The sequence below is a fragment of the Papaver somniferum genome, chromosome 4 (assembly GCF_003573695.1).
Source record: "Papaver somniferum cultivar HN1 chromosome 4, ASM357369v1, whole genome shotgun sequence".
Classification (NCBI taxonomy): domain Eukaryota; kingdom Viridiplantae; phylum Streptophyta; class Magnoliopsida; order Ranunculales; family Papaveraceae; genus Papaver; species Papaver somniferum.
In genome coordinates, this window is record NC_039361.1 from 10427680 (window position 1) to 10499768 (window position 72089).

At 36.7% G+C, this 72089-nt stretch overlaps 2 protein-coding genes across 2 annotated transcripts; both read left to right on the forward strand.

Moving 5' to 3' along the window:
* The first annotated feature begins 26417 nt into the window (after positions 1–26417).
* LOC113271986 (G-type lectin S-receptor-like serine/threonine-protein kinase B120) lies at positions 26418–28137 on the forward strand. The gene is made up of 7 exons (XM_026521905.1): positions 26418–26478; positions 26589–26782; positions 26948–27098; positions 27191–27500; positions 27593–27742; positions 27832–27886; positions 27949–28137. The coding sequence occupies exons 1-7, from the start codon at positions 26418–26420 to the stop codon at positions 28135–28137; spliced, it is 1110 nt and encodes a 369-aa protein (XP_026377690.1).
* Positions 28138–32765: 4628 nt separating this feature from the next.
* On the forward strand, positions 32766–45916 carry LOC113271987. Its single transcript, XM_026521906.1, has 6 exons — positions 32766–32992; positions 41659–41773; positions 42793–43771; positions 43925–44985; positions 45114–45590; positions 45653–45916. The coding sequence occupies exons 1-6, from the start codon at positions 32766–32768 to the stop codon at positions 45914–45916; spliced, it is 3123 nt and encodes a 1040-aa protein (XP_026377691.1).
* The last annotated feature ends 26173 nt before the right edge of the window (positions 45917–72089 follow it).

Sequence of the window (72089 nt, forward strand, 5' to 3'; positions counted from 1 at the left end):
GCTATAGTCTCTGCCGTAGATGGCTCCTTGTACGTGATGAGAGCGTCCCCCTTTGGCTCATTTGTGACTTTATCCCGACCAGTTCTGTTGTCACGCTAAATATCATAGAAGAAGCATAGCTTTAGTTTCGACAATAGATACCATCCATACCAAAAGTTGAACAAAATTATGTAACCTGTTCGAACTCCCTACCTTAAATTCCCCAATGGCGCCAAAATGTTTAGCAAGCATATTTTCGTCAGTCCCCTCGGGCAAATTACAGACATATACAAAACCATTTGAAGAGTTTCCACTTTCTATTGGGTTCGCCATTGGACACTGGTCCTCGACCTCCTGAATAATCAGCACCAGGCCCCCTTCCTCGACCACCTCCGTCAGAACTACAACCAGATGCACAAAAAGGACTCACCACGAAAACCAGGGTTCACATTTCCACAGCTGGGGCAGCACAGTACAACAGCATGTCATTTCATTTAAAATCGTCAAAAATACATAAATTTGCGTAAATGCAGAAGTGCGATAAAGAGCTGCTCGCCAATGTCACATCACAGACCTTTTAGTCGGACATTTCCAGTCTCCCCATGGTTGTCCTGAAGCATCAACCCAACCTCTACTACTTCCCTCACCACCATTCACATCATCTTCCTCTGGTCCAACAAAATCACCAACAACAACTGGATCATCTTTGTTTTTGGCCTCTGCTTTACTTCCATGATAATCCTTCCCAGCGGACAAGTTCACCATGTCAGCAAAGAAACACCAAGCTCATAAAACTCCGCCGAACCTAGCCAACACCATAAACAACATGTATAATTAGGTAGTGTATACTTCTTTACTGGTATTCTCAAGCCAAAATGATGAGAATGTTAAACAATAAACAACAGCTATGTGTCCGGTATGACACAAAACCCAGTAAGTAAGCAGAAATGATAGAGATCCCGACCGATTCTCCCGCACTTTATCCCGCAAGAGAGAATGTAGGGACCCACCTTCCACCGCTTTGATCCTGATGGTGAGAACGCTGCCAGGAGCTGTTGGATTGGGACGCGGGACACATTGCGGGAGAATTGCGCGGTGAGTCTATCACTGCTGGTAAGTAAGTATATCTCATCAGAGAAATTAGTACCTAATAAATCAAAAAATATCATACAAGAAAGACCCCTCAAAACATCTACCATCAAAATCAGGGACAGAATAGTTACAGTACCATCAACCACATAGAGTAAACTATTCCAGGTAAAACAAGATCCTAAACCCTAAATGTTTACCCACTTATAAACGTAATTCAGGAAATTCAAACTTACCATTGATGAGGTTGTCAACCTATCAATAATAATTCTCTTACGCTACACAATTTTATATAGAAGTAGTGAGGCAAGTCGAGTTCAAGTCCACAGGGAGGTGTGAGTTTTAAGTTATTATTTGTAACAAGTTGATGTTGTTGAAAACACACAAATTCTGAAATTTGCAAGGATTGTACTTCAAATTATGAGATGGAATTGACTAGAGATTCATTCACCACTACCGAACAAGATATTATTAATCATACAAGTTCTACCTCCAATTAATTATGATTGTTGACAAATTTAATACAAGTTATAAGTTCAACTAATCTTTAGATTCCTTAAATCATCGCATAGAATAAGTTCTCTAGGCGGATTCTAATCAAGTGAACCACCTAAAATATGCTCTCTTTGCTCCTAGCCACATGCACGTAAGTTCAACACGTTAACCTAGGATTATCTTTTACACACTATTGCATACAAAATCCCTTTGCGACAAATAATGCACCACTAAGTTCTCAATACTAGCATTAAAGTTGCATACGAGTTACCTAATTGCGCACTTAGATACCAAGCATAATTTTCATGGTCATAAGATCGGTAAAAGAGTATCAAAAAAAGAATAATTATCAAAAGAATAACTTGCGTGAATTGATTAATAAAACATGTTCGGAGTTTTGAAATCCTCCCCAACCAATAAGGTTATTAGCTACTCATTTCTTCTTAGTCACAAATGGAGCTCTTAGAACCACCTGCAATCCCTCCATTTTTCCACAAATTCTCGACAACAAGATACCTTCTCAACTGACTTTTCTTCTCGGCCAAAACCCACTTTATGTATTCTTATCGAGCTCCTGCTTCTTCAAATACAGCTATCAAAACCCATTAATTCAAACAACAACAGATCCCATTTTTTATTCATCTAAAATGCAGGCTAACCCTTTACCAAAAATCGATCAACAGAGTTGGACGTTGTTGAACGGGAAAAAAACGGTTCAGTCCAAAACTCCATTAAATAGAACAGTTTAGTCCAGACCTAGTTGACTAGGTACATTTTAATCCAAAAATTGTGTAAAGACGCTGCTGACCTCCACACGTGTTTCATAAAGCACACTGCAGCGAGTTGGGATGGTTTTGTAACTGACGCATTCAACCTGGGAATGACACGTCAGCAATTTTAAATAATATAAAAAATAATTAAAAACAATTTATCTTTTAAACCGCTCGTCCCAAATCGACAAACTTTATATATTTGGAAAGCATTTTCCGAGAGCTACAAAAAGAGTACCCATATGACTATATAATTTTCATTTTTTAAAAATTTTAAGTTACATTTGTGTGTACAATTATGTACACCGCTGCAAAGATCCAAAATCCATGATAACCAGACTGCCACCCTAGTCCGCACAGACTGAGAAAAATATCAACCATGCCAAGCTCCAGTTGGATAACATCCATAATAGCCGGATTACATTGAGGACGAAACAATGAACATAAGAAAATCGCAACTTGAAAAGAAAGTGATTATCCTTTCACCAACATCCACATAAGAAAACAAAGCAAAAAAACGATCAAAATAAAAACTTAGTTTATGGTCAGAGACACGATCCATGTGGGCATTACTACACAAACTTAATATGGATTCGAAATATCAGAGTACATTGGTTCATTGCACTTTACTGAAAAGGAGATTACTAACACGCACAACAGATCAATCATACTCACACCCAGACCTACTTTTTCATGAGAAGCATATTGGTGCATCAATGTATTCATCCATGTGAAACATTCCTAAAACCAATCCTTCATAGCCACAAACAAACCTACTTTTTCACTGAAAATACACTGGTGCACCAATGTATACACCCCTGCAAAACATGCATAAAATCGATCATTCATATTCACACTCGGGCACGCTTTTCCATGGGAATTATACAGGTGCAGCAATGTGTACGCCCATGCAAAACATGTAGAAAAACGATCATCCATAACCACACACCAACCTACTTTTACATGGGAATGACAGAGGTGCACCAATACGTACACCGCTTCAAAACATGCATAAAGATGATCATTCACAACCACACAATAACCTATTTTTTCATGGAAATTACTTCCTACAGGTGCACCAATATGTACACCCTTATAAAACAAGGGGAGCCTACTTTTTCATAAGATTTACACATGTGCACCAATATGTACATCCCTGTAAAACATGCACAACACCAATTATTCATATTAACAATCAACAAGTGTACAACTATATACAAGTATACATACTACTATTACTCACCACTGTTCTCTTCCTTGACTTACCTATTGTTTTCTTACTTGAGTAATATGATGAGCTTAAATCATTTCAATAATTGAGGAGAGAAATTTAAAGTAAAAAGGAGACAAGGTTGTGAAATTTATCGGAAGACACAACACAGATGAAACATGTAACCAGAAATGAAGGACCATAGGTAATGAAGATATGATCCCATTTTACCTGCATCACACGGTTATATGGCAATATTATGCGGGGTATATATATTGGGAACCAAAATTCTGCTAGATACGTCATTTGATAACCTCGGATAAAAACATATGCTCAAGAAAATGGATTGACACAATGAACTACATCTAATCCACCATCTCAGTTCCTACAATAAGATTATTTCTAGGATGAAAACGACAGTGAAATCCACCTGCACTCATCTTGTTAAAGGTGCATCAATATGTACACTTGTATTACAGATGCACCAATTTGTACACTTGTATTACATGTGTACAATTATGTACATATTATCAATCAACAGGTGTAAAACAATGTACACATTAACAACAGGTGTATAATTATGTACACATTAGGAATCAATATGAACTTACCAAAGTCTCACTGAAAGCCCTATGTACAGTTTCCTTCAGTAAACTATGAACCTGTGATCATAACACAATGTGTAAAATGAAAGATGAATTCCAAAGATACGATCTTATCACACAGTAAAGCACAAGCAAAAAAGAGATAATCATCCATTTGTAAACAAACAAATACTTCTATATGTTTGTCAGTTAGGGTAGGGAGATCGATATGGATTTGAGAGACGTGCAAAGTGAACAATGCACCATTACATCTAGCTAAGGAAGCTAATTTGATTCAAATACACCTTATTATATTATTGGCACAACCATAATCACGAGCAATTCAAAACACTAGCTATTAAGTGCACTGAATCTACAGTTCACGTATATAGCTTTCTACTTAATTAATAAGCAAAGCAGTGCCCACAAGTTAAATTTTACAGTTTCCAAACTAGTAAAACAACAAAACATTATACGTGGCATTTCAATTAAGTATGTCCCACATATATACAGAGTGAACTTGCACCCATAAACATTTTATCTGGTGGACCAATAGTACAGGTGACCGTGCTGCAAGAACAACATGTTGTGCACCAATTTTCTCATCAATAGTATTGATTTTGATATCATCTTGAGACACCACAAAATTAAAGAAAGCTATAAATAACCAACAAGTGGGATAATAACTCAACAGTCTTAATTTAGCAGAGAAGTAAGATTCATTTTGGCCAAGAAAAGATTATCTTATATATAGTTTGGGGATTCATACTAGCTATTTTGCTATAACATAACGTGTCTTCCACTAATTTTGTTGATCTTGATGTCATCGTCTTACTTGCAGACACATCAATCTCCTTTCATTTCATGTTAAACATATGGTCATGGAATTTTCAACAAACAACACTAAAGAATATGCATAATTTCCCAACTGGTGATTCCAATTCAAGAGGACCAAGTGGTGAAGATAAAGAACCAGAACAAGAACCAGATGATGATGCTCTAATAACAATTGAATACCTCCTTCTGCTTCTCTTATGAGATTGTTTTGGTACAAAAATTCTGTAAATTCTTAGTTCTAGAACAAAGTTTGGAAATCGGGATAATATCTTGTTATACTACTGACATGCAATGATGCAAATATATATATAAAATGAGACTTTCTAGTAGTTATATATGGCAACACCTAATATTGGTAAGCATACAGAGGAAAACAATTTGAGCCTAGAATAGAACTAACGTAACCAATTAATGTCAATGAACCCAGAAAACAACAATACGTAGATTTAAGTTGAACCATATAAGTCATACAAATGGTTACCCGTGGGTCGATAATGAATTTTGGACATTAGTGATGAGATATTCCTATCACCATAGAGAAATTTTGTCAACCAGCTAGCCAACAACAGTGCTTTTTAAGTTCTTTGTATCTCTAAATTTCAGTTAAAAGAGATGAATCACAACCAGCGTGAATGAAAGCAAAAATCAAACAAAGGTCAGTATAAAGAAAAAAAAGAACAAAAACCAAAAAAATATGAACCTTATAAGCAAAAAGTTAATGAGAAATTGATTACATTAGTTGATTACCTTGATTAATCCATTTGATGACCGAAAATTAGTAGAGACAGAGATGAATCCTGGTCTTCTTTGTGTTGATGCTGATGATTTAGAAGGGAAATTTTTAGAAACAATGGAATAAGATGAAGAGGATACGATTGATTCCATCTACTACACCAAAAGTGACTGTTTGTATCCAACATAAACCATATTTTACCATACAATGACATATATCTAAATTCATGAATCAAATAAGAAACTAAAATTGAAACTGAAATAATTAGGTTTTTGAAATGGCAAAAATAAATAAATCTGAAATTGATTCCAAAAGCGATAAATTAACAGTTACAATCAAATTACATGATAAGAATAGATTACACTTATCTTTCCAATCGCTTTCAGTGACGAATTCTTCAATGTTGAGATTGAATCTCATCAAGGCTTCTCCAAGATTGAGTTGCAATTCCTTGTTGCAGTTCCTGCATCAAAGAAAAAAATGGAGAATAAAAGAAAGAAAAGAAGAGTTTCTCTCGATCTCTATCGTTCTCACTCTGAGTCTCTCCTGAAATGAAATCTGAGATTATAATCAAATGAATTCAGAATGATTGTAACTCTGAAGGGTAACTTTGGTACTGAGAAAATCAGAGAATTTTTGAATCGGTGAAAATTTGGATTAACTCGTTAGATTTTGGATTAAACTGTCTAATACGGGTGAATTTTGGATTAGAAAGTACTAGGCCTGAAATGAGTGGACTAAAACGCCCAAAGCCCAGGAACTTTGGGACTAAACGTCAATTTCTACTTGTTGAACAGCCACACGACTAATGGCGACAGGGGCAACAATACGACCTGATAGTATTACCCTCGGCCACAGACAAATGTCGGAACCCATGATATCCTTTTAACACAACAAACATAAAGTTAGTCTTCGTAAGACTGTTAATTCCAGTGACTTGTGCTATGACTCCAATGAGGCAGTACATACCTTCTTCTTTTTTTTGAGATAAAAAGGTTATATATTAAAAGAAAAAATGGGATATACAATGGTAATTACAGTGAAAATTGCAGATAATGGAAACTGCAACAACCCAGCAGCAAACCAAAAAAAAATCACATATAAAATATCTCCTCCCAATGCTGAACTATTTGAGTTGTTGTCAGATGTTGGAAAATATCCGTAGTAGAGCTCCATAAACAAATGTGAAGTTTGATTGCATGAACTATCTCATCTTTGTCCTTATTTCTTCCCCCGTGTCTTCTTCTATTTCTTTCTAACCAAACTTCCCAACTGATCGCAGCTGGTACTAAGTGCCAGATTAGCTTAATTCTCCTTCCCACTTCGACTAATTAAACACCAACTCAATAACAAGTTCTGATAGTTGTCAGGGAAAACCCATAGAACCTTCAGCGAAGACAGGAAATAATTCCAAACGTACCTTGTAAATTCACAGTTCATTAGGAGATGGTCTTGAGTTTCCTCTTCCAGATTGCATAGAAAACAAAGGTTTGACGATATTTCCACTCCTCTTGCCTGCAACATGATTCTCGTTTGGAGTGATCCTATGCATAGCTGCCCACAACATGAACTGAACCTTTTGAGGAGTAAATTTGCTTGCACCAGCTTGTAATACTCCCAGTCTGGATCCGTTTCAGTAAACTTTACGTATAAAGCTTTTGCAGACCAATCCCCAACAATCTCATTCCCCCCTTGTACTAAAGACACATTCTGTAGGTCATGTTTGATTTCTAACAGATCGATACTTTCTGCGGCGTCTAAAACTTTAAAAAATTCAAAATTCCAATATGTTCCATTCATCTCAGCCACCATATGAAACTTCTGCTTGCTCCACCTGAAGAGTCTTGGGTACTTGTCTTTTAAAGCTCTATTCTCCAACCACCTGTCATGCCAGAACCGCAATCCTCTACCATTCTTCACCTGTATAGTCACGGAGCTAAAAAAATCATCATTAGACTTAAGTATTTCAAACCACATACTACGCCCAACAGTTTCCTTCAGCTGCAAAGGCAGTAAAGTTGCCTCTACTGATTTAGATTTTTCACACATAAGTTGTCTCCACCAAGCCTGCTTTTCCTTGCTATATCTTCCATGCCACTTTTCCAACAAAGATCTATTAATAAATCTGAGCTTCCTTATCCCTAATCCACCTTTCCTCTTAGGTTTTGAAACTTTCTCCATTGAAACCCAACTCATCTTCTTAGTGTTATCATCCTCACCCCAAATAAACCTTCTTATGATGTTATTTAATTTCTTTTCCACAGAAACCGGCATATAATAGACATACATGAAGTACAAAGCCACACTCTCTAAAGTAGACTTGATTAGAGTTACTCTTCCAGCTTTGTTTACGAATTTTCTTTTCCAAGGAGCTAACTTTTTCTTCATCCTCTCAATAACCACCTCCCAAATAGCAGTATTCCTTTTGCTTGCACCAATAGGCATCCCTAGGTAAGTAATTGGAAGTTTATCAATCTTGCACCCCAATTCTAAAGCCAAATCTTGAATCAACTCATCAACTCCAATACTTGTCATTGAACTTTTATCTAAGTTCAGTTTCAAACCAGTTAAAACTTCAAACATCAATAAGACGATTAAAATCCTTCTTACCTCTTCCTTAGTAACATTCAAAAAAACAATATTATCATCCGCAAACTGAAGATGAGAAACCTGTGTGCCACCCTCCTTCACTTGAAAACCTTCTAATCTGCCATTATCCACAGCTTCATTAATCAGAATAGAAAGCACTTCAACCACTAACAAAAATAGAAAAGGTGATAGAGGATCACCCTGCCTAATCCCCTTAGATGGTTTAATTTTATTTGTTGCTTCCCCATTAACCAAGATAGAAAACTGAGCTCCTGTTACACACCAGTGAATCCGTTGAATCCACTTATCCCCAAAACCGTTTCTTCTCAAAATAGTGAATAAAGAAGACCAATTCACATTATCAAATGCTTTTTCCATATCAATCTTACATAAAATCCCATGTTTTTTCCGCCTCAATCTACTATCTATGCACTCATTAGCAATCAAAATGCCATCCAGAATTTGCTTATGTTTTACAAAAGCACCTTGAGCATTAGAAATTAGGGAAGGCATTACCACCTTGATTCTTTCAGATAGGAGTTTTGAGATAATTTTGTAAAAGATACTAATGAGACTTAAAGGCCTAAAGTATTTCACAGTAGCAGAATCTTCCTTCTTAGGGATCAATTTAAGAAAAGACATATTTAATCTCCAATCAAGCTTACCTTTACTGTGAAACTCATTGACAGCTGCCATAACCTCCACCTTCAAGAAACTCCAACAAGCTTTGAAGAATTCCATGTTGAAACCATCTGGGCAAGTGCCTTATTAGCACCACAACCCCTAATAGCAGGACATACCTTGTCATATCAATCGAAATCTACGATTCAAGGGAACCTCCGTCCCTTTTCCCCCTGGTTAATACGGATATCTAAGCTTTCCAGCAGGACACATATCCATTTAAAACAATAAAAAAAAATTACATTGCAAATTTTGGTCCAACAAATTTCAGGTGGAGGATGCATATTTTGTGTGTGGTGCTCAATTAGTAGGTTACTATATATACAGATTTTGAGACATGTGACAATCCCGCCCAATTCCTTTTCAGAGATGAATAAACTTTGTGTTTTCTAACCAAACTGGGTCATCATACACTCAAGACACATATTTTGGGCCACAGTGGCAATTCGACTAAAAACTAATGATCAATGTAGTTATTACCTAGTCATTTGATAAGCCTAGGTAGCACACCATAAAACTAACATGTTAGTGGTCTTCTTTGTAGGTTTTCATGTCTACACTAACATTAACATTAACATTAGTATCGGTTCGGTGGGAAAAGAAATGGGGATTTCATGTTCGTTTGGTATAAATAGTCCTGTAATTTGCATAGCATTCCGCATAGTTGTTGGGAATTTTAGATGTTTTTCATTCAGAAAAAAATAAATATTGGAAGAACTGTGATGCCGGAGGAAACTGAACTGCACTCGAAGTTGAACTTACTCTACAAGGTTAATTTATGATCATTTTCTTTGCAATTCCTAAGTTCTTATATTATTTTTACATTTATTCTTTTAAAAAAAATTTCTTTCTTGAGCTGTAACAATTTCTTTAAATGAATATGTGTCCTGGACAAGTGTTATGTGCTTGGGTTTCGTAAAGATAATACGATCAATTTATATTTTGGTTTGTCTTGATCAATATTTTGGCATGCCATTATGTAGGCAGTACGTAGGCATCTAATTAGTGTTATCGTGCGAATCTTCATCTAGGTTAGTGTAGAATTAAATAAAATTTTGTTCGCGCTACTCGATTATATTTGATCTAATAATATCACAATCATTATTGGGAAATGTAAATCGAGCAAAAAAAAAGAAAGAAAAAATTAGAGCAAAAAATAAATAAAAGGAAATATATAATATATTTGTAGCCTTCTTTCTTTTTTTGGGATAAAAATTTCCAGCTCAATAAGCCTCAAAATGTTACCCTCTAACCAGGCCCGCATCGGAAGAGAAGATAATCGCATTATACCTCGGCTTTAATTTAATTCGGAAGACTAATTTATGATCCGCTAAATTTTTATAGCAAGTCACCATGTTAATTGAATATACTTAAACGATTTGTCATGGACTCATGGTGTATTAGTGAAGACGTTTACAGCTACGGGAGCATGCTGCTAGAGATGTTTACGGGAAGTAGACCTACAAATGACATGTTCCAAGACGGCTTTAATTACCTTCATGGATTTGCTAAGACGGATGTCATTCGTGATCGAGTTGTGCAAATTGTTGATCCCACATTACTTGTTCCTCCACATCTATGAGAAGTTATGACGAATGGTGAGACGGAAGCTAAGATGTCCAAGACTTTGACAAGTATTGTCAAACTCGGTGTGTTGGATATTCAGCCAACTTACCCCAACATAGTATGCAAATGGTACTGGTCGTGAAAGCATTGCAGTCAACCAAAAATGCTAGTAGTAACACAGGAATTCCTGATGTCTACATTGCTGCGGTTTAATCAATTGAATGATAAAAGAAAGATTGATTTGTTACAGGACAGAGATGAGTTTATATATCTCTCTTCTCTCAACACTCGATGCACAATTGCACTTCAAACGTGCATAGCACACGCTCACCTCACACAAGTCTTACATGACTCACAAACTCTTATTGCATATGCTATTACCCTCCCTCAATCTCCAGTGTGCTGTAACAAGACCACTTGAGATTGGACTCACAAACTCTTATTACATAATATGCTTGAAGATAAAACAATGACTGCAGAAACCAATTACATATGGATGAAAAGATAATACCAGGTTATCGTAGTCATTGCAGTGAGTGTAGTAAGAGAAAGAAAGTATGCAGCCATTTGTTGTCGCAACAGCAACGAGTAAACTTTATAAGCAATAGAATGAATAGTGCTGCTAGCGACAGGAGATGCAGTAGTAATTGATGTAGTAGTGGCAATTGTACAATAAGCTCACAGTTGAGATAGTAGTGCAGGACTTGGTGCAGAGAAAGTCTATAGTTTCCGTTGAATCATAACTGGACAGGCTTTCCTAGTAGGAACAAACGATGTACCCCATCATAGAACAAGACCAATAGTAGGTGCAGTTGGTAGCAAAGGACACACCAACACCATGAAATAGTAGAAAATGTTGTTGCATGCTATAATGAGAAGAGGAGATATATGCCTTCCATGGTTTGTAGCAGCAGAAGTATATAGGAACCTTTCACACATGTAGGTGGATGTAGTAGTTGCAGGTGGAAATATCAAGCTCCAATAGAAATAGTTCCTTGCAGTGTGATAAGGCCATCATGAGTTGCATAAGAATTGGCTCCCCTGTATGATATGTAGAAACTCTGCACCACTGTATTCTGTAACATTACTCTTGCCAGAATTGAGCTGCAAGTTCATCCAAAGCTGTAACCACACTATCTTGCTAGCAAAAGAAACGTGGCTGATGACTTAAGCAGATTGAGCATTAAGATGCAATAAGCAGTCAAACCAAATAAGATTTGCTTCACTTAGCTGGAAGAAGCTTCAAATCAGAATTAACAATACAGTAACAAAGAGAATCACTTTGAAGAGCTTCTCAACATTATTGCTGACACCATAGATTACTGACAACATTATAGATGATTCCCATTATTCAGTTATTGCAGCAGGGCTCACTTATTCCAGCTATTGTATGTTCCATTCATTACATGTTGCAGATACGGAGATTGAGCCAACTAAACCAAGAAGTAAAAAGCACACAAAAGAAAGAACAGATTCATGAACTGAATCCATTTATTGCCGGTATTGAAGATGAACTTCAACTGAATTATTCGAAGAGTATGAAAAATAGAAGAACCACAGGCTGCACATTGAACACATATGCAAGCTGAAAACTAGGTTGCATACTGAGTGTATACAAACTCAACAAAAGAACTCCAATCTGTACTTAATGTAACTCAGCAACTCCAATTCGATGTTCAATCGCAGAAACACCATTAAAAAAACGCAAGATTCTTCAACACATATGTGAGGACTGCCTTGAAGTAAGATATGAGACCAACAACTTCTTAATCTTCTTTTAATCAATCTTTGATTTAAATCATTCTCAGTAAACATGTAGATCTTACAAATCTATTATGCTATTAGCTCATTCTTTACACAAAACTCTTATTACATATGCTATTAGCTAGTAGCCTACACGTACAAGTTTCGCGTCTATTTCTTTGTCCCACCACCAAAGACTTGTTTTTCTTATTTTCCGCTGGATCATTTTGACTCGGGGGTGGGGGGTGGGTGGGGGGTGGGGGTGGTGGTGGCGGCGGAGGAGGACTTACTCTAATTGCTTTCACTATGATTATTCTGTGAATCGCCTAATTATTGTTTTGTGTAAAGAATGGATACGACAAGAAACAATACATGGTTTTTTCTTTATGTTCTAGTTTTTGGTTTCGTACCCCATCATCGTACAGTTGGTGCAGATATAATCTCTCTAAATTAAAGTCTATGGGCATCCAACTCAAAACCAATTGGCAATGAGTGGAGAGGCCCTAAGGAATTATAAAACCGCAGGATCTTAGATAACCCAATAATGTGGGACTAATAATCTCAACACGCCCCTCACATGTAGCCTCGTTGGGACTAACACGTGGACAATAAATCAGGTGACACGGAGTAAAGGTGCATTCAACTGACTCGACACAAATAGACTGCTATGATACAATGTTAGAATACGAGCATCCAACTCAAAATCAATTGGCAATGAGTGGAGAGACCCTAAGGATTATAAACCGCAGGATCTTAGATAACCCAACAGTGTGGGACTAATAATCTCAACACGCCCCCTCACGTGTAGCCTCGTTGGGTCTAACACGTGGACAATAAATTGGGTGACACGGAGTAAAGGTGCGGTCAACTGACTCGACACAAATAGTCTTCTCTGATACCATGTTAGAATACGGGCATCCAACTCAAAACCAATTGGAAATGAGTGGAGTGGCCCTTCCATATTATATTTTAAGTTTATTAAGGGACATTAACAGTGTGGGACTATTACCTTCACACGCCCCCTCACGTGTAGCCTCGTTGGGTCTAACACGTGGACCTACGTTGTGTGGTGACCGTTGGGCCTACTCACACACGGGCCTAGCTATGATACCAAATTAAAGTCTATGGGCATCCAACTCAAAACCAATTGGCAATGAGTGGAGAGGCCCTAATGGATTATAAAACTGCAGGATCTTAGATAACCCAATAATGTGGGAGTAATAATCTCAACACGCTCCTTCACGTGTAGCCTCGTTGGGTCTAACACGTGGACAATAAATCGGATGACACGGAGTAAAGGTGCGGTCAACTGACTCGACACAAATAGACTGCTCTGATACCATGTTAGAAAAAGGGCATCCAACTCAAAACCAATTGCAATGAGTGGAGAGACCCTAAGGATTATAAACCGTAGGATCTTAGATAACCCAACAATGTGGGACCAATAATCTCAACACGCCCCCTCACGTGTAGCTTCGTTGGGTCTAACACGTGGACAATAAATCGGGTGAGACGGAGTAAAGGTACGGTCAACTGACTCGACATAAATAGCCTTTTCTGATACCATGTTAGAATACGGGCATCCAACTCAAAACCAATTAGCAATGAGTGGAGTGACCCTTCCATATTATATTTTAAGTTTATTAAGGGACATTAACAGTGTGGGACTATTGCCTTCACACGTCCCCTCACGTGTGGCCTCATTGGGTCTAACACGTGGACCTACGTTGTGTAGTGACCGTTGGGCCTACTCACACACGGGCCTAGCTCTGATACCGAATTAAAGTCTACGGGCATCCAACTCAAAACCAATTGACAATGAATGGAGAGGACCTAAGAGATTATAAAACCGCAGGATCTTAGATAAACCAACAATACGGGACTAATAATCTCAACACTGTAGGTGATTCACTAACTGGAAATCAAACAATCATATCAAAAGGTGATAGATTTGAACTGGGCTTCTTCGAACCAGGTAAGTTTCAGAATCACTACTATATAGGTATCTGGTACAAAAAAGTGTCAGTTCAAACTGTTGTTTGGGTTGCTAACAGAGATTCACCAATTCCTGATCCCTTTTCTTTTTTTCTTTTTCTAAATCATATATTTTTATTACTCAAAAATGTGAAACTCAAATAGAAAGAGTAGTCTTGACATGCCAAGCCCTACTGTTCTACAAAACAAAACAAAAAAGACAACTAAAAGCAAATACAAGATATATCTACATGACTTAGTTATTCAAGTAAATCTAAAGTAATGAGAATCCTCTTGTTCAATTATTCCCAAAAAAATTGGTCTGCCATCATATAAAATTACTTCTCCTCTCTTAAGTGTTGTTCCCTTTTTTAGCTAAGTTATCAGCTGAGAAGTTCACTTCCCGTTAGGAGTGTCTGAAAGTTATGGTGCCCTGATCCGTTTTCTTCAAAGTTAACACTTCTAGTAGATGGAAAATTAGTTTTAGTACATGATTCATGTAAAACACCAATTTGGTCTACTAATTCATCTTCAAATAGTTTGAATACAACTCACGTAGTTCTTGGCGATGACGGAAATCTAGTTTTAAGAGATGCGTCTAATCCAAATGTCGTGTACTGGCAGAGTTTTGATTTTCCGACTGATGCTTGGTTACCTGGTGGAAAATTTGGGTTTAACAAAAAAACCAACCAAAGTCAGAAACTTATTTCATGGAGTAGTCAAGAAGATCCAGCTACGGGATGTTACAAATTTGTATCGGATTCTGGAGAAAACGGAAACAGTCGGTATCTTATGTATCGAATAAGTAAAATAACTCTCATTTACATTTGAAGAATCGAATACTTTTCTTTTAGTTCCTGAAATGAGATTGAATTGCAATGTCAACTATACTTACATTTCAAATGTAAATGAGAGTTATTTTACTTATTCACTATACAACAATTCGATCATGTCTAGATTTGTTGTTGATGTTTCCGGCCAAATCAAGCAGTTGATATGGTCGGAGAGAACGAAAAAGTGGAATTTGGATTGGGTTCAGTCGGAACAATCATGTCGCGTTTATGGTACTTGTGGACCTTTTGGCAGTTGCAACCAGGATACTGAGAAGTGTAAATGTGTTTGTCGGGTTTCGTCCCACGATCTTCTGCAGATTGGAGTCTCCAGGATACAAATGGCGGGTGTGTTAGAAACACGCCTTTGCAATGTGGGATCCAAGATGGGTTTTCACCTATACCAGCCTCAGAATTTCCTGATAAACCCCGGTCTTTGGAAACGGATAACGCTGAGAAATGCAGATCAGCTTGCGAGGCTACATGTTCTTGCAGCGGCTACACTTTTGACTATCGATGTCAATTGTGGGATGGAGACATAATAAATTTCAATAATATTACATCATCCTGGCCTCAGCAGTTTTCTATCTCAGGCGTGCAGCTGGCGAAATCAGCAGTCCCGTACCTCTTTCTACTTCTGAAGGTAAGTAATATGTTATTAGAAGAAGATATATATGGCATCAGTGTATATAGACATTTAACCAACTACTAAAACTGGCTATAACAACTGACATCATCTAGGGCTGACACACAAATCTGCATGCGAGGTGATCCCGCCGTAGCTCCTCAAAATATCATTGTAACTACTAGAAATCCAGTAGCACGCCCAAATAAGAGAAGAAATAGATCTAAGACATGATAGAGGTTTTGAATAAGAAGATCTTTATTGATTAACCATTTCAAGTAGTGAAGAATACAAGTTTCTTGAGTACAAGGAAACCCTAATCTCTCTTTTTCTCTCAGCAGAGCTCTCCCTCACCAAAGAATCCGACCCCTTATACATTGCCCAAGGACCCCTATTTATTGACCAATTAACCGTAATGTTGTACAACTCATTTTTCCTCGTCTGGATCTCGTGTAGATGCTTTATACCTCGTCCATATGAAGTTTCCCCCTTTCTTTCGCTGACAACTTCGGGTGTTTGTCGGGACAGCTGTCTCTTTTCTTGCTCCATAATTCACTGACTTCGCCAATTATCTTCTTAGCCAAGGGGATAGCTGAGAGTCAAAACTTTTTCTCTCTCCTAGATTTTTTTTTCCTTCTCTGGCTTTTTTTTAGGGTTTCCATTTTTCATCTTCCTTCTCAATCATCTTTGGGTGATTTGAGATGGAGGATCTTCCTGATCCACATCAAAAGAGAGTTCTAACCTATGCTGAAAAGGTTTTGGGTAAAAAACAACTCCCGACTACAACTTTTGATTTATCCAAGCTACCAAACCCTACTGTAAAACAAGGGAAACCAGCAGTTATTATACCTGATGATTTTTATAATGAAGGATGTGATCTTTGGAAGTTCAGTCCCATTGGTCGTTTAGATTCAAAAGGGGGTTAACTTCCAAGATGTGAAGAATAACTTCGAACAACAATGGAAATTAGGTCACGGTCTTGTACAGTTCGTTCCCGTGAATAGGGGATTTTTTTTATCATTAAGTTGCAATCTCAGGAAGACAAAGATAAGTTACTCTACGTGGAAGCATGGATTTTTGATCAACAAAAACTCAACCTCATGGAATGGTTTCCAGGGTTTGATGTGGATAAGCATAAGACTTCCCATGCTACTGTTTGGGTCAAGTTTCCTGGCTTGCCTATGGAATTCTGGATCGAAAAATCATTGCTGGCTATAGGTAAAACCCTTGGAAAACCCATTGTGGTAGAAAAACGTACTCTTGATCATGAGTATGGGCATTTCGCTTCAGTTCTTATTGATATAAATTTTGTTGAGCTCAACACAGATGCAATTCACGTAACAGTGGGTAGTTTGGATTTCTGGCTGAATTTTGAGACTCAAAAAAAAGCCTAAATTTTGTTCCAAGTGTAAGCTTATTGGTCATTCTGATTCAGAATGCCGAAAGAAACCAAATAACAATGCTAACAACGTTCAAGTTCAGAGTGCAGCTCAAGGTCATAAAACGCAAGTGAATGGAGCTGATATTGGGGGTCGTAAGGTTTCTAATGGTGACAATGAATGGCAAGAAGCTGGACGTAAGAAAAAAAGGAAAGAATGCTCCAGTCATTCCTTATGTTCCTGAAGTTGTAAATACAGATGACGTTCATCACATTGGTAAACAACAAATTACAAATACTGGTGAGATTACACAAGGTAAGGCGCAAGTTAAACAAGATGATACACTATCTAATGTTGTGCATGGTCAGCATGGGGGTGTATCCAATACATCTTTAGTAGATGAGACTATTGGGTTGAGCGTTGACGAGCATACTGCTATGGAGCTTAAAAAAAGGTAAGAAGAATTAGCAAGATTGTTGAAGGCGCGTGAGGATTTGGAGTGAGATATGGCTTCATATTATGGAGTGTTATCTCCGAATAAATTTGGAGTTTTAGAGGATGGGGTTTATTTAACAGAGTCCAAGGAAGACACGGAAGTTGTTTACAAAGAAATTGATGTTTGCTCGGATTCCAGTTCTGGTAGAAAAAATCCACAGCCCAAGAATATTCAATTAACAAAAGTGCAAAATGAAGTTTTTTGTTCTATTAAAAAACTTGATAATCAACAAAAGTTTTCGCATGATTTAACTTTTTGAAAGGAGTATATCAAGGAAATACAAAGAATGAAAACTCCAAAAGAAGAAAAATAAAGGAGGTGCACTTAATCTCTTTGTTGAGAGTAGGTTTGCTGGATTTCTTTGGCGCTTAAAAGAATGAAGCAATTTAGACTTCTAGTCTTTTTTACTTCTTTCCTCTTTGATTATTTTTTCAGTTAAAAGTTTCTAGAATTTTGTGACTTTTACTTTGGTTATTTAATTTAACCCCTTTGGTTTATGGGGGTGAGGAGGCCATGTGCCTCCTGCTTGTAATTCTTGTAATTACGTTTTTTGCTTAATAAAATTTTTGACTTAGCAAAAAATACATAAATCCAAGTAACCTTATTTTGCCAACCTTTACTTCGTGAATGGTATCTTTCCGGGTACTCCAATTGATCCTTCGCAACTTAGATCCTTCAAGTGAGTTACTTCGCCTTATTACACTATCTCGCGTATGGTTTTCATTTCGTCAGTCATTCAATAATGACGATCCTTACTTGATTTGACAAGTCACTGACGAGGATCTTCGGGAAATAGTGCAGGATATTTCAGCAGGATTCCCTTGAATGACTCGTGTCTTCTCCTGCGTCCACGTGGCGATTCGTAACTTTGGTATCTACATTTTGCCTTTTCTTATTATACTCGAGCGAGGTGAGGGTGGAATAGGAACCATCTGAAATTGTATAACCACCATATCTCTCCTCTCATGCTCTCCCACGTGGTCTTTTTCCCCATGTAACCGCTGATTACCGTTTCGTATTCTTCGATCGTGGGTAACCTGATTGGGCTAGTTATAAATACCCTCCTCCTTTTAAAATTTTGTTTTCTTTAAATCTTTTCTTCTTCTCTCTCGTTTACCGTCTTCTGCAAATTTAAGTCTTGCTTCCTTCTGCTTCAATGGCTCCCAAGAAGCTTCCTGCTCCTACCTCATTTAAGACTTATGAGGAATTCAAAGCAGATCTTGATGGGAGGGGTTTCTCTCTGAATCCAGCGGTTGATTCTTCTGCTTCTCCCCCTGTTACGACAACCAAATCCATGGAATTGAATTATCGATGAATTAAAGCGGAAACCTGGACTCCCACAAGGATGCTGGTTATTGTTGGTCAGTTGAAGGCTGGCCTCTCATTTCTTTTATACGGTCCAAAGAATCCTCTTTTGTACGAGATATTAAGTAAGATTGAACGAGGTGTTTACCAATTGTCTGGGAATGCGATCCGTATTTCTAATGAGTTCGTTGTTCGATCCAAGGGGGTCCTTCCCAAATCCTTCTTCTGGCGCAAGAATTCGATCCTGTGGATTATAATATTGATTCTTTTTCCGCGAATTATATGGGTAGATCTATGTCCACGAGAGCTTATCAGGAATGGGGTGTTAGGCTTTCTCGCAAGCCTCCGAATGATTCCACCAAGGTCATTCTTTTGGACGTGGATCCTACCGGTAAGACACGAAATAGTCGTCTTCGCCTTTCTAACGACGAGGACTAGATGATGTTTCCTTGGTGATTTAGGGTTCCTTGGTGTGGGGTTTTGACGAGGACGGTAATGCTCGAGCTGGTCCTCTCCCTGAACATGCTCATCTCGCAGCATATGAACCTGGTAGACTTGGATGGTCAGAGATGCCCGACGAGGTTAATTTATTTTTAACTTGTCCTTTCCGTCTTTTATCCACGTCATTCCCTAATTCCCCATTTTATTCCAGTATCCACTTCCTCCTCGTGGATTGGTGAAAGACCGAACGCGAAAGACGAATCAAGTTCAGGTTCTTATTTCATGACCTCTCTGTTATTCGTTATCTTGATAATTTCTAACCATTCACCTCGCAGGAGAGTGAACCCCAAGCCGCGGCTGGCCCTACTTCAAGGAATCTAAGGAAACTCCAACGTCCTGTGGTCCCTTCTGCCACTGCCCAGGTACCTCTTTCTTTCTTGGTTTTATTTCCGTCTTTTCGCGTGATTTCCTGACTTCGTGAATTTTAGGATGATTCTTTTATATCTTCTCATGTCCAAGAGCCCCTACACCGTCGTCCTCGAGTTCTTCATTTAGATAGTTTGACTCAAGTCAAACGTCCTATCCAGCCTGCTTTTCCTCAATCTCAGCAACCTCTACTTTCGCACAAGGTTACTCTCTCTCATGTTACTCCAAATACCTCGTCAGTTGAACCGCCCAAGGATGATGGCCAAAACAAAGCTCACGAAGTGGAGGATCCATGTTACATCCCTAACATGGATTTCTTAAGGGGGATCTTCATCTCTACTCGCCAGAACCTTGCCCTAAGGTCTGCTGCTGCCGAATCTTTGACCTCTTTCACTTCTGATACCTTCTTGGATGAGGATCAATCATTCATAGTGAATGCTTCTTTGAACCTCTCCTTGCAGCAGCACGCCGCCATAATAGGTTTGGTGAGTTTGAAGACGTTTAAGCCTGACTTTCCCATATCTTTCATATTCCACAGTTTTTTCTGATATATCTTTAATTTAGGGGAACAACCGGGACATGTCTCATCTCATGGAACTTCGAGCATCCCGCGAACTACTAGAGAAGTCTAGTGTTCAGCTTTCTCAACTGAGGGAACAACTCACAGATGAGAAAAGGAACTCGTCCAATTTGGAGAAGCAGATAAGTGATCTTCGTGGTAGGTTCTACTTCTTGAGTTTCTTTAACATTGCCTTAGTTCTTTCAAAAGTAACGTGCCTATTCTCCCCTTTGGTTTGTCCCTTCCTATGCTTTTTTAGGGTATGAGCAAAAGCTTAAGGAGCAGTTTTCTCTTCTGTCTCGCGAGAAGGATGATCTTTCCAGGAGGTGTTTACTCTCCAAGAAAACGTTCAATGTTTGAACGAAGATATCGATACCATGATAAAGGATGCATCCACGATTGCGAAGCGAATTCGCAAAAATGCTCAGGATGATAAGGTCAAACTTTTTAATGAGTTCTGTGATTCTCGCGGCATTTCTCGCGTGCCTCTGGTGCTCGAAGTATTTTCCGATGATGAACCTTCCACAGATGAGCCTATTTCAGCTGATGAGGAGACAAACACAGACGAAGATCTCCAAGTTAATGATTCTGAAGGCAAGACCCCTTTAATTCGGAAGGCTGGTTGTGTCGGGACTGGTTTTCTTCAATGTTCCTAAGAATCGGGTGGTGACGACGAGGAAGAAGACTAATGTTGTAACCTTTTCTAACTTTGTTTTGACTGGGCTCTCCCAAGCTTGGGGGGGGGAAGGATATTCTCTTTGTAAATAACGTAATTTCCTTTTCTTCATGCCTCCATTGTGTCATTGTATGTGATGCTACTGTCCATATTTTGCTTGCCGTATGTGTCAAGTATATACTTGAAAATGTTGAGTCTTGTAAATATAATGCTAAAGAAGAACCCAAAATATAAAGTATATACTTGCCTCTTATTCTTGTTAAGAATTAGCTGACCAAGACAGAGTCGTACTAGTCATATTATCATTTGTTATTAGATTATCTTGGTAGTTTTTCCTTTATTGCTTTTTGGATTACCTTCCTTACAGGGTCCGTTACTTGTTGCTCTAATTGTCTTCCTCGATGGGTCCGTTAACTTGAATTGTCTTAGGTAGAATTTTGTTACTTGTTTCTCTATGAGGTCTTATTGCTCCTCCTAATTAAGGTCTTATGGTGCCTCATCCTTTTTGAAGGATCTTAATTCGACGAAGTGTCAGGCGCTTATTTTTGTTTCAAATAATAATCCATCTACCTCGTCTAAACACTTGTTATGAACCCCATTTCGCGACAATGCTACAAGCCTAGCCACTCCCATGAATGTTAGTTCCATGACATTGCCTTCTTTTTTGGTCACACAGCTCCCTAGTATTGAGGGTACCATCCCTTTATATTCCCCCTGATTGCCCCTTCAAGGAGGTTAACCCTAACATGCATGTTGGTCTCTTCCCATCCAGTTATTACGATATTCAGTTGTTTTCACGACTTCTTATCCCCTTTGCCGATATAGCTTGGGGTTACGAAGTTACACCTTAAGCGAGGTTTCATTGGGATCGAGTGCTTTGTAGCCAAGACTTGCCATACGGTCATGGCCGGTAACGCTCCAGACGTCCCAGGCACCCGCAGCTCAACCGAATACGTTGGGGCCTTGGTCATACTCTGCACTCCCTACAGAAGGCCATCATAAAAGGGACACTCAGCGGATAGGTCTTATCATTGCCCGTAGCTTCCTTTCTGAGAGTTGTTCACGACATGCGTTAGGTCTTGCCTCTTGCACTTTCATGCGAACTAGGGTGCATGCCGTGGATTCCCAGCCTTCCTAGGCGAAGAGTTTAATTTTTCCTAGAAACTGTTTATTCGTGGGTCTTATTTGCCTCCTAATATGAGGTCTTACTTGCATGTTTCTTTTGCTTTATCTTAGTACTACTCTCGTCCATATGTAAATCAAACATGAAAGATATTCTATTAATAATCTTTGTTCAATTACAAATTTTCTTTTGGCATTACAACTTCATTCATGGATAATACTTCTTGATATACACGGGGTTCCAAGGGTGATCTAGCTTTCGATCTTGCCTTTCGATCTTGCCGTATATTATCTTCCCTTCCGTGTCTGTGTCTTTCCCTTCGCAGTCTGCCAATTCGTACGCCCTGTTTCCAACTATCCTTTTCACGATGTACGGGCCTTCCCACGTGGGTTCCAGCTTCCCTCATGATCCATTTTGGTATGGTGGAATCTCTCGCAGCACAAGCTCTCCTGGCATGAAACTTCGTTCCTTCACTTTCTTATTATATTCTCTTGACAATATTTGGTGATAGTTCGTCATATGTTGTAACGCAGTTTCTCTGTTTTCTTCGAGGTCGTCCAATTTTGCGAGTATTAAATCGGTGTTTAGCCCCTTTTCCCACGCTTCTCTCCTGGTTTTCGGGAGAATGGCCTCGGCCGGTAAGACTTCCTCCATTCCATATGTCAAACAAAATGGTGACATTCCTGTGGCATCTCGCCTAGTGGTTCTATATGAACATAACACGTTTGGGATCTGCTCACACCATCCTTTACGGTGACCTTCCAACTTCTTCTTCAACGTAGACGCTAAGATCTTGTTTGTGGACTCCGCTTTCCCATTACTCCGCGGGTATAACGGAGTCGACTTCCCAGATTGAATCTTGAAAGCGTTGAATAGAATTTTCACATTCTCCCCTTCGAATTGATTTCCATTGTCTGAAACAATAAGAACCGGTATCCCGAATCTACATATAATATGCTCTAGAATGAAATTGTATACATCTCCATCTCTCGTGTGCTGAAGGGCTTTAGCTTCCACCCATTTCATGAAATAGTCTGTTGCCACTATTAAATATCGCCTCTGCTTAGTTCCCGTTATGAATGGTCCTACGATATTTATCCCCCACATGGAAAATGGCCAAACACTTAATACATAATTCAAGACGGTGGACGGGGCATTATCCTTTTCCCATATCTTTGGCATGCCTCGCATCTTGTGAAGGATCTAAGTTGCGAAGTTCATGATTGGTTCACCCATTGGGATTGGCTCTCTCACTTGTTTAGCCGGTTCTCCTTCTTTTTCTGGTATCTCACTGGGTATGGCCCACCCTTCTTTCGCCTTTTCCATGTATACCATTAGTTTTTTTTTCCTTCTTTGACTGCAGCATGCTCTTCCTTGTTTCCTTCCTCCTTTTTAGTCTTTCCTCGTAGTTTTCAATATCATTCTCGCCGCAATCCTTCGCGTCTCCCCGATTTCCTTTTATCTCGCCAATTCCACTTGGCATTTGGAATATTATCGCCTGGTGGTAAGTCGATGCGAACCCTTTTATTCCATGAATCCATGGCCTTCCCATGAGGGAATTATTTGGGGTCTCCACGTCAACCACACAGACAGTAACTTCTACTTCTAGCTCACCCGCGAAAATCTTCATGCATATTTCATCCTTTGGTTCTGTTGCCGCCCCATTGAATCCGTATAGATTGTACGCCGAAAGCATCATGTCAAAATCGTCATATCCCAAAGCCTTAAATGCATGATAAAAAAGACGTCTACTGAGCTTCCCATGTCTACTAAGACCTTGTCCATATCCCAGATCTTTCCCTTACCGCTTCGAACCTCTTTTCCTCGTGAGCATTCGCCAATAGCCAAGGTGATGACCAATGAGTTCGTGTGCGACCCTTCCTCTGGTGCATCTCGTGCTGAGAATGAGATACCCCTCCTTTGCCACGCCTCCATAGGTTCTCTTTTCACCACAGAGATGATCTCATTTCCTTCGTAGTCCCTTTTGTATACTCTTGAGAGTACATTGTCATGGAAATTTTGGATTTCTTCCTTCGAATGTACTATGAAGTTAGGCCGTACATCCACGTTCCCTTGTTTATTTCGATATGATGCGTCTCTGTCTGGTTCCTATGATAGTCGTGTTGCGGCGGTGGTGGCAGTCTCTGATCTCCCACGTAGTGTGCGAGCTTTCCTTGTTTAATGAGACGAAGTATGATCCTCCGGAAATTCCTACAATTGTTCGTATGGTGGCGTGAAAGCGATGATATCGGCAAAACTCATCATTCCTCTTCCCTGATTGTGGCTCTCTTCCCAGATTTGGTGGGGATGGGATTTCTTCGGTCAATGTGACTTCCTCCCATACCCTTTATACAGTTGTATTGAGTTCTGGGAGTTTCATCTCGGTCCATGCTAACACGTTCAATCCTTGTTTCGTTTCCTCATAACTCCTCGCCTTATCACCTCGTGCCCTTTGTTTTCCACGAGCCAGTGCGATTGACACGTCTTCCCTCGCCCGTTGAGCTTTCATATCCCTTTGAGAGCCTCCCATATCTATTCTCATACCTCGCAGCTCCCGTAAGATCTCATGATCTAAAGTTATTCTTCTTACTTCGTAAATGCTTCCTTCGCTCTTATTCCGTTTATTTTCGTCCTCGCGCCTCATTTTCTCTTCGTATTTTAGCTTTAGATTTTCACTCCTTGCCTCCAGTAGTAATCTCCTCAGGTCTCTTTCCCGGTCATATCCTTCTAGCAGCTTCTTTCTCTGTGTTCTTCCTTCTGCACTTTTCCCGTCTTTCTCGTATCCTTCCCATGATCGTTTCCTCATTGAGACAAAGCTGTTATCGCTTCTGAACTTGTATCTTCTTCTTGCAAGTTCCCCATCTTCACCTCGTTGCCGCGCTTGTAATCCTATCGTGTCACCTGATCTCCTTGCTTTACCGTTCCATCTTGCTTCTCAGATCTGTACCTTGCTCGCCCTTTCTCCCAACGGGATGCCTCATTCGGTTCCTCCAACGTCGTGCTCTCATCAACAAAATACTTTCTCTTTTTCTCCCGTCTCGCTCATCTTTTTACGACAGCCCTAGCTTTCCTGATTTGGACAGGTTCCTTCGTAAGTTCAGCATCTTCCTCCGCTTTGCCTTTCCGCCGACTTACGATGCTTTCTCCATCTACAACTGATTCCCTTGCTTTCATTTCTTCTCTCCGTGCCTCCAGTCGCTTGCTCCTCCTCGCTATCAGGTGCCTCGCTCGATTTGGTGTTCTGGCCATCAACTGATTCTTGGTTGGATCTCCTCCGACTAATTTCTTGCCTTCAATCTTCAGTTGCAATACCCAAGGGTCACTCTCTCTCCTAGATTTCTAGTCTTGCCTAAGAATGAATCGTTCAAGATCTAGAAAACCCTAATTTTAAAACAACTCGCCAAAATCTCTAACTTCTACAATTTAAAAGCAATTTCAAGATTTCTCAGACTCTTAGATGAGGATGAATCCCCGATCTAAGTCCATGTTTCTGGACGCCAAAATGTAACTACTGGAAATCTAGTAGCACACCCAAGTAAGAGAAGAAATAGATCTAAGACATGATAGAGGTTTTGAATAAGAAGATCTTTATTGATTAACCATTTTAAGTAGTGAACAATACAAATTTCTTGAGTATAAGGAAACCCTAATCTCTCTTTTTCTCTCAGCAGAGCTCTCCCTCACCAAAGAATCTGACCCCTTATACATTTCCCAATGACCCATATTTATAGACCAATTAACCCATTTTTCCTCGCCTGGATCTCGTGTAGATGCTTTATACCTCGTCCAGATGAAGTTTTCCCCTTCCTTTCGCTGAAAACTTCGGGTGTTTGTCGGGACAGCTGTCTCTTTTCTTGTTCCATAATTCACTGACTTCGCCATTTACCTTCTTAGCCAAGTAACCTTATTTGGCCAACCTTTACTTCGTGAATGGTATCTTGCTGGATACTCCGATTGATCTTTCACAACTTAGATCCTTCAAGTGAGTTACTTCGCCTTATTACACTATCTCGCGTATGGTTTTCATTTCGTCAGTCATTCAATAATGACGATCCTGACTTGATTTGACAAGTCACTGACGAGGATCTTCGAGAAATAGTGCAGAATCTTTCGGCAGGATTCCCTTGAATGACTCGTGTCTTCTCCTGCGTCCACGTGGCGATTCGTAACTTTGGTATCTACAATCATGATGTTTTTGCCCCATGCAAAATGAATTTGTGCTTACCGCATCTTCAAAATTTTCAGTCAGAAAGAGAAAGGCATTAATTTGGAAGATCGTACCTGTTTTTATTTTGGTGGCAACTATCATGGGCGTCTTAGTATATCTTTGTCCGTTCAAGAAAAACAAGGCTAATAAAAGAGTTAATTGTACTTCTTACTGCATCATATCCAAAACAACATTGTTCCTAGGGGTGTCACCACCAAATTCAGCCTAGTCATGTTTATGCTGTCTAATCATCTCTTTCCTTTCTTCCTAGGGATGTTCACTGATATGTTAAAATCCAAGGCTACCTACAATGACACTCCAAGTACAAACATGTTTGATGATGGTAAAACAAAAGGAGAAACTCAGGAATTACAGATATTTAGCCTTGCTTGTTTAGCCAATGCTACAAACAACTTCTGCTTGGACAATAAGTTGGGAGAGGGAGGTTTTGGACCAGTTTACAAGGTAAGTTTACATATGTTCCATTCTTGTAACAAAAGTGATCGACTTATTGGGCATTATTGATAACTGAAATCATTTGTATGTTTCGTTGGAGGATGGATTTTAGGGTACACTGCAAAACGAGAGCAGGAAATAGCAGTGAAAAGACTTTCTAAAAACTCTGGACAGGGTATTGAAGAGTTCAAGAATGAAGTTGTATTGATCTCCAAACTTCAACACCGTAACCTTGTGAAACTGTTGGGTTGTTGTGTTGAAGGAGAAGAAAACATGTTAATTTATGAGTACATGCCCAAAGGAAGCCTGGATGCATTTCTATTTGGTATATATTTTTCTTTTCTAGTTTTCTATCAAATCCTCTTGAAGGATGCAGACCTTGCATGTGAAACATTCTGAAAATATCTTTCAAACTAGCTTTCATGTTTACATTTATCACAAGTCTAATTTCCACCGCTGCTAATTCAAGGATGTTTGCAATTACGGCAGATCCAGATAAGAAAGCACTGCTAGATTGGAATAAGCGCTTCAACATCATTGGAGGGATAACTAAAGGCCTTCTTTACCTTCACCGTGATTCTCGTTTAAGAGTTATTCATAGAGATCTCAAAGTCAGTAACATTCTATTGGATGGAAACATGACCCCTAAAATTTCAGATTTTGGAATGGCACGAATATTTGGTGTTGATCAAATTATAGCTAATACTAACCGGGTCGTTGGTACATTGTGAGCTAGCTCCATGTTAATCTTCCTCTTAAATCTCAATAAATCGTCTTTCTCATCTATCTATTAACATGTGTATTTACGACCAAATGCAGTGGTTACATGCCTCCCGAATATATAATGCGAGGCACTTTTTTGGAAAAGTCAGATGTCTTTAGTTTTGGAGTGTTGATACTAGAAATTTTGAGCATTAAGAGAAATAACAGCTTTGAAAATCCTGAACAATCTTTAACCTCCTACTTCATGTAAGTATTTGCATTGTATCCGTCAAATTTTTAATAAATTACATGTATTATGAAGTATTAGCTTACATAATTTAAATTTTGTGTTTCAGACTTGGAAACTTTGGAATGAAGGCAAATGGTCAGAGGTTGTCGATGAGGCTTTGGGTGATTCGTATTCTCCATTAGAATTCATAAAATGCGTACATATTGGCCTGTTATGTGTTCAGAATAGCGCAATGGATAGGCCAACCATGGCTGAAGTGGATCTCATGCTTGGCAGTGAAACTTATCGCCCAGCACCAATAGATTTACTATCCCAGCATTATCAGATAAGCCAAGTTTCAATCCAAATCACTGCTCAAATATTAATGTCACTTTCACCTCAGTTGAAGGTCGATAAGATGCCAGATCTATAGCTCAAATGTTAGAATATATGTTATAAACTAGCAATAGCGGCAAAATTGTTAGTTTGGATTGCGCCGCCAAATGTACATAATTACATGATACTTATAAGAACCAATTTAATTTCCATATTATTCTAGTTCTTCCGGGTTCAGATTTTAGGAGCTCTCACTTGACAAAGAAGATCAATTTCTGTGTATTTTAGCTCTTCCAATACGTGTTCTCGACAATTGTCTCCCAATCAAAGTTTTTTCTTTTTGTTTGATCATTAGGAAAAGTCACTAGGAAAAGTTCATTCATTTCTTTAATTTCAAAAATTAAACAAGAAATATGTTGTTGATCACAGAGAACACATTAAGATCAAGAAATAACAAAAAATAATCAAATTTTGTCCGCCAAGAACATGAAAAGCACTCAAAGCAACATCATGCAATATAACTGTGAATGAAACATTATAAACAACTGAAATAACTAGCTGGGTAGCATGCTGGTGAAGCTCTTTATCGGCTTGTATTTCTCACATTCAGGGTATGACATGACATACATGAATATAAAGTGATTTAAAAAGTTAGAAATAAGAAAATAACGGTTTTACATGTCTCATGTATAAGCTACGTTTAATTTGCAGGTTTAGTTTGCATCCATTAAGAGGAAAAAAATATTCAACGTACAACTTAGAGCCCGACTGTGTTTTGCTTAAATATGTCAAGAGTTAAGGTGCTAGAGGATATTGAACTGATCAGATGTAAAATAAAAAAATCACCCATGATGATCAAATGGCAATAGGTGAAAGCAGCAGCTGGAAGGCCCCATCTGTGTTATGAACATGGTATTTGGTTTGTGAAGTGATAGCTTGCGCTTCTCTAGAACATTATCAATTAAATGTTAGAGAGAAATGATCTATTTTTTGAAGTAGTAAATGAGAAGAAAAGAACGGTTAAAGGAAACACGGGTTAATTCTGATGAGAAATTGACTGCAATGTTCAAACTATTAATGTTTGTAAAGCTAATCTCTATGGGCTTGATTGAACTGCTAGAACGGCTAAAAAGTGTTGTAAAACAAGAAAAAAGTGTCGAAAAAAAATTAATACTACTTTTTGATACTTCTCTCTCCTAATAACTGCTCGCAGTCCAATTATCAGCGAGATTGAAACGCTGAATCATTCAGCGTTGAAAAGGTGACATAAACGCTGAACCATTGAGCGCTCTATATTTTTTATTAAACTTTTAGAAAGAATGTGATGAAGAGAGAGGAAAAAGAGAGAGAGAGAGAGGGGAAATAAAGGGAGAACACGATGGAGAGAGGAAAAAAGGGAGAGAGATGAGAAAGAGGGAGAGAGAGAGGAAAAAGAAGGAGAGTGAAATGATAATAATTAGTTGTTTAGAAAATAAATTCATGTGACGCTGAACCATTCAGCGTTCTGCGCTGTTCTATTTAGCGCTTCGCTGCTAGATTAGCAATACCATATGACTTAGGAGGTTGCCTAGATGACGTGGATGGCCAATCTAACTGCTAGATATCTATCCCATAGGAATTAGTCTAAATCCCAATTTGTAATTGATTGACACACTCATATTGTTTAAGTTTTCATTCCGTAATAGAAGAAACTTGCCTCACTGTTTACCTAACAATAAACTTGCACTTGCATATGAATACATTCAGTTACATTTTTTTTGCTTTTGATCTATTAAGTAGAAAGTTCATTAAAAAGGAGGCACTTAAGAGGGATACTCAACCCAATAATTATAACTGAAGAAAACATTGGGAACCGAAAGGGGATTCGACTATCGAAGAAAAAAAATAAAAAAATTATGGAGGATGATACAAAAAATCTCATAAATAAGTCACTATGTTTGCCGTAAGCCCTGACAATTTTTTGTTTGAATCCGCTCAAAAGAATGCTAGTAATTTGATACCTTTAATGAAAGTCATAAAAAATTTCTTTTTATTATCAAAAATTCTTGTAGTTCGCTGTTTTCATATGCACATATAAATGTAACGTCTAGTTACACTTATAAAACATAAATAATAGTGTAAAAACGGTTGCACACATCATTCCTTGGTCCTCCTTTTCACTCAGACATGCACACACAATCTTATATTTGATTTGATGGTTAATAAGTGTTTCTACATAATAACGTTTAAAGACAATCTTTAATAGTCGAAAGAGATTTTGTGGGTGATGTTGCAAACTGCAAACTTTTAGTCATAATAGTTGACGTAGATGCAAATTTGAAAAATGGATTAAACAACTAAATTCAGTTTACAAACTTCCGAAACCAAATTTGGGTTGTTGATGCGTATTTCATGTTGGATGTTTAGAGCTCAATCAGCACTTTACAATGTAAAACTTTATCCATGTGATGCGACAATCGCTTTTAGATAGGAATAAAATCTGGTGTTTCAAATTGGGTCGTAATACAAATGTGGATTGTGTAGATACCAAAATACCATACTCGACATGTGGTACTTTGATAGAAAATATAAGTACACAAAATAGGCTCGCCAAGTGGCCGCACAGGAAGGCACGAAATAGGACTGAAGAATCTCACTCAAAGATCCCGGTCAGTGACTTGTCAAATCAAATGTCAGAATTACCTCGCCACCAACTAAGAACACGAAGCACGAAGAGGAAGCATCCTAAAACGAAGTATCTCGCATAAGGAATCTAAAACACAAACGAATCAAGTTGGAGTACCCAACAAGACACCAGCCACGAAATAATGGTTGGCGAAATAAGGTTACTTGCTTGAAAAGATAATTGGCGAAGTTAGTAAATTATGGAGCAAGAAAATAGACAAATGTCCCTACAAACACCCAAAGTTGTCAGCGAAAGAAAGGGGAAAACTTTATGGAAAATGATATGGGCGAAGTATAAAGCATCTCCACGAGATCCATACGAAGTAAAATGAGTTGTACGCCATTAGGGTCGACTAGTCTATAAATAGGGGGCCTTGGGCAATGTATGAGAAGTCGGATTCTTGGGAGAGGACAGAGCTTTGCTTAGAGTGGGAGATTAGGGTTTCCTTGTAATCAAGAACTTGTATTTTTCATTACTTGGAGTGGTTAATCAATAAAGAATTTCTTATCCAAAACATTTATCATGTCTTAGATCTGTTTCTTTTCTTACTTGGGTGTGCTACTTGATTTCCAGTATTTACATTTTGGCGCTAGAAACAGGGACTTAGATTGAGTATTTATCCTCATCTAAGAGTTGAGAAAAGCTGAAGTCGTTTCAAAGTCGTGATATCTTAAGATCTAGGCGAGTTGCTGTACACAATGGCGTTTCATAGATTTTGCAGTTTGCTCACGTCCAGGATCTGAGATCTGAAAGAGAATATCGGTGAAACGGCAGGCAGATAAGTGGTTGATAAATACTAAATAAGGGTCGAATGATGGAAAGAAGAGCAGGGCGAGCGAAACCTCTAACGGTGGTAAGAAGGAGCAATCGGTTGGAAATACGGAGAGCAGAAATGAAAGAGAATGCATCAGTTGCAGATGGGGAAAGCACCGCAAGCCGGCGAAAAGGTAAGACGAGTGAAGATGTTGAACTCATGGAGGAACCTCTCCAAATCATGAAAGCTGGGGCTATCACGAAAAAGGGAGCGACCCGAGAAGAAATGGGAAAGGATGTTGTTGACGAGAGCATGACACCAGAAGAACCGAGTGAGGAAACCCGTCGGGAGGAAAGACGAGTAAGATACGAACCTGAGAAGCAGGCTGGAACGGCAAACCAAGGAGGTCAGGCGACACAACAAGATTACGAACGCGGCAATAAGATGGTGATTGGAAAGTTGCAAGAAGGAGATACGAGTTCGGAAGCGATAACCATCTCGTCTCCAAGGAGGATCTCACGCTGAAGATACGACCCTTATGAAAATCACGAGGAAGAAGACGAACGAGATAAAAAAGAAAGAACACAGAGGAGGCTGCAAGAAGGATATGATCGGCAGAGAGATCTGAGGAGATTACTAATAGAGGCGAGATATGAAAATCAAATTTTAAGATACGAACACGGAAGGAGGCGTGGGGATGAAAGCGTAAACGAATTAAGGGGAAGGATTTTAGATCGGGATATCTTACATGAGTTGCGGAGTATTAGGGTGCAGATGGGGATCTCACAAAGGACGGGACGAGGCAATCACCCCTGTAAATTCGATAGTTCCAGCGAAGCTAAAACCAACCTGAAAGGGCGAAGATGATGGAAGGGAAGACGAAGGAAATGGGCGAAAGCAATCGATTCACAAAACAAAACCGGTTCAGTTCCAGATAAATACAAGGGAAGACGACGAAATCAACTCACAAAGACATGGAAGAGAATGTTGATGAAGACGACGGAATCAACTCACGGGGAGATATAAAAGAATGTCGATGAAGACGACGTGATATTGGAACAGCTGAGAGAGACGCTTCGCCAAGAAAGAGAACAAGAACGGGATCTAGTGGGACAACACGTTAGATTAGCGAGACAAGACGACACGCCGACGCTGCAAAACCACAAACTTGATGAAGAGAGAGTGACTAGCGATTCGCGAGGAGGTACGGATTCGGGAGCAAGAATGGTTTCATCAGGAAGAAGAAACTTACGTTAAAGGGACAATATATACGAAGATAACGGAAACGAAGAAAGGACAAAGAAGGATGCAACGAAAGGAGAATGAAGAAGAAAGGAATCTGAGGAGATCGCTTGTAGGAATGAGATGCGAGGATCAAGGACGAAGAGATAAAGAAGGAAAAAGATGTGAGGATGAAGGGAAACGTGACGACCCAAAACTGAGCTTCTCAAAGCATTGTGGGCAATTCCGACGAGGATCTGTTAGAGAAGAAGAGATATTAAAGAAGATTACTTCGACAAAGTTTCCAGCGAGGTAAGACAATTAACGAGCAAATGAAAAGTGAAGGAAGGTGCACTTCGTCAGGAGCAGAATATAACAAAGCAAAGCTTGCTGCGTCGGAATATCATTAGCAAAGGACAAGTTCGCAAGACGACGGAAACATTCAGCTACTCTAGGAGAAAATAATGATTGCAATTCCAAAGAGAAGACACGCAAAGCCGTCGATGTGATAAATCATCGACGAAGAGGAGGAAAGGATGATTGTAGTACCAACGAGGAAACACGCAAAGCCGTCGATGTGATAAGTCATCGACGAAGAGATAAATCAGCTCCAACCCAGCGAACACACTAACTCTGACCCACTGGAGTGGCTGACTTAGATGCTATACGAAGTACAATACAACTTCAAGTTTCACGAATAAAGCAGAAAAATGAATAAAATCAAAGACAAATAAGAAATGAAGTAATTCAAGTCCAGCAAGGAAAAATAAGACCTCACAACAGGAAAGTAAGACCTCGCATTAGGAGGAAAATAAGATCCACGAAACGGTTTCAGAGAAACCTTAAACCCTTCGCCTAGGAAGGCTGGGAATCCACGGCGTGCACCCTATATAGTTCGCACTAAAGTGTAATAGGAAAAGTCCTAACGCACGTCGTGAACAACTCTCAGATACATAAGCTAGGAGCAATGATAAGACCTATCCGTTGAGGGTCCCTTTTATGATGGCCTTCGGTAAGGAGTGTGGAGTATGACTAGGGCGCCGACGTATTCGGTTGAGCTGCGGGTGCCTGGGACGTCTGGAGCGTTACCGGCCATGTTCGTATGGCAAGTCCTGGCTACAAAGCACTCAGTCCCAAAGAAGCCCCACCTAGGGTGTGACTTCGTAACCATGAGCCATATCGGCGAAGGGATAAGAAGTCACGAAAACAACTGACTGTCGTAATAACCGGATGGGAGGAGACCAACATGCATGTTAGGGTTAACCTCCTTGAAGGAGCAATCAGGGGGAACATAAAGGGACGACACTCTCCAGATTAGGGAGCTGCGTGACCAAAAAAGACGGCAATATCATGGGGCTATTATTCATGGGAATAGTTAGGCATGTCGTATTGTCGCGAAATAAGACCTCACTAGAGAATGTTAAGGCGAGGTTGATGGATCGTTATTCGCAAGAATGATGAGAGCCTGAGACTTCGTCGAATTAAGACCCGTAATGATAGGGTGGGGCAAAGTAAGACCTTAACTAGGAGGCGCAATAAGTCCTCCTATAGCCACACAGTTTACAACACCAAAATATGTACAAGAGGCAAGAGAAAGAAAGCAAACAAAACTAAAAAGAAAAGAAAGGTAACAAAACGAAGAAGAAGGTAATGAAACGAAGAAGAAGGTAACAAAACGAAGAAGAATGTAACAAATCGAAGAACAAGGTAACAAAACGAAGAAGAAGGTAACGAAACGAAGAAAAGGTAATAAAACAAAGAAAAGGTAACAAAGCGAAGAAGAGGTAACAAAGAGAAGAAGAAGGTAACGGAGCGTAGATAATCCTGAAGAGGAGGCATAGCCATAATACTTCGCATGAAGACAAGGGAAAGATATCAAGAATGGATACTTAGTATACTTCGGAATTCTTATTATTCATACTTCTTGAAGACGTAAGGCATAAAGAAAAACAAGGGCAGAGGCAACAAAGAAGCATTACATTACTTTTACTTTGGATAGCTTAAGTTCCTTCATCAACCAAAGCAAAAGGAGGCACACATATAGGGGAAAATACATATTATACGCTTTGCACAAATTTTTTCAAAAATTACGGGATTGATATGAATCAAAGGTCGCTAAGCAAAGTAGAAATGAACCAATATCATGTGAAATGATACAATGAGGCAAGATGAGAACGAGAAGAGATACCACCAACTCATCACCAAAGATAACATCAACACGAGGTTATCACCGGTAAAGCTCAAACTTACACTTACAATGAACTTCGCACAAGAACGAAGAAGATGATGCTTGGAAGAAAATCATCAAAACTAACTTACACGATCGAAGCTCGTTAACAATGAACGAATTGAGGGAGTATCAGGAGGAATACATAGCCTTGTAGGAAAAGTAGAGGCAAGTTAGAAAGGTTAAGTCGACCCCTATAAAAGAAGGAACTTTTAGACTCTTACCAAGGTCGATTAAGTAACATCGAAGGAAAGGAAGCATGAAGTTCGAGTAGCAAGAAAAAAGATACTCACGAAGAAGGTAAAGAGATGGAGCGGTTAACAGAAGAGATTTATAAAGAAATATGAAGGAAAGAAGGGGCACGGTGAGAGAAATGAACAACAGGACTTGAAAAGATCCATAGAAGAAAGTAAGAAGGAGTTCAAGGAAAAGGAATATCTGACTCAGCAGTCAACGGCAGTCATTAAAAGGGGAACATCGAGTGGAACAACGAGCAATGTCTCAGCAAGGGAAAAGGCAATAGAATTGACGGGGCCGCTGGAAATGATGAATAAATGTGCAAGAAGTCGACCACGCAAACCCGAGATTGCAGCATTATTTTCTCCAAAGCAAAGGGATAACGTTAACGAAGATATCTCGCTCACTATATACTTCGTCAATTTTAGCTCATTACATGTAACATGACACCTCGCTACTTCTCACCAACATGAAGAATCAACAACTAAACATACCAGGGAAAAATCGAAGTGAAGCAATGAATGGTTCCAACAACAACTCATGATCAACCACAACAAGATCAAGGGATGATGCTTCTATACTGCAACGAAGCTTCGAAACTTCGCGAAAGAATAAGAGGCAAGTATATACTTTTCAAGTTATTATTCTTTCGCTCGTTCCTTCAATAGCAAAGGACAAAGTCATCCACTCAAGCACACATGTCTCGCTCCAAGAACTATACCAAAACATATTTTTCCTTAAGGATCGCTCTTCAAGCAATACTCAAGGAAAAAAGGGCAAAATGTAGATACCAAAATACCATACTCAACATGTGGTACTTTGATAGAAAATGTAGGTACACAAAATAGGATCGCCATGTGGACGCAAAGGAAGGCACGAAATAGGACTAAAGAATCTCACTCAAAGATATCGGTCAGTGACTTGTCAAATCAAATGTCAGAATTACCTCGCCACCAACTAAGAACACAAAGCACGATGAGGAAGAATCCTAAAACGAAGTATCTCGCATAAGGAATCTAAAACACAAACGAATCAAATCGGAGTACCCACCAAGACACCAGCCACGAAATAAAGGTTGGCGAAATAAGGTTACTTGCCTGAAAACATAATTGACGAAGTCAGTAAATTATGGAGCAAGAAAATAGACAGCCGTCCCGACAAACACCCAAAGTTGTCAGCGAAAGAAAGGGGAAAACTTTATGGAAAATGATCTGGGCGAAGTATAAAGCATCTCCACGAGATCCAGACGAAGTAAAATGAGTTGTACGCCATTAGGGTCGACTGGTCTATAAATAGGGGCCCTTGGGCAATGTATGAGAGGTTGGATTCTTGGGAGAGGGAACAGTTTTGCTTAGAGTGAGAGATTAGGGTTTCCTTATACTCAAGAACTTGTATTTTTCACTACTTGGAGTGGTTAATAAATAAAGAATTTCTTATCCAAAAATTTTATCATGTCTTAGATCTGTTTCTTTTCTTACTTGGGTGTGCTATTGGATTTCCAGTAGTTACAGATTGCTCAGCAAATTTGAGTTAAGGTTTATATTTTGGGGCCCAATGGCGATTGTGTTTGTTGGGGTTCCAAGACAAATTTATGAACGAGGTAGATTTTGGGTCATGTGCCAAATATTTCGACAAACCTTGTCTATTTCTAGGTCATGAGATATTGGAGATACAGTTAAAAATCAATTGATTAAGGTCATACAATAAGTCTAGACAATATATACCTTAAAACTAACATTTTAGTCGTCTTCCTTATAGGTTTTCAGTTTCATGTCTCACACTTTTTGCAATGATATACATTAATACGTCAATTAGAAAAAAGAAACCGAGGGATTTCATATTCACTTGGTATAAATTGTCCACTAATTTGCCTAGCTTTGGGCACAGCAGATTTGAATTTTAGATGTTTTTCATTCTTGAGATAACATATTGGAACCGGAAGAACTAAGATGCCGGAGCAAATTGAACTGCACTTGAAGATGGATTGAATTATTTTTCTCTACATGGTTAATTTATGATCAATTTCCTCAATGCCATCTTTCCATTTCTTATTAGATTCCAAAGAGATATTTGAAACCTTTGAAATGTTGTTTCTGGAACTCTAATTCCCTTAAATAGGGTTCTTTAATATGCGAACGGGAAATAAAGAACCAGAAAAAAAATATACAAGGAAGACTGTTAAGGAGAAAAAAGATGGCTAGAGTTAATGATTAAACTTGTTATGGTTTTCTTTTAGTGCTTGTGAATGAGATTTTCTCCTTTCTATGCTAATATATTCTTCTTTCATCGAAGAAAAAAATTACTGGCAAGGTATAATATATTTAAAAAATTATTGACACTCATTTATCGGGTTAGGGCGCCCACTAATATGACTGCACTACTCGGTAACATTTTTGAAAAAGCTAAATTCCAATTAGATTTGAAGGTTTAAACTAGGAAAATCATTCCTTTCGCCAGGTAGAGATTCAGTTTCTGTGATATCTACGGGTTAGTTCATGTTGTTCACTAACTTATACATGTCGCCTTCTGTATAAGTTCAGTCCAAAATTCAGCATACATTGATGTGGGGAGAAAATTCAACATAAAATTGGTTAAAAAGACCAAAATCAACAATTCTTGGGTGAAATGGACAGTTAGATTTTGATACTATTTAAATGACCAAAGATATAAAAATAGGCGGGATGTAACCAATTTCATCGTCCCTATTTTCAAATATTTTTTCTTATTTTTAATTTAAACAAGATGTATCTAATTTCATCCTTGCTATTTTTAAAATTTAAGCTAAGATGAAATCAGTTTCATCCTTACTATTTATTTTTTTTTGCCATTTCGTCCAAACTATTTTTTACCCGTCCATTTGAACCGTAATTTAAAAATATTTGGACAAATGACCCATTTTCCGGAAATTCAATTGATCAAAAGATTCGAAATCATCCCAAAACTAGATGATAGATATCCCCAGTGTTAACAAGTGAAACCACTGAACAAAATTTCAAAGGAGTATTTTTGAAGAATTTCTAACTGCACCTAGCTTTTGAATTAGGATGCCCATTTTATTTTTCTTACGGACCAAAATGTCCTGCTAAAGTGACATCTGCATATCTAGGTTTATATGTTCCATGTTTACACCAACTTTGCATTAGTAAAAGAATATGCAAATGTTGCAGGCATATGCGGAGAAATTTTCCCGATAAGGATGTAGAGGTTTTATTTAGCCGTTACTGATTGTGATTGTGATGATTCTGTTTCCTTTCCTCTTTGGGTTACACGGGTATTAAAACATCGCTATGTGCAAAATAAAAATTTTAAGCGGGATGTGAAACCCATCCTAGATTTTAGGCGTTGTTTAAAGCATCTCCTACAATCTAGGATGGGCTTCGAACCCCGCCTCTATTATTTGATCGGTTTCAGACCCGCCTGTCATTTTTTCCATTTTCCCACTGCAATTTTAAGTCTTGTATGCTAAAATTTTAAATTATACCATACCACTGTAGCACACAACACCGACTTGATCTCATTTTTCACCCACAGTGATGAAAATGTAGGAATGGCGAATGATTCGTGAATGAAATGCATGCTTGGACACGTGTTTGTAAATGAGATTTGACATTGAAAGAAATTTTAATACTTCCTCCGTTTCTTTTTAATAGGCTAGTTTTGTTTTTAGAGAAATTTAAGGAATGATTTTTTTATTAAAGTGACCATGTTTTTATAATATATTTAAAAAACTGGCCGTTATTTCAAATCTTTTCAAATCTTTTTATAAAGTGGCCGATATTGACAATTTCATCCCGTTTTTTTTAAAAAACGGGTAACTGCAGTTAACCGTGTAGTGTCCGTTATTCTACTTAAGAAAAGACATGTTAACCCCTCTTTTAAACTAACTCGGTCGAACCTAGTTAAACGGTACCAAGAGACTAGCTAGGTTACTACCTAGTTAAACCATGAGCGATTCATGTTCTTCTTCCTGTAACGTGTTCTTCCCCAAATTGAATCATTATCAAGAACCCTAATCAACGAAAGCTCTTAAGTCTTAACACATCACCAACAGTCCTACCACATAAACTCTAAATCATCCATCAATCACCTAAGACAGAGAAATTTATTCACTTCTCCCTGTCTTTTCTCTGCCAAAATTGATCAAGCTATGATATTCTCTCTCTGTCAATTTATCATTGCAAATTTCGAATCATCAATTCATTAAAAACACAACTATCCGCATCTTGAATTAGTAAAAAGAAATTCATATATGATAAAACCCCTAAATTTCTCAAGAACCCTAATTAAGAGAGGATCCCCAATTTAACATTCAAAAATCCTAATTCATGAAATTAAATTCAAACAAACATGCATAAGATGAATTAACACAAACCTATTGTCTCAAATTGAATCAATTAATGAATCATCAAAATCGTCAAAAAAAATATATAACTACCAACTTACAAGAGATTAAAAACAATTAAGACAAAGAAGTTCTGCTGGTGGTAGATCGTTCAATTCTCACAATATTAGAAACTCCAAAACAATCCAAACTTCCAACCTATATCAGAAATCAAAACCACTCAATTGAAGAAGAAGATGGAAGAACTTTCTGCAGCTCTCCTCCTTTGATTTCTGATATCTTCCCAAAACTTCAAACATCTTCTAAACATAGTACTATTGATCTTCACCTCTTAATTTCTTAAAACTTCAAAAATCTTCTAACTGCTCACCAACTACGTCTCCTTCTACATACTACAGCTCTCCTCTGCTTGAGATTTTTTTTTCTGAAACGAAAATAGGGTCGACACAGTAAAGAGATATCTAGGGTTACTTAGGATATGGTGGTAATTTTGACGGGGATAATTGACTAAATCAAAGTGGTTGACCATTTGGTGGATCCGGTTGGAAAATCTAACGGAAAGGCCACTTTATAAAAGTATTTGAAATTCTGGCCGGTATGCTCGGAAGCTGGTCAATTTCTTAATTTGCCCATCCTTTAAGGAAATTAAGAGAACTAATCATTGAAAATGGTCCTCATGACACTTGTCAATAAAAGAAGTGAAGTGAAATGGTCCACATGACACTTGTCAGCAAAAGAAATAAAGTCAAATGGTCCACATGACACTTGTCATCAAAAGAAGTTAAGAGAAAAGTGGTCCCAGAAAATTAAAGTAACAATTGACTTTCCCAATTAGAAAACCTGCCTATTTTTTTGAAACATTTACTTATAGAAACCAGCCTATTAAAAAGGAACAAAGGGAGTAGTTAAAACTAAAAATGATTTTGTGGGTGATGGTACGAATTTTATTGATGTCCATAGCTGCAAATTTTTGTAACAAATTTTGTGTTACAAGGACAAGTTTCTTTTTTTTCGATGGAAAAGGCTAATGCCTCAATTTTCATTAATATGAAAATTTGCTTACAATCATATTAATGAAATGCATGCTCGATAATGAAGCACCACCAAATAAAAAACTAATAAAAACCACTGGAAGAGTGCATACGAAACGATAATGGCAATGATATATCATATCTATCAGAAAATAAAAATACAGGAGAAAACATGCCATCAATTGCTAATAATTCAATTTTGTTTTATTTAAATATATACATAACCTATGTTACTCTACCTGGATCTTAAATTCAATTAAAATTCGGGAAGACAATCAATAGATCTTGAGGCTGCAATGGAGAAGATGAATGCAACTGATGGAAATAATCGTTTATGGATGAAGATAACCGTTTGTTTTAAGATAGAGTTGCAGAGCAACAAAAGTGAGAGACCAGAAAATGAGACCAAGTATATCTTACAAGGACAAGTTTCTGGTCGCCTTTATCCGTAGTGCTCAATGAGACATGTAACAATCACCCGTTGAATAATTTTGTGTTGGGTCATCATACAGATTTGGATCGCTTAGCAAAATTAAATTTGGAACCATTTTTTAGGGACCATAGTTTTTTTTGGAGGACCATGATCTTATTAGGACAACCTCCCTATACTTATAAGGGTGTCCTAAAGTTATGTAAATACACTTTTACCCTTTACTTTAATTTAAATCAAAACTAACATAATAACTATATAAATTACAATCTAGATATTATTTTTATTGGGAAGATCTTGAAAAAGTTTGATGGTTATCATTCTAAGTCTTTTACACAGAATTTTTACTCAAAGTTATTATATCTGAGGGGTTATTATTCAGAAGTAGCTCATCACTTGGCAATTCTTTTTTGTAACTATGAAAGATTTATGACTTCATTTGATGGAATGTTTGTCTGTTGAGTATGAATATGTTTTTTGTCAGAATGATTAGTACTAGACTGGTGCTTTGAATGTCTACTGGTCAGCATCATGTACCCCTGTCTCTCAGACGGTTTTCACAAATGCGAGTGTTATTTTTAATACTTCTACTGAAATGAGCTATAATTCTGATATGCTTTTTAACTCATTTTCTGAGAATAGTGTTAATATTTAATGAGGTTGTGGAAGAATGCTTTGATAAAGCTGTGGTACTTGAACCTACTCCAATAGCTATGTTCCTCCTGAACCCGTGTTGTCTCAAGAAGAATTTGAAAACGAAGTAAATCTCATGATGGTAGATGTTATGGATACTATGGATGCAGAACCCCCATCATCCCATGACCTTGTAAGTCCTTTTTGAACTTAGTATTTTTACTATCTATCTATGCTTTATCTTTTTACTGTTTGTTTTACTTTATCATTATGAAATTTCTTTGTTGGAACATGAATGGGTGTTGCACTGATAAGAAGTAGTTACATCTTCAGAATATCTTTAAAAAAACAAACCTGATGCAATTTGTCTTATAGAAACTATGGTTGATATTGATACTGTTAAGAAATATAATCATCATCTCCATATGATTCGTGGTATATTATTCTTGTTGTTGGTAAATCTGGGGGAATATATCTAGGCTATTTCGCAAATTCAACAATTGAAATTCTTAGTAGTTCCCTTAATATGATCCATATTATGTGTAATGTCACTACGAAAATCAAAACTTGAATTGTTTCTTTTGTTTATGGTGCTCTAAATATGTTACTAGTAGAAGAAACCAGTGGAACTTCCTTACTCATATGAATGAGGCAAACATTCATCCTTGGCTGTTATTAGGAGATTTTAACTTCATTTTACATAATTCGGAAAAACAAGGTGGTAATATAGAAAGTTCTTTTCCTCCGAATTTTATCAGATCTAAATTATTAGATATGAAAATGAATGAAATTTTTGCTTTTGGTAATCATTTTACCTGGTGTAATAGAAGGTTTAAGAATCCGTCAGAATTGATTTTCGAAAAACTAGATACAGGTTTTGTTAATGATGATTGGTTCTCTGTGTTGCCGCATACTCGCCTAACAAACCTTGCTAGAGTTTATTCAGATCATTGTCCTATATTGTTGAAGTTTTTTCATTTTGAGCAACATCTTAATATTCCTTACAATTTTTTTAAGTGTTGGCAACTGAATCCTGAGTATAAAGGTGTTCTTTCAAAGTCTTGGTCTATAAATGTGAAGGCTTCTCCGAGTTTTGTTGTGTCTGGTAATCTCAAGAATCTTAAACTAGACCTCAGTCGATGAAACATTTTATCCTTTGGTCACATTAAAAGCACTATTAGTAGGATAAACTATGAAATTGAAAAATTACAGAGTATGAATTATACTCCTTCTATTGGTAATTTCATTTTAAATTACTCTAACCAGCTAGACTATTGGTATGAGATTGAAAATAGTTTTTATAAGAAGAAATTTAGGATAGATTACTTCACTCAGTATGACAAGAATACTCATTTCTTCCATGATACGGTAAAGCTTCGTAATATGTATAATACTATTCATACCATAAGAGACGAACAAGGAAACTGGCTGGATAATAGAGAACAAGTACTTTCGCTCCTGTCTTCCCATTTCAAAAAAGTCTATATCTCTTCTAATCCGAGTAACTCTGATTTAGAAGCTGCTTTGTGTAATCTAAAACCGATTGTCACAGATGATATAAATAGTTCTTTAATTTCTATTCCTTCTGAAGATGAAATTTTTAATATTGTGAATATGGATCCTTGGAATTCACCGGGCCCTGATGGTTTCCCGGCTGGTTTCTTTAGGGATAATTGGGTTGAAACTTCTCAAGAGGTGATCTCTCATGTTCAAAACTTTTTCAATACTAAGTACCTTCTTAAACAAATGAATCATTCCTTTATTACGCTAATACCTAAAGTTAAAAGCCCATCTACTCCCAATGATTTCACCATTAGTTTGTCGAATACTATATATAAGATCATTCCTAAGATATTAGAAAATAGGATTAAACCTCTAATGGATTCTATCATTTATCCTTTTCAATCGGCTTTTATTGCAAATGGGCAGATCCATGATAATGTTATTATTAGTCAAGAGATTCTCCATTCTTTCAAAAAGAAAAAGAAGAAAGTTAAGAATGGTTTTATGGCTATCAAGCTTGATCTCTCCAAGGCTTTTGATAGATTGGAATGTCCTTTCATTATTTCTGTTTTTAAGAGGTTAGGTTTTTCTGATGATTGGTGTCATATGATATTTCAGTGTATTAGCACAGTTTCGTACTCTGTTCTGGTCAATGGTTCTCTGGGAGAAATGTTCTTCCCCTCTAGAGGCATTATACAAGGGGATTGTGTTTAGCATTATATTTTTATTATGTGCATGGAAGTTTTGTCTCAACTTCTCATCAAAGCATAACAAGAGAATCTAATTCAGGGTTTTAAAGTTAGGAATGATAGTCCTTCTATTTCTCATCTGTTTTTTGCAGATGACTGCATGTTATTTTGTAAAGCTTCTCTCACTTATGCTAGAAATCTCATGAAAATCATTGATGTTTTTTCTAAGGCTTCAGGACAAGTCATAAGTTTTGAAAAGTCAGGTTTTATAACAAGTTCAAAAATGCATCATAAACACATTAAACTTTTTTCTAGAACCCTTAACATCAAATTTTTAAGTAATTCTGAAAAGTACCTTGGTACGCCTTTGTTTATCAATAGGAATAAAGTTAGGTCTTTTCAATTTATAATTGATAAATTCTATGATAGATTGAGTTCCTGTAAAAGAATAAATCTAAATGTTGCTGGTAGGAATGTGGTAACTAAACATGTTCTCTCTAATCTAGTTGTTTATCAGATGTCTTGCTTTCCTCTTCCTAAAAAGATTACTGCGAAGATTGATTCTATACAGAGAGCTTTTTGGTGGTCTAAGAAAGATCCTAGACATGCTTCTTACTTTAGTTCTTGGGGAGACATTGTTAAGTCTAAACCTTGTGGAAGTCTTGGAATTAGAAATACTTATGCAACCAACAGAGTCTTTATCTGTAAGCTAGGTTGGAGAATTGTTCAAAACCCGGAACAGTTAGTTTCGGTATTTTTAATAAATAAGTATTTCCCAAATCAGAATTTATTGGAGATTGATAAAGCTGCAGACTCCTCTTCTTGGATTTGGAAAGGTATTGTTAAGGGTTTGGTCTTCCTTAGAGATAACATAGTTAGAAAAATTAATGATGGGTCCTCAACTAATATTTGGACAGATAGTTGGATACCATATGCTACTTCTCCTCCCATATCTAGTAATCCTAATTATTCAGATTATAAACTTGTGAAGGAACTAATAAATGAACAGAATAATAGTTGGAATGTTAACTTGTTAAATGATTTGTTTTCTCCTGAAGATGTTATTAAAATCAGATCCATTAGAATAAATGTAGATCAAAGTGATAGAATTATGTGGGCTCATACAAAGAATGGTATGTTTACGATTAAATCTGCTTATAAAGTTTATGTGAAGGAAAGTTACACGATTAAGGAGTCTTCTTTTTGGAGAAAGGTCTGGTCATTAGATTCTCTTCCCAAAATTAAGTTTTTTATGTGGAAAATTTTCTCTAATATGCTTCATGTAAATTCTCTTCTCAGTTTTTATAATCCTTATATAGAAGATATTCTCTTCTGATTCAGTGTCTTATTGCTTCGCATATCTGGTTTGGTTTGTCTTTCCAACATTTAATTTCAGTTGATTTGCAAGGGATTGATGATTACTTTCTATATTGGTTTGAAAATGATTTGGGTGAATCTCCGTATGTAGCTAATTGGCCAAGCATCGCTGCTGTTATTATGTGGTGTATTTGGAAACTTAGGTGTGATGTAGTTTTCAGGAAAATAGCTATAGATTTAAACAAGGTCATTCTGGAAGTGAAAAGAATGATAAACTCTTATATTAAGCCTGCCAGTCATGTTCATTCTTGGAATAACATTATTAAGACTTTCAGTGAAGATGTAGATCATTTCTTTTTTGTTGATGGTTCTTATAAAAAAATTCATATGGGTGTGGGTGTTATTTGGTGTGATGTTGCAGGAACAATAAGGGGTAGTCGAGCTGACTTTGGATTGTTTCCTGATGTCGTTGGAGCAGAATCAACTGCGCTTTTTTTTTGGGTATCTCTTGGGCACAAGAGATGAATCTTTCTAAGGTCGTATTCGTTTCTGATTGTCTCCAGTTGGTGGATTTTGTGAATGGAGATTGCACAAATGTTGGGTGGTGGAGTAGTGATATTATGTCGGATTGTCGGAGTCTGCTATCTAGTCTTAGAACTTTTAAACTTATGTATATTAAGCGTGTTAAAAATAGACTAGCTGATCGGCTTGCTCGTTATGCCAGAAAGTTTTGTATTAAGAACGAATGGGTTCCCTTTCCACCTTTTTCGGATGCTTTTGCAAGGGAGGAACCCTTGGTAAATGTTTGTAATTCTCTTTTAAGTTAATGCCAGGTGGTTTTTCTCAGCAAAAAAAAAAAGCAAAAAAAAACTATATAAATCTAATCATATGTATCCAGTCTAAATGAATCTATTAACCAAAATCAAAATCAAAAACAAAAACAGGGGGAATCGATATTTTTTAGTTTTGAAAAAAAAGTTATTCTCTTCTTCTTCTCTCTTTCCTTGACGTTCCTCGTTCGATTGAAAAATGAGTATTAACCATCAAAATGAGTTGAAAATGGAAGTTGCAGAGAGAAGTTCGGATAGGAATTATGTGAAAAACTTTGTCGAACTAACCGAACCTAATGGAAATGATGAACATGAAGAACAGTTTGGTTATTTCGCAAAAATAATTCCTAACCGAACCTTAGTTCGGTTACGTCGCAAAAAACATTTCCCAACCGAACCCTAATAGTTCAGTTAGTTGCAAAAAACATTTCCCAACGGAACCCTAATAGTTCAGTTAGTTGCAAAAACCATTTCCCAACCGAACTTTACTTCGGTAATTTCGCAAAATATTTCCCAACATAACATCAGTTCGGTTACGTTGCAAAAATCATTTCCTAACCAAACCCAATAGTTTGGTTACGTCGCAAAAAACATTTCCCAACCGAACCCTAAGTTCGGTTAGTTGCAAAAAACATTTCCCAACCGAACTTTAGTTTGGTCATTTTGCAAAATATTTCCCAACCGAACATCAGTTCGGTTACGTCGCAAAAAATATTTCCCAATCGAACTTATAGGATCAGAATCTCGCAAAAATTATGTCTCAGCGAAATTATCAATGGTACAGCACAATAGCGTCGCAGAACAATTTCAGAAACGACGTCAGCAAGGATCATGCGAAAGATATGATAGTCCTGCGAAAATTAGGGAGCTTGCGAAATTAACATTTGTAAGGTTGCGAGAATGTTGCAAACCATATCCGAAAATAAAGGACAGATTAGCTGTCATCCATTATGTATTTCTTTATAAATAGTCATTTGAATTGTAAAGAAAGGAGAGAGATCTTTTTTGAGTAAGAAACAAGTAAATAGGAGAGAGAAAGTTCAGAGCAGAGATCATTCTTGACTTCTTTATCTTTCTTGTAAGAACATTCAAAAGTTAATAAATAAAATTATGAATATAAACCTAAAAATGAGATGATCAACAATGAAATCATATGAGGGGTGTAGTGTAGGATTTCCTGCAACTACATAATGGCGCTAGAAACAGAGAGATTGAAGATCGAAAGTTGAAGATTGTTGATTGAGAATATTCAAATCAAGAAAGTGATTAAATAAATCAGTGAATCAGTTAGAAGAAAGATGAATAGAATCAATGAAAATGGCAAAAGATTGGAGTGTAATATGATAACAAAAATCTTGATCAATGAATTCCATGAAAACATCAAAGGAAAAATACATAAACGAAATTTTGAAGGAAAGAAAGTTATGGCGGTAGAAAAAACATCACCCTTGAAAGATTGGGAAAAGCAAAAAATTGCATTCATGGCGGAAGAAATACCAAACAAAATTTGAACCATACATCTCCGTTGGTCATCACAGTGCCTATTACACGAAAAGAGAAGGAGACAACAATAAAATCCACAGGAGAATGGATGTTGAACAGAAATTTAATCCATACATGAAGTTCAGTTGATATAATATTTTATCATGCATTCCGGGGAATGGGATTTAAAGACGAAGAAATGTCCAGTCCAACATACTTTGTTCACGTCTTTGGAAAATCCACAATAAAACCTAAAGGAGAAATAGTGGTACGAATTCCATTTGGAGAAATCGAAACACATGTAACATTATGCGTGGTGGATATGGAATCGCCATATAATATGTTATTAGGAAGATCTTGGATACATCGATAAAAGTTGTGGTATCAACGTTGCATCAATGTATTAAATCCCCCTAGACAGAGAAAAAAACCCACTAGCAGTACGCCAAAAATGGAATAGTATAAAACATAGTATAATATAATATGTCATCATATAATATAATATGTTTGGATATGGTTTTCTCATAGTGGGGTTTTCAAATGGAATAGGTGAAATCAGAGGAGATGTTGACAATGCGAAATTATGTCATCAAATTGAAGTAAAACATTATGAAGAACAAGCAAAAAAGAAACAATTTCGCAGAAAATTGGCAAAAGAAGCAAAGAAGGAAGAAGAATTTAGAGTATATATGATAAGGGCAAAAGAAGGCAAAGGAATACCTGGCGAAATTTCGGAAGAAGGAGAAAGACCCATAAAAGCAATAAATGAACCAACACCAACGGGAGAACCTAAACCCAGTTACATTGCCGCAGAACCAACAAAAGAAATAAACGTTGGGACTATAGAGGAGCCTCTAATGTTGAGAATTGGAACCAAAATGGATATAGAAGAAGAAGAAAGAACTGTTAACTTGTTGCGAGAATATAAAGATATTTTCGCAGGAAACATGGATGAGATACCAGGAATAGGTCCATCAATTGCATGCCACAAATTGGAGATTAACAAAAATCTGAGACCATTTAAACAGAGAATAAGAAAAATTGCAACAACTTACCATTCCCAAATAGAAGAAGAATTACAGAAAATGCTTGAGGAAGGAATTATAAGAGAATCTAAATACCCAGAATGGATAGCGAATATGGTCATTGTTCCAAATAAAAACAAAGGAATCAGGATTTGCATAGATTTTACTGATTTAAACAAAGCTTGCCCCAAAGATAGTTTTCCGTTACCAGATATTCCTCAAATGATGGAATCCGCGGCCGGAAATGATAGGGTATCATCTTTAGATGAGTACAAAGGGTATAACAAAATCCCTCTCGCTGAAGAAGATCAAGAACATGCTGCTTTCTTTGCCTCTAGAGGTTTATATTGTTACACGAAAATACCATTTGGTTTGCGAAACGCGGGAGCGACATATCAAAGAATGGTAGAGAATGTGTTCGCAAAATGGATACATAAAACATTAGAAGTATACGTGGACGATATGTTAGTAAAGAGTAAAGAAGCTAAAGACCATGTACAAGACTTGAGGGAGATTTTTGAACAAATGCGGCAGTATAACATTAAATTGAATCCTGAGGAGTGTACTATTGGAGTTGCATCGGGAAATTTTTTAGGCTACATTGTATCAAAGGAAGGAATACATGTTGATCGAGAAAAAGTGCAAGCAGTTCGTGACATGCCAACACCAGCAACAATAAAATATGTACAGAAGTTGAATGGGCTTCTAGCTTCGCTTGGGAGATTCATTTCGCGATCATCAGACAAATGCAAATATTTTTTCGATATACTCAAGAAGGGTGCAAAATTTAAATGGAGTGATGAATGTGAAAAGGCTTTTCAAGGAATCAAAGAACATATTATGAATACAACTATTTTACAAAAGGCAGAACCAGGAGAAGAATTATTGATTTACCTTGCGACAACGTCGCATGCATTAAGTGTTGTGTTATTGCGAGTAGACGCAGGAGTGGAGAAACCCATTTATTACATTAGCAAAAATTTTAATACCGCAGAGAAAAATTACTCAAAAATTGAAAAGTTAATATTAGCATTAGTTTATGCATCATTTAAGCTCCGCATATACTTTCAAGCACACAAGATGAAGGTATTAACAAAAGTACCAATTGAATCAGTGATGAAGAATTCTAAAAGATCAGGAAGGGTAGAGAGATGGAATGCACAAGTAGGCCACTTTGATATTAAATATGAAGTTTTGTCTTCACCAAAATCACAAGTTGTTGCGGATTTCTTGGCAGAATTTCCTTTAGAAGAAGATGAAGCAGTAGAAGAAATGATGGATGTAGAGGAAGAACATGGAGATCCAAAAGATTTATTAACAGAACCAAATAGATGGGAAATATTGGTAGATGGATCATCAAATGGAGAAGGAAATGGAATTGGAATTGTTTAAATTTCGCCAGAAGGAATAAAGATGGCTTTTTCATTCAGATTGGAAATTGCATCCACTAATAATGAAACAGAATATGAAGATGTGATACATGACTTCAAATTTGCAATAGAAATGAAACTAGAAAATGCCAGGATCACTAGTGATTCGCAGCTAGTTGTTCGCTAAATAAAAAGAGAGTATACTACAAATGAACCATCCTTGAAGAAATACGAGAAGCTGGTTGAAGACTTATCATCGAAAATCCCAAAGATAAAATGGAGGCACATTTCAAGAAAGGATAATAGACTCGCAAACGCATTTCCTTTCATCTCAAGCATGATGACCGATCCAACTGCGAGATGCATAAAAATACAAACACTTCTGTCACCATCGATAAATAAAGAAGAGGAAGATGTGGATGTGATGATAATAGATAATGAAAAATAATAACAAATAAGAGATGTCGCAGACTGGAGAATGGAACTTCATGCATATTTGGTGAAAGGAGAAACACCAAGAAATAGATTGGAAACACACAAATTAAAAATCCGAGCAACGATTTATGAATTAAGAGATGGGTTGCTATACTGAAAATCCTTTAATGGACCATCACTCATATGTTTGACACGAGAGGAAGGAGAAAAGGTGTTGTAAATGTTACATAGTGGAGATGCTGGCAATCACAGCGGAGGAAGATCTTTGGCACATATAGCAAAAATACAAGGTTATTACTGGCCATACATGCATGAAGATGCGAAACAAATATCAAGACATTGCGAAGATTGTCAGCGGCATGGAAAGAAAATACATGCACCAGGAGCACCATTGTCATCTTCAACCAGTGTGTGTCCCTTTGTAAAATGGGGCTTAGACATTGTGGGGCCATTCTTACCAGGAACTGGACAAAGAAGATACTTAATAGTCGCAACAGATTATTTCACAAAATGGACAGAAGTGAAGGCAGTACAACATATTCGCGACAAAGATATCTTTACATTCATATTCGAAAATATCATTTGCAGATTTGGAATTCCTGCACAATTGGTATCTGATAATGGGAAACGGTTTGAGGGCCAGAATATAGAAATGTTACTTAATACATTCAAGATAAAATGTGGAAAGTCCACTCCTTTGTATCCACAAGCTAATGGGAAAGTAGAAGCAACAAATATATTAAAGAAGAAATTGGAAGGACATCACAGATCATGGTGCGAACAAGTACATAATGCAGTATGGGCTTATAATACAACTAGAAGAGAAGCTACTGGAATGTCACCTTTTTGTTTAACATACGGAGTTGAAGCGGTGTTACCGACAGAAGTTGTTATTCCAACAACAAAAAGAGAAGTTGGGGAGAAAAATCTTAGTGCGGGCTTAATTTTAAACAAACTTGATGAATTAGAAGAAATAAGAGAAAAATATTTACAACATATGGAGAATTATCAGTGAAGATTAGTTCGAGAATATAATAAACGTGTCAAAATACGCGAATTTCAACCAGGAGATTTAGTTCTGCGAGAAACACCAATATATCAGCGAGAAAATGGTGGAAAATTAACGAAAAAATGGGATGGACCTTACATCATTAAGGAGGTAGTTGGAACAGGAGCTTATAGATTAATGGATCCATAAGGAAGAGATGTTGGTCATAGATTAGACAGACCATGGAACAAATTGTACTTAAAAAGATATTATCCGTAAGAAGCTTTGAGAGGTTATGAATTCTGAAAGAATAATTGCAGGATTATTCATATCAAAACAAGATTATGATGTGCGAAATTTTCGCAGAGAACAATGACATAAAAGAAAGGGGCGAACATTTATGGCGTACACCCTAGTTCGCGAATAAAATTTCGCAAGAGGCAAATGTAAGACCTAAAGTACGTCATATTAGGGGATACCTATTACATGACTCAGGGAAAGGCTACACCTCCACCGGAACCTGAGTCATGGAGATTTGGAGTCAATAAAGCCCATCCGGGAGAGGCACCTTGGATTCTCAACTTGAGTATATGATTTGGGTTGGGCGACTAAGGTAATAAGGACTCTCCCTAGGAGTGCAGATCTGATCAAGGCGCCGAGGTACACGGTTGAGTCAAGAGTGTCGGGGGCATTTGAAGCGTCCTTGCCATTCTTGACAAGTCTTGGCTTATACTGCACTCGACCTGCAGAAAACCCCACTTAGGGTGCAGTCTCGTAACCATAAGCCCTATAGGTAAAAGGGATAAGAGGCTGCGAAAACAACTGGTTGTTGTTAAGACTGGATGGGAGGAGCTAACCTTGTATGGTAGAAGTACGCCTCCTTTAAGGGGCAACCAGGGAGGAGATAAAGGCGGCACCCTCCATTAGGGAGCTGATAAGTGTCTTAAGACGCAAATGTCATGAGGCTTTTTATTCTCAAGGATATTAAGGCTTGTCATATTTGTGCAACAATCCTGAAGAGGCAATAATACAAAAGAAAAGGATAAGACAATATCAAGGGGTTTTCGCATGAAAGTGCGAAGACATCCTGTGATTTCGTCGCAAGACGGCAATGTCATGGGGCTTTATTTTCGCAAGAATATTTAGGCCTGTCATATTGTCGCAACATTCCTGAAGAGGCCATAATACAAAAGAAAAAATTAAGACAATATCAATGGGTTTTTGTATGAAAGTGCAAGAACGTCCTGCGATTTTGTCGCAATGACAAGAGATGGCATAATAAGACCTTTAATTAGGAAGGCAAAATAAAACCATATGATAAAACAAATTAATTATAAGCATTCATAACAGATTATTTTTTGCAAGAAATATAATGAGAGGCAAGTATGGGAATCGATACACAAGAAGCATTATCTTTCTTATCAACAAAATATTAAAAGGAAAAGTTGACTCCAAAGTCGATTGAAAAATGTAACTCTCTAAAGTGATAAAAATAAGACAGTTCAAGAAGACAAAGCTAGATAAGAAACTCAAGCTTCAATATTAATGTCAGTAGCAGGAGATGACAGAAATTCTTCGCCAATATTCTCGCAAGCATCTCCTTCATTTCGGCTTTGGTCTTCACCATGACTACATCTTGATTATCGCCAGCAATTACTTCTTCAGGAGAAATTTCTTTCTCATTCTGATTAACACCAGCAGATACTTCTTTAGAAGGAACCTCTTCTTCATCTTCCAGGAAATTATCCTCTGCACCGCTTTCGTAATCATAATCACTATCAGCAGGACGACGAACTTCATCACAATCTACTTCTAGAGGATCAAATTATGTAGGAGGAAGAGAGTTGGACAGTAAGATGTCATTTACAAGTACTTCAACCCGGAGATGAACTTGGCGAAGAAGTGCTCTTTGATGATTCCTATCTTGAATATCCTTAAAATAAGCAAGATAATCAAGTCTTCTTTCTGCTCGGTCGCGAGAACCAGTAAGGGTAGAGACGAGCAATGCATTTTCTTTGCGAATCTTAGCATATTTAGCCTTCAAATCAGAAATAGAATAATGAAGATTCTTCTCAGACTCTGCGAAAAATAGAGTACAAAATTTATTAAGATAAGGAATTCAAAGGGATATGACAAAGAAAAGATAATTAAGGCAGTCAAACTATTATGACTACCTTCCTTTTGCGAAATAAGGTGTTGAATCAAGGATAGATAACTATTCTCCCAATGGTACATTGCGTCATCAAATTTATCTCCAACTAAACCATTAAGTCGAGATTGAAGATTTTTCTCTTTAGAAACAAGTAAGGCATTTTTCTTCGCAACAGAAGAATAAGATTCTTCTAATTTGGAATATTGTTCTTTAAGCTGATTTGCTTTCACACTTAAATCTATTCTACCTTGAATGAGTGTATCTCTTTCAGCGATAGATGATTTTGTTACTTCTTTAAGTTCATTTCTCAAAGAGCGAAGAGATTTCTCTTGGTCACCACATACTTTTTGGAGAATATTAAGTTGTTGCGAAGATATCACCATCTTGTTTAAATAAGTTCGCTTCTCTTGAGATAAGGTTTTATTCTCATCTGATAAAGTCTCCATCCCTAAATTAGATTTAGTTAAAGAATAAGAAAGATGAGATACTTCATTACTTAATAGATCTTGTCTTTGAACTAATTGGGTATTTTCATTGGTGAGATTATTTATCTGATCAAGAGAATATGAATAGAGGTTATCTAATTGGTTATATTGATCCATCAAGATTTCTTTATCAACACGGGCTTCTTCAACAACAGATTCAAATTGATATCTCTCCATTATTCGTTTCTGATTTAATGCTTAACATACGAAAGAGGGATTTAAAGGACATAGGAAGGATAAACCATCGAAAAGGCAAACTTAAGACATAAATAAGGAAATCATACCTCTTAATTCATCATTCTTCTTGCGAAGATTTTCACGATCCAGCAAAACATTCTGAAGCTTCTGGTTTTCAAGACGAAGAGCATTACATTCTTTTTCTAAAGCTATCTGCGAAGCAGCTCTGCCAGAACCCAAGTGCTTGCTCAGAATTTCGCAAACATTAGACTTGGTGGGATCAGTAGAAGACTTCTTTCCATCATCCATAATTTCAGATAAAACTTTGAAAGCAATATCTATCCCTTCCACATTTTCTTTCGACAGAGGAAGAGACTTGGGTAGAGAACTAGTAGAGACAGAAGGTTGAGAAACATTCTCAATGGGAAAAGAAGATGTTTCATTCGCAGAAGGATCCACAGGGGGAATTTCAATCATAGAAAGTTCAACTGAAGAAATGAAGTCAGAAGCAGCATTTTCGCGAATTGGAGATAAAGGTTTATCTTGCGAAGATGTCGCAGGAGATTTGGAAGAAATGAGTAGGTGGAAGGGAACAGAAGTTGGAACAGTTTTAAGGTGGCGAGATTTCTTGTGAGGTTTATGAAGATATTTATCACCCTGCGAATTACAATCTAGATAAGAAACAGAGGCAACAATATTGTTATTAGAAAAAGATAGTGTTTCTTACTACCTTCTCATTCGCAGACTTTATTTTATGTGCGACAACCTTTTGCTATGATTTAGGATTGTTAGGGTTCTGAACTGTAAATTTAGTGTTGGAACCACTTTTGCTGAAATAACAAGAGTATGGGAATCACATAAACAACATCAAATAAGGAAATAAACAAGATTAATTTCAAATATATCAATTTCAGCAAAACTCATCAGGAAGAAAAGAGAAGACTAACCTTGATGAATCCATGAAAAATGATAGCAGGGAGATTGTCTCGAAGAATATCACGAACTATGAAGATCTAGTATGAAGATGAAGAAGAACTTAAAAAGGTTGAAGAGGAAAGAAGAAAGGTTGCAATAATGGAATTTGCAGAAGAAGATGAAGTTGCAGAGAGAATAAAAAGAAAGAAGAAGAGAGTGAAAAGGAATATATATAGAGGGAATTTTTCCTCGAGAAAATAAACACGGTTGATATGGAAAGATATAAGTGGTTAAAAAGTAACGGTTACAAAAGACGTGTCGAGAAATAAATGGAAGAAAGAATACGTGTGATAAATGCATAATATGAAAAGATAAGCAGTTGCGGCATTTCTCACATCATTCTCTACTTTGCAGAGAAGATATGATAAGAGGAAAGATGTAGGATCAGAATCTCGCAACAATTATGTCTCAGCGAAATTATCAATGGTACAGCACAATAGCGTCGCAAAACAATTTCAGAAACGACGTTAGCAAGGATCATGAGAAAGATATGATAGTCTTGCGAAAATTAGAGAGCTTGCGAAATTAACATTTATAAGGTTGCGAGAATGTCGCAAACCATATTCGAAAATAAAGGACAGATTAGTTGTCATCCATTATGTATTTCCTTATAAATAGTCATTCGAATTGTAAAGAAAGGAGAGAGATCTTTTTTGAGTAAGAAACAAGTAAATACGAGAGAGAAAGTTCAGAGCAGAGATCATTCTTGACTTCTTTATCTTTCGTGTAAGAACATTCAAAAGTTAATCAATAAAATTATGAATATAAACCTAAAAATGAGATGATCAACAATGAAATCATATGAGGGGTGTAGTGTAGGATTTCCTGCAACTACATAACTAGTTAATTATTTTAAGGGGTAATTTTAGTTAACCTAATGATACAACTATTTTTTTTTTGATTATTTAATTTATTTATTTATTTTGATTTAATCTTGCACTAATCACTAATTATGTTAACCTAATGATACAACTAATCATTACACTGACTTAATTGAAATGGGTAATTTTGGTATTAATATAAATATTTAGATAATGGGTAACCTAGATTTACTTCTAATGTCTTACCCAAAATAAAATAATGGTCCCCTAAAAAAAAGATGGTCCCCAAAAAACCGTTCTAAATTTGGCTTAAGATTCATATTTTGGGCCACAATGGGAATCGAATCGACTAAAAACTAAATGCTCAAAGTAGTTATTAACTATTCAGTCGACAAGCCTGGACAGTACACCTTGAAACTAATGTGTTAGCGGTCTCCTTATACACTAGTATTAGGTCAATCGAAAATGTAGTTGCAGGAAATCCTACACTACACCCCTCATATGATTTCATTATTAATCAACTCATTTTTAGGTTTACACTCTTAATTTTATTGATCAATCTTTGAATGTTCTTGCAAGAAAAGATAAAGAAATCAAGAATGATTTCTTCTCTAGACTTTGTCTCTCTTATTTACTTGTTTCTTACTCAAAAAGATCTCTCCCTTTTCTTTACAACTCGAACGACTATTTATAAGGAAATACATAGTGGATGACAGCTAATCTGTCCTTTATTTTCGGGTATGGTCTGCGATATTCTCGCAACCTTACAAATGTTCATTTTCACAAACTCTCTAATTTTCGCAGGATTATCATATCTTTCTCGTGATCTTAGCTGACGTCATTTATTTTATCATTTCTGAAATTGTTCTGCGACGCTGTTGTGCTGTGTCATTGATAATTTCTCTTAAACATTGTCATTGCGAGATTATGATCCTACATCTTGACTCTTCTCATATCTTCTCTGCAAAGTAGAGAATGATGTGAGAAATTCCGCAGCTGTTCATCTTTTCATATTCTGCATTTATCACACGTATTCTTTCTTCCATTTGTTTCTTGACACGTCTTCTGTAACCGCTACTTTTCAACGGCTCACGTCTCTTCGTCTTAATGGTGTTTATTTCTTCGAGTAAAAACAATCTCCTTTATATACTCTTCTTACCCTTTATTCTCTCATCTCTGCAACTCTGTTATTCTTCTGCAAGTTCTGCTGCTGTAATTTTTTCCTCGTTCAATCCTCTTACTTTTTATTCATTACCATACTCTATATTCAAACATGTCTCCAAGTGGTCATAGATATGAGAAGAATTTACAAGATGTCCAAAAATATCTTGCTGATAAAGGTTTCACACTCTCCACCATTCCTGGTGAAAATGTCAAATCAATTCTTTCTGTCAGACTTTTCTCTGATCAGTATTGTGATGATCAATCAATCATAATTTCGCTAGGTCAGATTCTCGCAGGTCTCCCTATTCCTCTTTATAACCCATATCTTCCTTTATTTTATGAAATTCTCGCTCACTCGGGATTTTCGCGAGTTATCTTCTAACTGAGTGGGGACTACATCCGTCTGATACTAGAGTTCGCTAATCGTGGTGCTGGTAGAGGATCTCTGTACTCCAAAGAACTTAGGGATCCTAAATTTGCAAACCTAGAGATAGTTGCTGAGAAATACACAGTAGCGAATTTCTTTGAGAACTATGAACTTATCTCCATGAAGAAAGAGAATACTCGCTGGGGTATTCGCTTAAAAAGGAAAGATAACATTGATGAAGCCAAAATTCTCATGCAAGATATTGACTGGCATTCTGGTAAAAACACAACTCCTCACCAATCCAAAGATGATAAATGGTGTGTTTATCCTTTAATGCTAAAAGGACCCTACATTGTTGGGTCAAATGTTCTTCCTGCGAATCTCGCTGCTTATCAACCTTGGGTTTTCTCTTGGACCGAGAAGGATAAAGAGGTATGTTTCCTCCCATTTAATTCACTTTATATTTCTTTATCGATTTTTATTATTCTGTTCGCTAACTCTTGCGACATTCCGCAGATCCAAAAACTGAAAGATAGTTATAATAGGACTGTGAAATCTAGTACTCTGTTAGCTCTTCGCTCATACACAGATGAGGTAAGAAATTTTTTCTTATGATTTTAAATTTTCTTCAATTTTCTCTTATGATTTTAAACAGTATATTGTTACTTCCATGCTTCCATTTCTTATTTTTATCTGTGTGTGAAGATTATTGCTGAAGTAGAAGAATCTGCCGATGTTGCGAAGATTGGTGATAAAGGTAAAGGTGTTCTTCGCATGGAAAAATCAACTGGTCCTCCTCCAAAGAAAAGGAAAGTTCGTTCTTCTTCTCCTTCTAATATTCCTCCTCACGAAAATTCCGAAAGTGACAAAGCTGATGAAGACAACGATGATCTTGCTGCAAGTGAAGATTCTCTACCTGAATCTTCTATGGCTAAGCTCTCTGGCCTCTTTTCTGATTCTTTACAAGGAATGGGAGATATCCAATTCGCAAATACCTGCAAAGCTCTCGCTACCCTTTGCGATGTCCCTTTACTGGATGGTGATAGCTCTCTTCGTGGAGTTTCTAGATCAGTGACTCCCGACTTCTTGCATTCTCTCAATAGTCTGGTATACTTTTATCCTTTTACTTCTTCATTTTTATAAATCAAAATTTCTTTCTATATTAATATTTTTTATATTTTTTCGCAGGCTGGAAAAGCTTCTTTTGCTGTTGCCTCAGATCTAGAGAGAAGACGCGAAAATCTTGAAAAGAAGAATCTTCAATTTCGCAAAAAGAATGAAGAATTGGAAGCTGAAGTTAAAGGTCTTTGCGAGAAAAATAGACAATTAAAAATTGATTCTTTTTCGTATAAGAACAAAATCTCTAGTCTTCAGCAAGCTAATAATCAGCTTTATGGTATGTTACTTTTCTCTTTTCCCTTTATTCATTCATCCTGTTGTTTTATCTTATTTAAATGATCCTTTTTGCAGACATTTATGGTCTTTCTGATGAAGCTACCCTTCTTCGTTCATTTCCTAATGCCTTGGATAATGATACCCTTCTTGAGCGTCTTAACAATTCCTTAAATAGCTTCTCAAATGATAGAATTTCATCTCTTTCTATAAATGAGCTTAGATCTAAATTTCGCCTCTTAGAAATTGATCATATATTTAGTTTAGGCTTACCCAACCGATTTAAGCATCTCCTTCTTGATTCTAAAAAGAAAACCAATGAGTTAAGAACCAAAATTAGCGGTCTAATAGATGATAAAGATCGCATCTATGATCAAGGTGCCAAGGCTTTGGCGAATTTCCAAGAAGCTCTTCTTGAAGTTCAACTTGAACGAGATGAAGCTAACCGAAAGAATATCGAACTCTGCGAAAGGGAAGTTCTGATGGTGATGAAGATTCTGACGCAGACGAAGAAGGGAATAAGTCTGATCCTACATCTTGCCTTCTTCGTCTGCATCAGAATCTTCATCACCATCAGAACTTCCATCACTATCAGATTCTTCATCGTCAGCTTCGCTATCAGAGATAATCAAACTGGGAGTATTCTGTGGGATTTCTTCCAAGAGACAAGGATAATCAGAATGTGGGATATTATGATCGTCACAAACCATTTGGATAGTTTGATTGCGAAAATGCATAGCATCATTCTTAAAATTCGCAATAGTGATCTTGATTTGATTCTTTAATCTAGAATACTTGTCGTTGCGAGAAGAAATATTCTTTGCGAGTTCCTCCTTTTCAGCTTCAATTTCTTCAATCTTTTCACGATATCTATTTTCAGAATCTGCGAGCAAAAGACAATCAATTATTAACTTGATGAGAATTCATAAGAAGCAAAATATTAGTAAAAAAGAGCAGTTAGTAACCTTCTCTGTCAGAAATCATATCTCTAATCAAGGCTGTATGCTCAACTTGGAGACTAACATTTACACCTAAATCTTTTCTAGCATCATCTAAAATTTTCGCAGCCCAGACAAATTCCTCCTCACTACTTATGAGAAGACGAGAACGAATTTGATTTTCCCTTTCGCAGAGTTCAATATTCTTGTGGTTAGCTTCATCTCGCTCAAGTTGAACTTCAAGGAGAGCCTCTTGGAATTTCGCCAGAGCCTTGGCACCTTGATCATAGATACGATCTTTATCATCTATGAGACCGCTAATCTTGGTTCTCAACTCATTGGTTTTATCTTTGGAATCAATAAGGAGATGTTTAAATCTGTTAGCTAAGCCTAAACTGGATCTATGATCAATTTCCAAGAAGCGAAATTGTGATCTAAGTTCATTTAGAGAAAGAGATGAAATTCTATCATTAGAAAAGCTATTTAAGGAATTGTTAAGACGTTCAAGAAGGGTATCATTATCCAAGGCATTAGGAAATGAACGAAGAAGGGTAGCTTCATCAGAAAGACCATAAATGTCTGCAAAAAGGATCATTTAAATAAGATAAAACAACAAGGTAAATGAATAAAGAGAAAAGAGAAAAGTAATATACCGTAAAGCTGATTATTAGCTTGTTGAAGACTAGAAATTTTGTTCTTATAAGAGGATGAATCAATTTCTAATTTTCAATTCTTCTCGCGAAGACCTTTAACTTCAACTTCTAATTCTTCATTCCTTTTGCGAAATTGAAGATTCTTCTTTTCAAGAATTTCGCGTCTTCTCTCTAGATCTAAGGCAACCGCAAAAGAAGCTTTTCCATCCTGCGAAAAGAAAAAATATATATATATATATATTAATATAGAAAGAGATTTTGAGTTATAACAATGAAGAAGTAAAAAGATAAAAGTATACCAAACTATTGAGAGAATGCAAGAAGTCGGGAGTCACTGATCTATAAACTCCGCGAAGAGATCTCTCACCATCTAGTAAAGGGACATCACAAAGGGTAGCGAGAGCTTTGCAGGTATTTGCGAACTGGCTATCTCCCATTCTTTGTAGAGAATCAGAAAAGAGGCCAGAAAGCATAGCCATAGAAGATTCGGGTGGAGAATCTTCAGTTCCAGCGAGATCATCATTATCCTCATCATCCTTGTCACTTTCAGAATTTTCGTTAGGAAGAACATTTCAAGGAGAAGAAGAACTAACTTTTCTTTTCTTTGGAGGAGGACCAGTTGATTTTTCTCTTCGAAGAGCACCTTTACCTTTATCGCCAATCTTCGCAGCATCAGCAGATTCTTCTACTTCAGCAATAATCTTCGCACACAGATAGAAGTAAGAAATGGGAGCATGGGAATAACAGTACTATTTAAAGTCATACAAGAAAATTTCTTACCTCATTTGTATATGAGCGAAGAGCTAACAGAGTACTGGATTTCCCAGTCCTGTTATAACTATCTTTTTGTTTTTGGATCTGCGGAATATCTCAAGAGTTAGCGAACGTAATAGTAAAAATCAATAAAGAAGTATAAAATGAGTTAAAGGGGAGAATTATACCTCTTTCTCCTTTTCGGGCCAGGAGAAATCCCAAGGTTGATATGCAGCGAGATTCGCAGGAAGAACGTTTGATCTAGCAATGTAAGGACCCTTTAGTATTAAAGGAAACACGCACCATTTGTCATCTTTGGATTGGCGAGGAGTTGTGTTTTTACCATAATGCCAGTCAATATCTTGCATAAGAATTTTGGATTCATCAATGTTATCTTTTCTTCTCAATCGAATACCCCAGCGAGTATTCTCTTTCTTCATGGAGATAAGTTCGTAATTTTCAAAGAAATTCGCCACTGTATACTTCTCAGAAACTATTTATAGGTCTAAGAATTTTGGATCCCTAAGTTCACTGGAGTAAAGAGATCCTCTACGAGCACCACGATTAGCGAACTCTAGCATTAGACGGATGCAATCCCCAGTTAGTTGGAAAATGGCTCGCGAAAATCCCGGATGAGCGAGAATTTCATAAAATAGAGGAATGTCTGGGTTATAATGAGGAAGAGGGAGACATGCGATAATTTGACCTAGCGAAATTATGATTGATTTATCATCACAATTTTGATTGGAAAAAAGCTTGACACAAAGAATTGATTTGGCATTCACATCAGGAATGGGGGAGAGTGTAAGACCTTTATTAGCAAGATCTTTTTAGACATATTGTAGATTCTTCTCATATCTATGACCACTTGGAGCCATGATTGAATAAAGGGTATGGGAATGTATGGAAAGTAAAAGAATTGAAGGAAGAAAAAATTACAGCAGCAGAATTTGCAGAAGAATGACAGAGTTGCAGAGATGAGAGAATAAAAATAGAAGAGAAAGTAAAGAGAAAAATGGAAAGAGGGAGGGAGAAGAGTATATAAAGAAAATTTACTTCTCGAAGAAATAAACACCATTAAGACAAAGAGACGTGAGCGTTCGAAAAGTAGCGGTTACAGAAGACGTGTCAAGAAATAAGTGGAAGAGAGAGAGTACGTGTGATAAATGTGGAATATGAAAAGATAAGTAGTTACGACATTTCTCACATAATTCTCTACTTTGCAGAGAAGATTTGAGAAGAGGAAAGATGTAGGATCATATTCTCGCAACAATTGTGTCTTAGCGAAATTATCAATGGAATTACACAATAGCGTCGCAGAACAGTTTCAGAAAACAACGTCAGCAAATATCATGGGAAAGATGTGATAGTCTTGCGAAAATTAGAGAGATTGCGAAGTTAACATTTGTAAGGTTGCGAGAATGTCACAAACCATATCCGAAAATAAAGGACAGATTAGCTTTCATCCACTATGTATTTCCTTATAAATAGTCATTCGAGTTGTAAAAGAGGGGGGATCTTTTTTGAGTGAGAGACGAGTAAATAGGAGAGAGAGTTCAGAACAAAGATTACTCTTGATTTTCTTTATTTTCTTTGTCTTGTAAGAACATTCAGAATTTAATCAATAAAATCAAGAGTGTTAACCTAAATGAGCTGATCAACAATGAAATCATATGAGGGGTGTAGTGTAGGATTTCCTGCAACTACACATCTTCTTTTGGTTTTGGAATAATTTCTAATTTTACTACCAATGGATTGTCATGCACCTCTTCTCCTTAGAGAATTTCTTCTGCGGTAAAAGAAATGATATGTTTCTGCCATTCCTCTAGTGGCGAGATTTTCGCAATATTCATAATTTGTCTTCCATCATTATCTCTTGCGAACACTCTACTCAAAACATTATCATGAAAATATTCAATTGTCTTATATGAATGTACGATAGAGTGACAAAATAGATTTTTTGCTTTTGCACCAACTTCTATGAAGAATGTTTCTTTCTTTTTCATCGTATTCACTTTGTGATGTTCTGGTGGTGCTGGCAGTGGTTAAGAATGTGGATGCCCTACCAGAAAGTCGTCTAATTTTCCTTGATCTATCATTCTCAAAATAATTCTTTTTACATTTCTACAATCATTTTTGGTATGTCCATGAAAATGATGATAAGAACAAAACTCATGACTTATGTGGTTTGGAGGTGGTTCCGTTCCCATGTTCCATGATTTTGGTATATTCTCCATCGAGATTATAGCTTCCCATATCTTCTCCAAACTTGCATTTAGAGGTGTCATCTTGATTTCTTCCCATACTACCTTGTTACCTCCTTGTCCTCTATTATAGTTTTGTCTTTGACCTTCATAAGTTTCTTTCGGTTGATCGAGTCTTTAAATCTTGTTATTTCCTCAACGATTGTAGAAATTTCTTTCTCTTTCATACTCTTCTTGATCTCGTCTTGCCATAGCTATCAGTTTCTGTTGATTGTTACTTGTCACCTTCTCTTTTTGTACTTGCGAAGTATTCGCCACTGTGTTTATTAGCTTGGGTAATAAGCTTGCATTCGCTGTTTGTGAGCTGGTGTTCGCAACTGGATAAGAATCCATTTCATTTTGCCTTTCCTCTACAGCAATGTATTCTTCTTGAAGTTCTCGCAATTCAGTCATTGTGATCGTATTCTTGACTCTGAAAATTTGGACATACAATAGGTTTGTTGCAAACATAGCATTGATAAATGATGAGATAAGATATCTCTCATCTACACGGCCAGCCATTTCGCTACACATAGTTCTCCATCTTTTAGTCAGGTGTTTCAAACTTTCTCAAATCCTTTGTTTTAATCCAAACACATCTTCTATACCAGGTTGCGAGGAATTATTACTTACATATGCCCCCAAGAATGTAGTCTGCAAATGATTGAAGGAGGTTATTGTGTTCTTTGGTAGACCTTCAAACCATTTTAACGCCTCTCCTGTTAAGATGGATGCGAAATATTTGCACAATACGGCATCATGATTTTCCCATTATAACATGCACCTCACATAGGCTTTAATGTGTTGAATTGCACAAGTTGTTCCATGAAAAATGCTGGTTAATGCGGGCAAATTGCATTTCGGTGGTATTCCTCCTAATTGTACTTCCCTTGTAAATGGATTTTTCGCAGCTTCTTCTATTGCTTCATCCAATTGTCTTCTACCTACTTCTCCTCTATTATTTAGCATTCCTCTCATTTCTTCTAATTCTTTCAAGATTTGTTTATTTACACCTGAATTTTGATCCATTGGTCTCTTTAATTTCGCCTCTCTTCTTCTGCGTTCATGTCTATCTTCCCTCGCGAAATTTTGCATTTCTTCTTCATTATCCTCATCTCGTCTTCTTCTGCGATTCTCTTCCTCATATCTATCTTGAATTCGCATATGATGATGCCTTTCATTTTCCCCTCCATGATTTTGTTCATTTCTTATCAATTCAATTCTCTGTCTTTCAGTCATCCTCTTTACTCTATCATACTCCTCATTTAGATTATCGTTATTCCGGTTTTGTGTACGCCTTCTTTCTCGATTGTCATGATTGTTCTGGCGAATTGTATCCTGAGGCTCTTGTTCTTCCATTTCCGCTCTCAATCTTTCACGTTCGCAAATTAAACGTGCTTGTTCAGCATAATGTCTTTTAATTTCTTCTTCAATTGTCTGTTGATTTCTTTGAGTTTCTCTCATATGTAAAATTCTTCTTCCTTCCTCTCGATTTCCTTCGTCATCTTGGTCATTTCGTCCCTGATGTTGTCCGTTCTCTTGATTTCCACCATTTTGCCCATCATCAAAAGTTTCATTTTGTAGAACGTAACGATCATCAGCTCTTTCTCTATTTTCCCAATATTCTTCATTAGGATTTGATATTTCTTCTTGAATATCGTTTCCAGCATTGATTGTGGGTGAGTTTCGCCTCATTTCTCTTCTAGTAGATCTTGAATATGATTTTGTAATATTTCTCGATCTTCTATTCTGTAGTCTTATATTCTCCATCCTTAATTCGTGATTTTGCCTTGTTAAATTTGCACGTTCTTCTGCCTCAGCTCTTCTTTCTTCATGTATTCTTCGTCTCAACGTTTCTTACGCTCCAATTTTCTCATCTCCATGAATTATTCCTTCATCTGCTTCTTGATTTCTCTCTTCCTGTCTATAATTTATGTTTTGTTGCTCTTTTTCTACTTCTTCTGCCGAATTTGATTGCCAAGTGTGTATGCTCACCCTATCATAATTTGTATTCCTCCCTTGAACTAGTGTTTGTTGAATTGGTGATTGAATTTGATTTTCTCGATTACTTCTCATTCTAGTAGATTCTCCCATTTCACTTCTTTCTCTTTCAACAATTCTTTTGCTTCTTCTAACAGTAGTCGGTTGTTCGGATGTATTTCTTCTTCTAGCCATTTCTTCAATGTTATCAATATTGCAAGAAATTATGGAAAATTCTTAATCAATCACTCTAAATTTTCACAAATCTCAATATCAATCTTCATCTTTTTCTGAATAATCTTCAACGCCTCCCTGTTTCTAGTGCCATTACGTAGTTGCAGGAAATCCTACACTACACCCCTCATATGATTTCATTATTAATCAACTTATTTTTAGGTTTACACTCTTAATTTTATTGATCAATCTTTGAATGTTCTTACAAGAAAAGATAAAGAAATCAAGAATGATCTCTGCTCTAGACTTTCTCTCTCCTATTTACTTGTTTTTTACTCAAAAAGATCTCTCCCTTTTCTTTACAACTCGAACGACTATTTATAAGGAAATACATAGTGGATGACAGCTAATCTGTCCTTTATTTTCGGGTATGGTCTGCGACATTCTCGCAACCTTACAAATGTTCATTTTCGCAAATTCTCTAATTTTCGCAGGATTATCATATCTTTCTCGTGATCTTAGCTGACGTCGTTTATTTATCATTTCTGAAATTGTTCAGCGACGCTGTTGTGCTGTGTCATTGATAATTTCGCTTAAACATTGTCATTGCGAGATTCTGATCCTACATTAAAAGATATGGATTTCATGTTCGTTTGGTATAAATAGTCCACTAATCTGCACCCCTTTCCGCATAGTTGATTGGCAGTTTAGATGTTTTTCATTCAAGAGATAAAGATTGGATAAACTGTGATGCGGGAGGAAATTGAACTGTACTTGAAGTTGTACTTCCTCTACAAGGTTAATTCATGATCAATTTACTTAATGGCGTTTCTTAAGTTTTTGTTTGATTTCACGTTTAAATTCTTTTGAAATTTTCTTTTTTGAACCATAACAATTTCCTCACGGGTATAAACACAATATGTGTTCAACAAATGTTATATGCTTGGGTCGCGTTAAGATAATACTATGAAATTTTTTCCTTCTTTTGTTTGTCTTATATTGACTTTGTATTTTGGTATGCCAAATATGTAGGAATCTAAATAATAGTATGCTGTGATTCTTCGTCTAAATATCGAGATTTCTCGTATAAACCTTCCACTATTTTTTAGGAAAAGAATTTTTCTCTAACTAAGATTCTTCTAAGGAAGAGTTTGGAGAAGTTGTTGAAATCCTTAAACCAAACGAAGCACCAGGGCCAGATGGCTTTCAGATAAGCTTTTGTAAAAACAACTGGGAAGTGGTTGGATCTCAGATGATAGTTGTTGTCCAAGAATTCTTCAAACACAATCCTAAACAAAGAGCTTAATAAAACTTTCCCTCTTCCGGATTGATTCTAAATGCAAAACACCCAAAAGCTCCTTTCGATTTTAGACCAATAGGCTTAACAATCACACTTACAAAGTTAATGCAAAACTCTTGGCAACCAGATTCAAAAAACTTTTGAAAAAATAATATCTCCTTTACAATCTGCTTTCTTTTCCTCTAGAAAAATCTCAGACGACATTATTGTTGCTCATGAGATAGTTCATTCTAGGAAAACGAGTAAAAACAAAGTGGGAAGCATAAGAGTAAAGGTTGATATGTCGAAAGCTTTCGACAGAGTTTACCTTATAAGTCTTTGGTTACAGTGAGGAATGGTGTGATTTAATTTATCAGTGTCTCTCAACTTCTTCTATTGTTATCTTGTTGAATGGTTATGCGAAGAATTCAATCCTTCAAGGGGCATCAGATAAGGGGATCCATTATCCCTTTATTTGTTTATTTTGTGCATGGAAATTTTCTCCAGATCACTTCTACATTTAAAATAAAAAAAACAGGTGCAGGGAATTAGGTTAACAAAAACTGCACCAAATATCTCACACTTATTCTTCGTTGATGACCTTCTTTTGTTTACAAAAACCGATCTAGGAAGCTGTAAAAAGATTCTTGATGCATAAATTTGTTTAGCTCAGCATCAAGAAAAGTAATAAACTTGTCTAAGTCAGGCTTATTTTTTGGTAAAAAAGTTCATAGCAAACATAAGGAATTATTTCTAATTAAATTACTAAAATAAAAAAGATAGATATAGAAGTCACTCACTTAGGAATCCCTCTCTTCATCAACAGATCAAACCGAATAATATTTGATATTATCATTGTAAAAATGAAAAAAAAATTTAAAAGTTTGTTAGGAAATACTCTATCTCAACCAAGCAAAATGGTTTAACATAAATCTTTTTTATCAAGAATGCCAATATATACTATGAGATGTTTTGTATTACTAAAGATAATCACAATTAGAATAAATGTCATTTAGAGAGACTTCTGGTAGGGGAAACAACTCTAACTCTAAGGGAATCCATATAAATCCTTTGTTTTCTGTGCAAACCTACATCTCAGGGTAGTTTGGGGTTTAAAGATGCTAACAAAGTCAATCAGGCTATGATAAGTAGAATTGCTTGGAGACTTGTAAGTAGTCCAGATGACCTATGGGCCAAATTAAATACTAAAAGGCAAGTACTTCAAGAAGTCGGGCGCTCTTCTTTCTAAGAAAAAGATAGATCATCATGGGTTTGGAAATGTATCCTGCAAGGCATAGAAAACATAAAGAAATTCAGCATATGAGAGGTACGGGATGGTCCGTTAATTAATATATGGGAAGGATACCAAGGAGGGATACTACTTTATTTGAAACTCTTAATCAAAACATCAGAAATCTAACACTTGTGTCAGAATTGATAGACTCTGACACTCAGAATTGGAATCTTGATACTCTAAAAGCAACTTTTAACAGCACATTAGACAATAAAGTGAAACTTTACTCTACAGAAAATGGTCATTTTAAAAAAAAAAAGCTAAGATGGACCCTCACGAAGAACGATGAATTCCCTGTTAAATCTTTATATGCAAAACTTCAAGATCCTGCTAACTCTGTCACCGTAGAATCAAAGAAGTTTTGGAGATCTCCGTGGAACATAGAAAATTCTCAACGGATAAACGATTTATCTAGAAACGCATCCAGGATGCATTACCAACAAGACAGAAGCGAGCATGAATTATTCTTAAAGTAGAAACTGAATGTGTTTTCTGCCAGCAAGTTATAGAAACAACTCAACACTTATTTTTGATTGTTCTTTTGCAAAAGAAGTGTGGAGTATGGCACCATGTGCTTCCCGAGGAGTAAATTATAACTCTAGTACTGGTACTTCATTTTTAGACCATTACAATGTATATGGAGAACGGGAAATTGAAACTTCATCTCCATGGCCTTATCCTCTAGCAAATGCCGGTTCATCTGGAAAGAGACATGCTCTAGAATTCTTACAAATAAATTTTTTTTCTTCAGCTCAATTGCTATGTCAATAACAAGACATTATGCTTATTTGCATCCTGATATATAATTCTCTCTAACAATTTGCCTATAGTGGCATCTTTCCGGCGAGATATTTATGGGAACTACCTGCTAGAGATACTTATAAGATAAATTGTGATGCTTCAGGGGTATCTGATATTTCTAAGGCGGGATTTGGTTTCCTTATGTGTAATTATATAGGAAGTTTTAAAGCAGTAGGAATGGGAAGTTTCAGAGCATTATTAGCAGACGAAGCAGCAGTAGTAGCTCTGCTACAAACAATTCAATTGGCCACCACAAAGAAGATACAAAGTTTTGGTCATTAAAGAGGAAAATCTGGCAAAAATTATGTATGTTCAAGGAAGAAGTAGTTCAGTTCAGTGGAAATGTGCAATCTTAGTTGAAGCAAGGAAATTATAGCAAACCAGTTAGAGTCTTTTTTGGCCATTTTTTTTCCTGTTGTTTGACCATACTCAAAGGTCTGACATGCTACTTCTACTACTTAGAATATCAACCGTCGAAGATCAACGAATTTTCAACTATTAGTATCAAGAACGGTAGATAATGAGGTTTGATATTTCCGAATATGCAATTTCTTTTGTGGGTATGTAAATGGCTGTAAGACGAGCATATTCCCAAAATATTAGTTGCATATATGATACCGTTTAAGTTTTTTCAAGAAAAAATGCCTCCCAAAGTATGAGATAGTGTGAATTTAAGAGTGTTAAGGGATCTAGCCTATTAAATAAATTGACTAAATATTGTTTATATTTCTTATTACTAGTTGTAAAATAGATCAAATATTATTTATTTATTTTTGATGAACAATCAGACCACATTTTATTCAATCCAAAAAGGTGATTACATGATTGTTTACAAGAAAAAGAACATCAAAATACAAGAAGATACTCATATACAAATAAAGATACCAATTACATGTAATTCACGAAGAGAAAGAGCAAAATACCGCAAAGGTACCCAATTTTTGTACGAAAAGTAGAGAGAAAAGATGGTATAATCCGGAATCAATTCCCACCATTTTGAATGTTTGTCTTCTATAACAAGAGATGCTCCAAAAAGAAAGGAGTGCTTAGCCCTTAATCTTGTATATATGAACGAAAAACCCGGATGCCCTAAATCCCTTTTGTTGAGGATGAACTCAAAGCGATGTCGTGTTGAATCATCGATGTTCTCGGATCTAGAATAACATGTCATGAACCAACCAACAAAGATTGAACAAATCACCATCAAAGTGAAGAAATAATCGCTCTCAAAGCGAAAAAAGAATCGCCCAAAAAGCGAAGATAAAATCACTAAAACGGTGAAGAAATGTGTCAAAAGACACCACAAATTAAAAAACATCTTATTCAATCAGAAAATCTACTAAAACAAATAAAAACAATAACCCTTGCTCATATCTGGTCCAAAAAGGACCAAATCTGAGCAAGAAAGATGAAAGACTTTCAGGATTTTTTAGAAGGGAAGAGAAAGGAAAGAAGAAAGAGAAAGTGGAGTATAACTCAATTTATATCAAATATAATAACACAATCAAAATTTAATTTAGTTTTACACTAAATTTTTAATTTTTGAAAGTAAGATAGATATATTACGCCACCAAAACAAAATCCACTAGTCATTTGATTCAGCCTCGTTTAAGGTCCATTCAGTATGAGTAGCCCCAACTATGATTGAATCTGATTGATTAGCTTCTTTTGAAATTACATGAACAACAATATTTAAAGTGTTTTTATCATATCTATAATACAAAACAGAATGGGTTTTTGAGCTTGGACGGTTGGATAACATTTTGAGAGACAAACGTTGCATCCAACCATCCCAGTGTCATCCCAGCGAAAGAAATCCGACGGTCGTCGTTTATGTAACCCTTCTCATTATGAATCCAAATTTATAAATCTTTAATTATTGCATCTACCTCTTAACTCAAGATATTCAAAGAAACATTAAATGAAATCATGATATATCATATATGCATTAATTTGATTTAGTGGTGGCATGATGAATATAATGGGAACTGAGATTTATTTATTTTTATTCACAACTCATAAGTGAGATGCATACATACAATTACTTAAATGATTTTGTGTTCATTTTTGGATAATGTATATATGAATAATTTTATAATGTATTTATATACATTATTTTCGCTTAAAACAAAATAGAAAACTATCTTGCAAAGGAACACGATTTAAAGTCCGGAAAAAAAAAAAAATAACACCAATCAGATATCATATTAAAGCAGTGTCGTTGTGGCACGAGCTATCTCTAGATATTTATTACAACTCTCTGTTATCCTCATGTCGTGCCGTTACGGCACGGGTTATTTCTAGTGCTTTTACACAACCAAAAGAAATTCTAGGAACTGTAAAAGAAGGTGCTGAATCTTTCTAGACTTGGTAAACAACTTAGTTTCTCCCTTTTTTTTGGAACACACAATTGGGGGATACTTTTATTTAATTGGGGGATATGAATTACTAACTCCATCCAATAGTTCCGCTAAGGGGTGTTTTTTGGGAGCAGAAATACTTAAATACCCTTCCATCTAAATTAAAATTTAAAACTAAAAATCAAAATCAAACTCTAACAAGTTCTTAAAGATAAGTTAAATTGAATTGTTGTTGAGCAAGAAGAAGAAGAAGAAATGGCTTCATTGAGAAGGTACATGATACCCAATCATATTTAAAGTGTTGTTGTTTTAAAACTTCGTTTGGGTTAGAAGTGAAATTATGACAAGGCATTAAATAACCATTAAAACAACAAAAACAGAAGAATAACATGAAAGTAAAATTCTAACACCTAAACATAAAGTGATTTTTATTAAAAGCAGAAGTTAACTATACGATTAAAAACCCATATTTACATGGAAAATCTGATGTATCAGATTCAATCGTAGTAAATCTAGGTTTGAAGAAGAAAGAAATAATGCCTTGATCAAACAGTTAGCTACAAGGATATCTATCTTCTAAACAATTTATTTTTTCATCCATCTGATAGATCAAAAGAAAGAACCGGTCCAAGCACTTTGACCTGTTGGTCCGGTAATGGGTAGTCAAAGGAATACAAAGAAAGCCCAAAACAATGGTTTTTCAGAGGGTTTTGGGAGGAAGAACAATTCAGTAAGGAAAAACAATCCAAATTCTCTACAAAAAATTGCTTGCTTTCTGAGTGAATTGGGTTTCTGAGAAATTTATAAAAACTTGACATTTCCTTTGTATTTTGGTTTGAAGATCTGTATCATCAAGTTTGGG

Bases quoted from the DNA above. Each gene is read 5' to 3' on its own strand.
- LOC113271986 (XM_026521905.1), top strand. From the start codon at position 26,418: ATGGGCGTCTTAGTATATCTTTGTCCGTTCAAGAAAAACAAGGCTAAT. The intron at 26,479-26,588 runs GTACTTCTTACT...CTTTCTTCCTAG, and splicing joins GGCTAATAAAAGAGTTAATT to GGATGTTCACTGATATGTTA. The intron at 27,099-27,190 runs GTATATATTTTT...CTTTCAAACTAG, and splicing joins CCTGGATGCATTTCTATTTG to CTTTCATGTTTACATTTATC.
- LOC113271987 (XM_026521906.1), top strand. From the start codon at position 32,766: ATGCAACGAAAGGAGAATGAAGAAGAAAGGAATCTGAGGAGATCGCTT. The intron at 43,772-43,924 runs GCATTATACAAG...TGTTTTTTGCAG, and splicing joins AATGTTCTTCCCCTCTAGAG to ATGACTGCATGTTATTTTGT. The intron at 45,591-45,652 runs GTATCTCTTGGG...GATTGTCTCCAG, and splicing joins CAACTGCGCTTTTTTTTTGG to TTGGTGGATTTTGTGAATGG.